The sequence below is a fragment of the Nannobrachium achirus genome, assembly GCF_963921795.1.
Source record: "Nannobrachium achirus genome assembly, chromosome: 2".
Lineage (NCBI taxonomy): Eukaryota > Metazoa > Chordata > Actinopteri > Myctophiformes > Myctophidae > Nannobrachium > Nannobrachium achirus.
In genome coordinates, this window is record NC_137811.1 from 2,866,454 (window position 1) to 2,938,542 (window position 72,089).

Sequence of the window (72,089 nt, forward strand, 5' to 3'; positions counted from 1 at the left end):
AAAATGAATTTGTAATTTATGACTGGGCCCACAGTTTTTTTTTTTTTTGCAGCAGCAGCAGCAGCAGCAGTGCAGCAGAGCATTTGCTTCGGCTGGACATGTCTTGGTGGCGGCAATGTTGAACAGGTCCCCTGTGCTGTGCTTTGCCCCCTGTGCTGTGTGCTGTACTGTGCTTTGCTTTGCCCTGTGCTGTGCTGTACTGTGCTTTTCTATGCTTTCCCCCCTGTGCTGTGTTGTGTTTTGCTTTGCCAGTTGGGCTGTGCTATGCTGTGCTGTAAGTACAGCATGTGTCTGCTTCACATGCAGGGACATGAAAGTCTAACCCTTCTGAAAATCAGTAATATTTAAACCAGGAAAACATTTATCATTTTACCGTTGGCTAATAAAAGGTTGCTTTACCAAGTAATGGGCAATTACATTTTTATAACATTTTGAAAAAGTTGTGAAAGTGTTTGAAAACTATGTATAGCCTAACAATTTATGAAATTACAAAACAAGGTTTGAGAGCTACTGATTTAAAAGGCATTTGTACACTCTCAAAGTTACAGACCTGTAAGGATTTGGTTCCATTTGTACACTAACAAAAATATTATATGGCTAAGTAAAATAAAGCACAATATAATTGAACAAAGATTACCAAGCCTTCTGTGTGTTTAGCTAACATTGATACAGAAGTAGCAACGTTGAACGGGTCCCCTCTGCTGTGCGTTGCCCCCTGTGCTATGTGCTGTGCTGTTTGCCAGTTGGGCTGTGCTGTGCTTTGCCTTGCTTTGCTTTGCCAGTTGTGCTGTGCTGTGTGCTGTGCTGTGCTTTGTCCCCTGTGCTGTACTGTGTTTTGCTTTGCCAGTTGTGCTGTGCTGTGCTGTGCTGTGCTGTGCTGTGCTGTGCCCCCTGTGCTATGCTGTATTTTGCTTTGCTAGTTGGGCTGTGAAAGTTGGGCAGGAAAACATTTGACATTTTACCGTTGGCTAATAAAAGGTTGCTTTACTAAGTAATGGGCAATTACATTTTTTATAACATTTTGAAAAAGTTCTGAAAGTGTTTGAAAACTTTGTATAATGATTCATGAAATTACAAAAAAGGTTTGAGAGCTATTGATTTGAAAGGCATGTGTACACTCTCAGACTTGGAGACCAGTAAGGGTCCATTTGGTTCCATTTGTACTATCTCTAGCTAAAATTGATACTGTAGTTAACACATACAGTGCCTATCCCGAACATGTTCGGCTTTATTTCAATCCAATACAATTTTTTTTGTATTATTTTACTTACCCTGAGCTGCTTGTAGAGCCGTGGGTGGTCCTGGCTCGTCCTATGCTAGCCAGCGAGCCATTTTACATGGTCCGACGATATATTCCATTAAAAATGGTTTAAAATACATTTTTGAGCCCCCCAATGTTCACCGAATGTTCAGCGCCGCTTCCGGAACATAGTCCAGTGTGCCTATCCCGAACAGGTTCGGCTTTTTTAACGAAACAAATAAAATGATCTGAGGCCATCTGAAGCCTGGGCCTAAATTTTCAATCCAGTGGCCGAGATCCGGCCTCCCCTCGGACGGCCGTTAGCGAGTAACGTCGCCGCGAATCGCCGCCGAATCCAATGAAAAACCACATCTTTGAAGGTCCATATCTCTGGATTGTGTTTTTAGGGAGGCGGCGCGAGGTTTATTTACGGCGAAATCGCCGAAAAAATGATCTTTAAAATGAGAAAATGCTAATAGCTATTCTGTAGCCATTTTCATCCGGGACCTTTCCATGACGTGCACGAACGTGAGCACGCGCGTCACTGCAACGTGAGTCCCCGGATGCTAATGCGCTCGCCTATGGGACAAACCCTGGCATTCTTTGGTGCCCTCTAGGGGCTGGCACTGGAAGCGTTAAGTAGAGCTAAAATTTGAATTTGTAATTTATGACTGGGCCCACAGCAGCAGCAGAGCCTTTGCTTCGGCTGGAGATTTCCTGGTGGCAGCAACGTTGAACGGGTCCCTTGTGCTGTGCCTTGCCCCCTGTGCTATGGGCTGTACTGTGCTTTGCTTTACGAGTTGGACTGTGCTGTGCTGTGCTGTGCTGTGCTGTGCTGTGCTGTACTTTGCTTTGCTTTGCTTTGCCAGTTGGGCTGTGCTGCACTGTGCTTTACTGTGCTTTGACCCCTGTGCTGTGTGCTGTGCGTTGCGGTGAAATCTTGCTCTTTCGAACAACCGCCATTTCGACAAAGGAGCGTCGGGAGGGTTAGCGACTCACCCCACGGAGGTTAGGTTTAGGGTAAGGGTTAGAGTTGGGTGTCGAAAATTTGACACGTAGTAACAGCGAAACGTTCCCGCGTTTGCCCCCTGTGCTGTACAGACCTGTAAGGGTCCATTAGGTTCCATTTGTACACTCTCAGAGTTACAGAACTGTAAGCGTCCTTTTGGTTCCATTGTACACTTTCAGAGTTACAGACCTGTACAAAAATACGGCTAAGGAAAATAAAATAGAATAAAATAAAACACAATCTACTTGAAAATAGATTACCAAGCCTTCTGTGTGCTTAGCTAAGATTGATACAGTAGTTAAGTAGAGCTACAATTTGAATTTGTAATTTATGACTGGGCCCACTGTTTCTTTTTTTTTCTTTTTTTTTCTGCAGCAGTCTTGGACATATCCTGGTGGCAGCAACGTTGAACGGGTCCCCTGTGCTATTCTTTGCCCCCTGTGTTATGTGCTGTAGCCTACTGTGCTTTGCCCCGTGCTGTGCTGTGGTCTACAGTGCTTTGCTTTACCAGTTAGGCTGTGCTGTGCTGTGCTGTGCTGTGCTGTGCTGTGCTGTGCTGTGCTGTGCTGTGCTGTGCTGTGCTGTGCTGTGCCAGTTGGGCTTTGCTTTGCTTTGCCCCCTGTGCTGTGTGCTGTACTGTGCTTTGCCTTGCTTTGCCAGTTGGGCTGTGCTGTGCTGTGCTTTGCCCCGTGCTGTGATACTGTGCTTGCTTTGCCCTGTTTGCTATGTGCTGTACTGTGCTTTGCCTTTGCTGTGCTGTACTGTGCTGTGCTTTGCCCCCCTGTGCTCTTTGCTGTGCTGTGCTGTGCCCCTTGTGCTTTGCTGTATATGGACTTGTAAGGGTCCATTTGGTTCCATTTGTACTCTGTCAGAGTTACAGACCTGTAAAAATATATTATATGGCTATGGAGAACAAAATAAAATAAAACACAATCTACTTGAACATAGATTACCAAGCCTTCTGTCTGTTTAGCTATTGTTACAGTAGTAAAGTATAGCTACAATTTGAATTTTGAATTCATGACTGGGCCCACCTTTTTTCCCCTTTTTTTTTCTGCAGCAGAACCTTTGCTTCGGCTGGACATGTCCTGGTGGCAGCAACGTTGAACGTGTCCCCTGTGCTGTGATGTACTCTGCCTTGCCCCCTGTGTTATGTGCTGTACTGTGCTTTGCCCCCTGCTGTGCTGTGCTGTACTGTACTGTACTGTACTGTACTGTACTGTACTGTACTGTTCTTTGCTTTGCTTTGCCAGTTGGGCTGTGCTGTGCTTTGCTTTGTTTTGCCCCCCCGTGCTGTGCTGTACTGTACAGTGCTGTGCTGTACTTCACTTTGCTTTTCTTTTGCAGTTGGGCTGTGCTGTTCTTTTCTGTTCTGTTGTGTTCTGGTCTGTACTGTACTGTACTGTACTGTGCTTTGCTTTTATTCGCCAGTTGGGCTGTACTGTGCTCTGCTTTGCTTTGCCAGTTTGGCTGTGCTGTACTGTGCTTTGCTGTGCTTTGCCCCCTGTGCTGTGTGCTGTATGTTTTCCCCCCCTGTGCTGTGCTTTGCTTTGCTTTGCTAGTTGGGCTCTGCTTTGCCCCCTGTGCTGTATGTAAGTATGCGTCTGCTTCACATGCAGGGACATAAAAAGTCTAACCCTACTGTCACATGCTCTGATGATCACTGAAGTCAGTCTGAACTCAGTAATATTTAAACCAGGAAAATGATTGATTGATCTGCGGGCCAGGATTGATCGGTACGTGGGCCAATCAAAATTGCGTCACAGGCTGGAAGTGGCCCGTGGGCGAGGGGGCCGTAGTTTGAGTATCACTGGTGTAGAGGATGCCACTCTTACTCTGTTGAATAAAATACATAGCCCACCTAAACAAGCCTAAAACATATGTCTGTGTTCTATTTATGGACTTCTCCTCTGCTTTTAACACTGTCCAACCCCATCTTCTCCTAAGACGCCTGTGTGACCTGAACGTCATGCAGTAGTAACCTCATTTTGTGGATCAGGGAGTTTCGAGACTCCAACGAGTCTGTATTAACAACACCTTCTCTGACAGCCTTGTTCTGAACGGTGCCATGGCATTGGTCCGAAGGTTCATTAGTCCGAAGGTTCATTAGTCCGAATTTGTTAAGAATACTACCTGTATGCCTAACTCTAACCCTAAACTTAACCTCAGTAACCCTAACTAAATTCGGACTAATGAACCTTCGGACTAATGGGCAGTGGCAAAATCTCGATATTCCGACGGCCTGAAAGTCCGACGGCACGGTGATCCGAATCCGATGTCCCAGAGAGAGAGGTCCACCCCCCCCCCCCCCCCCCTCCGCCCCCCCCCTTCATGCGCAGAGGTTGGCATGATTAAAATAATTAATTAATTAGCCTAAAAGCCAGCAAATAGCCAAATCTGAGCACATGTCAATACATAAGGCCAAATCTCATTAAAAAAAGTATAAAAGCTATTTGAGATGTTTAGATTAGAATCTTTACACACCTGCTTCCAAATAATTAATTATATAATTCCAGTTCACTTCGCACTTCGCATATTATGTAGGTCATTTCAATTAAGCTCTCTCTCCAGTCAGCGCTGGTATGAAAAGAGTCGAGCAGCTCCCTAGTTTAAACTAGGCTACCAGTAAGACTCCCTAATCGGGAGATAAGCGACCGTTGGTCGCTTATCTCCACAAACAGGCCAAAAGTTTGTTTTACCAATTATTACACTCTATGTGAACATTTACATCAACAATTCCCAAGTACTGGTTTTTAGGGGTGCTGAGTGTGGCGCAGCAGCGTGTCATGCATTTTCTGCAGGGCCTTGTCAATGGCTTTGTGTTCTTGCTGCTTTTTGTTGTTGTTGATCCTCTGGAAGCGCGCCCACTCGTTTGCGTGCAAATCAGCTGGATAGAGGCACAAGCCTTGCAGGGAGGTAACTCTGGAACAGCCAACGTAAGTGATACCCAAGGAGTGCTCAGAGTTTACCATAGCAACCATTTGTTTACCCTAGCAACCAACTGTTTACCATAGCAACCATGTTTTTTTACCTTAGCAACCAACTGTTTACCATAGCAACCATGTTTTTTACCCTAGCAACCAACTGTTTACCCTAGCAACCAGCTGTTTACCATAGCAACCATGTTTTTTACCCTAGCAACCAACTGTTTAACATATGGAGTTATATGTTGTTCGTGTCCAAATATGGGGCTTGTGAGGTCAGACTTAAGGGATATTCCACTTTCAAAAAAACTTTTTGTCATTGTACGGTCTAATCAGGCTTGTATGAACACCCTGAACAGTTTTTAATTTTCTTCATTCAGTATTTAGATATTTGATGTAAATGTTATCTGGCCCTCCGGCAGGCCCAGGCCCTCTCCCCACACACACTCATTGTAACTTCAAACTCCATTTTAACCATGATAGATTCATTAAAACACCCTTATGTCTCCATATATGGAGATATGATGACATCACACAGTCCTCAGCCGATGATGTGGCGTGATGTCATACAATACACAAACGAGCCCTACAGTATAAAGGGGCAATTCTTGCCAGGAAAGAAGCATTTCTTCGACTCAGACCTTATTGCCAGGGTTGGCTTATAGCAGCTGTCGGTAGGACCATATATGGATTCTGTTAGTGTGGATCTCCTAACAGGGCATCATCTGGGATACAATCCCTTTTATGCCCATATATGGAGATCCCTAACATAATCCCTTTCATGCCCATATATGGAGATCCCTAACAGAATCCCTTTTATGCCCATATATGGATATCCCTAACAGCATCCCTTTTATGCCCATATATGGAGATCACTAACAGCTAACAGAATCCCTTTTATGCCCATATATGGAGATCCCTAACAGAATCCCTTTTATGCCCATATATGGAGATCCCTAACAGAATCCCTTTTATGCCCATATATGGAGATCCCTAACAGAATCCCTTTTATGCCCAGTTGGTTGCTAGGGTAAAAAAACATGGTTGCTATGGTAAACAGTTGGTTGCTAGGGTAAACAGTTGGTTGCTAGGGTAAAACCATGGTTGCTAAGGTGGTTGCTAACGTACACTAACAGACCAGCAACAACAGACTGTTGCCACAGCAACGTACACAAAGGTTTGTGTACACATGTGGTGTGATGTCATACTGAAGATATATGACATCACACCGTACACAAACAAAGGTGTGACGTGTGACGTGTGACGGACGGACGGACGGCCGGTGGAGGTTTTCATAGTAAACTGCTCCCTGACGGTCGCAATAAAATGACATAATAGGCTATGGAATGGATCTTCAGCCAATACGTTGTGAATGAAAATGAAGACCTGTGCTTTCTTATTGTCCTCACCTCAAGTAAACGCTGGATTATTATTTCTTCAAATTGACTGGATCCAACGTGGATCACGCAAGTAAGAGGTAACATCAAGGTCTTTATCCATTATGCTTTCACATCAAACAAAGTAATCACTCAAACCTATGTGTGAGTGTGACCAAGTTTAACATCTTAAACATCACATGCTGCAAGCGTCGCGTCGGCATCCTCAGTCAGCCGCCTCTCCTCCTCTTTCTCTCCCCGTGTGTGTGTATCTCCGCTCTCATAGGCTACTAAATTGAACAGCCTTTCGGACTTTAAGTCTCTCGGACTTTAAGGCCTTCGGAAAATCACCACGCGCCCATGGGCAGTCCCCTTCTGAACACTGGTGTTCCACAGGGTGTGTTTTCCATCCATCCATCTTCAACCGCTTATCCGGAATCGGGTCGCTGGGGTAACGGTTCCAACTGACATTTCCAGAGTTCCTTATCCCGAGCAACTTCCTCCACTCCCTCAGGGAGTATACTGAGGTGTTCCCAAGCCAGTTTGGAGATATAGTCCTTCCATTTGGTCTTTCACAGGGTCTCCTCCCAGTGGGAAGCGCATCGAGGACCTTCCTAGGAAGGCGCTCAGGGGACATCCATACTAGATGCCCGAACCACATAAGCTGACTCCTTTCCAAGTGTAGGAGCAGCGGCTCTACTCCAAGTCTCTCTTGGGTGACTGAATGTCTCACCCTATCTCTAAGGTTTGTCTATTATTCTCCCTGTATACAAATGAATTGAAATACAACAGACATGCATCAAATTTTTAATTTGTGTATTGAGCCTTTAGCAGAACATATCAGGGTAAATAAAGGGAGTTATTTCTAAGGGAGAAGAACATAAACTGGCAATGTATGCAGATGATATCATAGTGTACATTACAGATATTCAAAAGTCCCTACCGGGCCTACTAGATGAAATAACAAAATATGGCGCAATATCAGGCTATAAGCTAAATTTAAATAAAACAGAAGCTATGTTAGTGGGTGGTCACCTGAAAAATGACTTTAAAAAACAGTTTAACACAGCGGGTGCCCACGAGGTGTCTACACGCCAATCTCTTTGATGTCCCTGGAGGCCCACGACGCGTTGACGTGTTTACTGTATTTACAGTATTAACTTTAAACCTCACCTTTAGGTTGGGGCTGCGCCTGGATGTAGCCCATTAGCCGCTAGTCGCTTTGAGTCGACGCTGAGAGCATCGCGCGGCCGTTTTTCTCCGTATACTCCACTGCATTTCCCCATCTTTAACGCCCTTTATCTCTGATGTTTGTTTTATGACTAAAACTGTGGCCGCATGCGGCAAAATGTCCAAATTTTGATCGGCAATGAACAGCTATGATCTACACTGGTCCCTACAGTAAGTTACACAATAACATCCTGTCTGCGCTCATGTGACCAAGTGACGTCATCACGCATGCATTGACGCAACATTGCCTTGTATACTTCTATGGAAGTCTACGGAAGTGCCTTTGGGCAGTTAGCTGGGGCTCTGGCGCCACCTTGTGGGCAGTCGATGTGTTAATATCAAATGGGATCAGAAAAAGGTTAAATATCTGGGAGTAACCATACCTAATAATTTAGACGAATTATATCACTGTAACTACTGGAAAATGCCGTAAAACAAGACTTCAGTAGATGGAAAATAATACCCTCATCCCTTTTGGAAAGAATTAAGATTATTAAAATGAACGTTTTACCACGCTTCCTATTTTTATTTCAAAACCTGCCATTGTATATATCACCTACGTTTTCATGTCTGGGAGGGTCTGATGAGAAAGTTTGCATGGGACGCAAAGAAGCCAAGGGTTAAACTTAAAACACTGCAACAAAACAAAGACAGAGGTGGTCTGGCATTACCTAATCTAACCTATTACTACTATGCAGCACAGATTAAATCTATATTGATTTGGACGAATAATAAAATGAACCCTAAATGGAAGCTCATGGAAACTAAATCGGTTGGATCACTTAGTACTTTGATATTTACAGCTTTCAATAAAGCACAGATTAAAACATTCAACCACTCTATACACAATACTTTTAAAATTTGGAAAACAATATGTAAAATAAGTAAACTCAAAGAACAAGAAATGACTTTGTTGAGAGAAATGTCACGTGACTCAAATTTCACTCCGAATACTATGGATCAAGTCTTTAAGATATGGGAAGGGAAAGGTCTCACAAGATTCTATCAAATGTACAAGGAAGAAGAGGTGGTCTCTTTTGAATATTTAGTAGATCAATATGGAATTTCTAGAAATCACTTTCATCGATATTTGCAAGTGAGGAGCTACCTAAAAGACCGCCTTAAAATCAGAACTCTTGGAAACCTTCACCCTCTCCTGAGATATATAATAAAATCACATCAAAGAAATGATACAATTGGACAACTTTATCAAATATTTCAGGAAATCAAATCCGAAGATTTACTCCACATTAAGGATAAATGGGATAAAGAACTGAGAATTACTATAAATGGAAATGAGTGGAATCAGAGTTTCAAAGACATTTTTTACTTCTTAAGATCACCTTTTTGGCAGGAATATGCCTGGAAAATCAATATAAGGTACTTCCAAACACCTCTGGCAATATCTAAGTATCACTCAAACTCCGGTTGCTGGAGGGAATGTGGGGAGAGCTATGCGGATCACACCCATATTTTTTTCACATGTCCCAAAATACAAACTTTCTGGTCAAGAGTGACACAAATGATAGAACAAATATTTGGGAGAGTTTTAAATTTACAAAACCACAATATACTTCTGGGAACACGTCCCCACGAATTACAGCACTCAAACCAATATCAAGGGGTTGGAAAAGTTTGGAACCTCCCAGGGTGGATACATGGTTGGACATGTGGAGGACATGTACTCTATGGAGAGGGTGACATATAGAATTAATGGTAATTAATGGTAATGCTGGTCCTATCGCCGGCGATAGGACCAGCAGTCCCACCAGTAGGACCGGCGGCCACCGCACGGACCGGCAGGTCCCGTAGCTGTAAACTGCCCGTCCGTGCGGTGGTGGCTGAGACAGAATAGCAGAAAGCGAATACATTATCTGGCTCCGGCATCGCTGGTAACTGCCGCGGCAGCCACCACCGCACGGACGGGCAGTTTATCGCTACGGGACCTGCCGGTCCGTGCGGCGGCCGCCGGTCCTACTGGCGGGACTGCTGGTCCTATCGCCGGCGATGCAGTGCGACTGCTGGTCGAACTAGCGGTCGTGCGGCAGTGTCTGCCGCTGCAGATCCGCGGCAGGTGACGGTGCCAGAGAATGTATTCGCTCTTTCTACTATTCTGTCTTTGTTTCTGTCTAATAAAATATATTAGCTCTAATTACCAACACATTATTTCTTATTATGGCTTTATTCTGTCTTATTATGTCTTATTATGACTTAAAGTGTACTGTAAAAGAGGATGGGACCGGGTTTTTTAGGCACGGACGTCAAACTAAAAAGCCTCTTTATTTTATTTTTATTTTATTTTATGTATTCCTATTGTGTTGTTTTTTTTTTGTTGTTTTTTTACTTTATTGTGTCAAAACATGTACAACATTTCCATTAAATCATTTTTCAAACCTTTTAACATGTTATGTCCTTTTTTTTAAGACATTTTGACACATTTTTATATATATTTTTTCCCCACCACCACATAAGCAAAAATTCCACACAAAAACTGTAAACAAAAAACAAAACAAAACAAAAAAACTGAAAAAGAAAAAAGGGGAGACTTTATGTAATTGTTGTCATTTCATTAAAACAAAGTAACAGCTGCTATTGTTTAAATTAATATTTATATCTAGAATACTTTAGGTTTGAATAAAAAAGGGAAAAAAACAAGAACCAAAGGAAAAAACCACGGTGAAAATTAAAAAGACATGTTTCCCTTATTTAAGACATAAGAGGCCCACCTTTTTTCGAAAGCATTTTCTTTGCCATTAATTTTATAGGTCACCTTTTCCATAAGGTACATGTCCTCTGTTTTTTCCCACCATTTCTCTACCTTGGGAGGTTCCAAACTTTTCCAACTCCATGATATTTGTTTGAGCGCTGTAATTCTCAAGATCCCAAAGATATATAAGTCTCGACTTTGCAGACGTTGGGGGCGTGTTCCAAGGAGTATATTATGATTTTGTTTAAAGCTCTCCCAAATATTTGTTCTATTGTTTGTGTGACTCTTGACCAGAAGGTTTGTATTTTGGGGCATGTGAGGAATATATGGGTGTGATCCGCATTACTCTCCCCGCATTCCCTCCAGCAGCCAGAGTTTAAATTATACTTAGATATTGACAGAGGTGTTTGAAAGTACCTTATATTTATTTTCCAGGCGTATTCCTGCCAGAATGGTGATCTTAAAAAAAGAAAAATGTCTTTGAAACTCTGATTCCACTCGTTTCCATTTATAGTAATTCTCAGTTCTTTATCCCACTTGTCCTTAATGTAAACTAAATCTTCAGGTTTATTTTCCTGAAATATTTTATAAAGTTGTCCGATTGTATTTCTGTATTCATTTCTTTGATGCGATTTTATTATATATCTCAAGAGAGGGTGAAGGTTTCCAAGAGTTCTAATTTTAAGCTGATCTTTGAGGTAGCTCCTCACTTGCAAATATCGATGAAATTGTGTTGTTGAGTAGGTGGTGTTTTTTTTTTTTTTGCACGTGTTATGTAAAAAAAAAAGAAAAAAAGAGAAAAGAAAATAATTGCATCTTTGGATATAAAATGTGAAATATGAAATGTAAAATTGAAATCATTGCAATAAAAAGTATTAAAAAAAAGAAATACAACAACAAGAGTTTTCTCTTATAAAGTACACTGACGATATGGCCTTGGTTGCCCATCTGCAGGATGTCTCCAGTCCCTCCTATCGACCACATTGCTATGTGGTTTGAGGGCAGCTTCCTTGACCTTAATGTTACAAAGACCAATAAGGAGCTGTGTCTGGGAGGGGGCTCAGGATCCATCCTCAGGTCTGTTATAATGAGTGGGGAGGAAGTGGAGCAGGTCACTGATTTTAAGTATCTGGTAACAATAATGGATAATAAACTCACCTTTCAGACCAATGCAGATAGCATTTACAAAAAGGCAAGGCTGCGGCTTTACCTTCTCAGACAAATGAGAAATGTTAATGCTAGCAAACACACCCTGACCATGGTCTGCAGGTCACTTACTGAGAGCGTTCTCACTTTTAACATCATCTCCTGGTATGGGAACCTTAAGATCATTGGAAACAAACAATTGCAACTTCAGGATATGCAACCGCACCATAACCAAAAAGGAAACTCAGATGTACCGGTATAATGCCCCTACACACCCTCTTCGCCCCTCATTTGAGCGGTTACCATCGGGCAGGAGGCTTAGAGTACCTTTAGCAAAGAAGAAAGGCTATAATACATTATTTGTGCCAACTGCAGTGGAGATTTTAAATAAGAAAATGTTTGAATAGTTCCAACCCCCCACAGCCCTTGATCAATGAAGCATTTTATATACTTCTTAATGCATTGTGTTTTCTATGTATGTTTTATTGTTGTATACTGACTGACTGCCTGTGTGCCAAAGACACATTACCATTTTAAGCTAAATCTGATGGACAATAAAGTTATCTTATCTTATCTAAAGCTCAATTCGGACGGGATTAACATTACCTGAGGACCCCAGGTAAAGTGGAAAGATCACTGAGGTCCTCTGTTTTTTTAATCCCGTGCGAATCGTCCATGTCTGTAATAATCACGGATGACAGGGGGTAAAGATTACAGGCCGTTTTACCTACCATAATAATCACTTTACAGACGTCCTCTGATAAAACTAATCCAGCGCGAATCGACATCTCCGTAATCGGGGTAAAATCACCTTGTTTGCATAATTTTTTTAAGCGTCATGTCATGGAATACAGCGCTGTGGACAGACGGAGAAGGAGCGCCACGCACACACACACACACACACACACACACACACACACACACACACACACACACACACACACACACACCAAACTCTGAAAGTAGCCTATATAATCAAAGCGAAATTGGGAATTCTTTTGTAAAAAGGCTATGGACATACTAGGCAGGGGGGATGCGCTCGCGAGTGATGAGTGATCGCCGATTAATAACCTCTTTAATATGTCCGTCCCATCTTCTGTCTGTCTCTCTGTCTCCCCTCAATCAATCAATCAAAACTCGATCGCTTTCTCTCTCTCCTCTCTCTCTGTGTGTGTGTGTGTGCGCGCGGTGGCACATGAGACATGCTTAAAAGAACAGATCTGCAATCTAACATCCTGTACTATCCGACAGTGTTGATAGCTTGTAAATCTGTTCTTTTTGCGCATGTAACAACCTTGTAGGCCTACTTTAAAAATCCATGCTCTTCAGCTTTCTATTGGACACAGACAGGTTCATTATGTGCATACAGCTAGGAGAGTAGACTATATTTTACGTTTATGTGGGGCACCCATATTACTGTCATGTCTTAATAATATGTTGCTTTTAACAAGTAAACTAAGTATTACCATGCTGATTGGCGGAGCCTGTTGCGCACTGACTGTGGTCAGGGTGACCCAGGCTGTCTGCCTCTACGCAGCGGCAGCAATCATTATACTTAAAAGCTGCAAAAGTTTGCATGAGTAGCCTACTTTGATGGCAAAGTGTTGTGATAGAGAAATAGCATGCAATAAAGACTTGTGAATGTGACAGATTGACTCCTTACCTCCGAGTAGGCTATACTACTGCCCCTGCCTCTGTCATTTAAATAATTAATCCAGAGAATGCAATAATACCATAAATGATATGATGGTTTAATGTAAAAGGTGTCTCCACACCAAACAGCCGACAAGAAACTCTTTCCAACTCCTGGCAGACTGGCAGTCGGTGGCATTTAGTGGCAAACTTGGCATTTAAAAGTCGGGCGTTGGAAGATTGCATTCAGATGATCGAGACGCACATAAACCTTCAGCGCTAAACTGGTGTTGCCAGGTTTGCTCATTATAAGTGACTTTGGTCTAATTTTCTTGTAAAGTCTCTAGTTGCGTGTTGCTTTTGTTTGGGCTTGTTTCTGAAGTGTAGTTGCTTATTTGGCCTTGCTTTCAACATTCTTTAAGAAAATAGCTAATGTAATAGAGCTCAAGCGGTGAAACTGTTGGGCTTGTTTTCATAGACCTGGTCGCTTGTTTCACTCACAGAGTTTGGCAGCTTTGCCACAGCCTCTCTTCGTCAAAACAGCACAGCAGCGCTATATAACTATTTTCCTTTGGACTCGAGAGTTGAGAATATGGTATTTACGGTAGTTAAAATGTGCCACAGGAAAATGTATCTATAATATAAATATAACTCGGAGGAGAGCAGAGCCCATCAGCCCAGAGTCACACCACCAGCTGCTGCTGGAGTTGATTGGTTTGACGTCTTTTCACTGGCATGATTTAATTGATTGTTTGAGAAAGATTACAATAGTCTACACATTACAGCTTGTAGATCTGCTGTTATAAATAATATGCAACTCGTCTTCATCCTATGATCTGGGAGAAGGATGTGGTGCCTGTTGTTCTAGCTTCTATAGGAGTCTCCACCGCCTCATTGATCATTTGTTTAATTGGCTCGTTCACCGGCACATTGACTCTCGATCGGAATTCTGAATTATTTATTTCAATCAGACTGAATAAATACTGTAATAGTAAAAAAATACTGTTGATGTAAATGCTAAAACTGAGTGTAGTCAGTGTACACATGAATGGTCATTTCTGTTTTGAGGACAAACAATGGATTAATGTCTGTGATTTCAAGTAAAACACAGACATGGCTTATCCCGTCCGAATCTGCCATAATAATCACAGAGGACGTGGGGTAAAGATTACTTTACCCCACGTCCCCAGGTAATGTTAATCCAGGGCGAATGGGGTTTTATACTCAATCTGGAAGAGTGATTTCTACAGGTAAATGCCTGAATTGTAAATTATGTAAATTCAAATTAAAATATAAAAGGTATGAAATGAAAACAGGACCTTTTCATAACTATTTGTAATATCATTGAGATGTATCACTTTTATTGATTACTGTTATGTATTGAACCGTCTTTGAAAAGACCACAATGGAAATAAGCCTGCGAGCCTTCTTGTGGTCATCCTTTTGACTACTGTATGCACACGTTTTCATATGCTAATATGCCAATAAAGAAGTCAATCAAAAAAATGTATGCGAACATGTTACATGTAGCGAACACTTCATAACTTTCGCTCTCACTTAAGACTCAGTCTCACACGGTTATTTCAACTATAAGTCATTACAACCATTTTTTTTCCTTTTTTTGTAAATAACCCTGCAAGGCCTGTGTCGCTTTTTGGATACATTTATATTTGATAAAAAAAATTAAAAAAAAAGTTAAAATATATATTTTTTCCTGTTCTTTTTTTCACCTAATAGCAAAAAAGTGCACAGCACACCAGTCCTTGTGAGGTGCCGGCCAACGGGACAAACACTATGAAAAAAGAGTAAAGCCGCACACTCGTAGCTACCGATGCACTTTTTTCACCTAAACATCACCATTGGCTCCTATTGTTTAGTATCACAATGCCACTGGCCACGATATTTGGATATAAATACCCCCCACAGAGGCTGACATTCACACAACTTCAAGATCTCTTGAAGAGTCCAGAGTCTGGACGAACAACATCTCACTTTTTCACTGAAGCGATTCCTCACAAAAACATAAGTAAAATGTGTGTGATAATTATTTTGGTGATCATTAGAATGTCTAGAACATGTACATATGTTATTATTGTGAAAAATATCCCCCAAATGTAAATTAGAGCACGATTAAAAGGAAAAAAAAAGAAAAGAAAAACTGCTGGTTAATGAACCCCAGGCTGAGAATCCCTGTCTTAGCCAGTCCAAAGTGCTGACTCATGATGTTTCCCAATGATCAGTGTGTCATATGAGGGGATATGTGTTCCATTATTCACTGTGTGCTGGAGGCAACACGCTGCTGTCACTCACTGAACATTCATTTTCATCAGTCTTTAATTCAGAAAAACATGAAAGCGTACAGCGGTCTGCTTTTCATACTTATATGGATGCAAACTGGGAACTTAGTGAAAGCACAAGGTAGGACCATTCTGTAAACTTTATATTGTCTGTTAGTGAAATATCGTTTCGCTGTCGGGTGGAAACCTTGTATGTCCAAACCTAAGTTTTAGTGAATAGGAAAATAATGACGAGTTCCAATGGATCCAAAGTAGTTGCTATTCATTCACATACTTTTCATTGGTTCAATATGTATAAAATGCATACCAAATACACAATGAACACACTTTAACACTTGTTGGGCATGTAGGAGAAAATGTTCAAACAACTTTCAAGGATTGCATAAATAGGTGATTTACATGATCGGTTAATTTCACTTTTTTATGTGACAATGTCTTGTGGTGAAGTATAGGGTATTAAGAAAAAAAAAAAGAAAAAAAAACAACGAACCAACATACAATGATTATGGAGATAAAACTTTTCTGCCCGACAGTGACAATTTGTTGTTTTTGATAACAAACGAGTAATCAAATTTGCACACAACCACATGCATGATTCTCTCTTTTATTTTATTTTTATTGTTCAGATTGTCATCTTGCATCGTTTCTATCCAGCGATCATTATGACTCGAATTTCGACATAACTGGTCTGAAGGAGTCCTACATACTGGGGTCAACAGTCAGAGTGCCTTGTAATGTCGGCTACGTGGGCTTCTTTAAACTGCTGTGTATGAGTGATGTGGGGGTGAAATGGATACCTCAAGGTTCTAAATGTGAACGTAAGTTTCCACCATTTCTGCTACCGTTTGTGTAAAATATACATGAATAGTAATTATGTGCCGCTCCCAGTCAGTGGTGTAAAGCAATGGTTCTCAAACTGTGGGTTGGGACCCCCACAGTAAACAAACCAACATACAGTATAAGTGTATACAGGGTATCCCATTTCTAAAGTGGCAATTTAAGGACTTTAAAGACCTTTTAGTACCTCTGGTCAAACATTGGTCAAATTGTCTAATATTATAGGCAGCAATTGTGAAAATAGCCCTATTTTCACAATAGAACAGATCGAGTCAAATTAAATGTAATGCCAAGTTACCAACTCCTACAATTCTAAGTGCTTGTGCAGGGGAGTGGGGGGGGGGGGGGGGGGGGGGCAAATATGATTATTTGGGGGGTCGCATCCTGAAAAGGTTGAGAACCACTGGTGTAAAGTAACAAAGTGCATTTACTTAAGTACTGTACTTAAGTACAATTTTGAGGCATTTTTTACTTTACTTGAATATTTCCAATACTTTTACTTCTACTCCACTGCATCTCGGATCCATATATTGTACTTTTACTCCAATACAATTATGTGAAAACTTTAGTTACTAGTTACTTTGCAGATATAACTTATAATATTATAAAACATACATGGACCACTTTAGACCTATTTTATACCTTGGCAATTTGAAAATAGACGATCTACAAGCTCACAACGCGTCGACCCGTTGTGAGCTTGTAGATCTGCTATTTACAAACATTTTGTACTTTTACTTTTGGTACATTAAGTACATTTTGATGCAAATACTTTCGTACTTTTACTCAAGTACATTTTGAATTCTGGATTTTTACTTGTTAGGGTGCCCTCACACCAAAATACGTATGAGAGTGGAATCCGCGTTCCGCCAATGCATTTCAATGAGAAGGGAGCGTTTTTTTGCAGAAATCCTCTGCTGGCATGAAACCGCTTCACTCTCATTGAAATGCATTGGCGGATTCCACTCTACGTATTTTGGTGTGAGAGCATCCTAACAGAGTATTTCTATATTGCAGTATTGATACTTTTACTCAACCACTGTTGAGTAGAAGTATCAATACCCCATGTAGAAATACTCTGGTACTCATTTACTGCCACCATGAAACTTCGACTTTGGTAGCTCCCTGCCGCACTCTTTTATGTTTTATATCTCGGGACTCTCGGAGTGTGGCAGTCAAAAGTCTGATAGCCTATTCAAAAGTACAAAAGTATTGGCACCAAAATGTACTTAAAGCACCCAAAGTAGAAAAGGCTGCAGAATGTCCCATTTTGCATGTTTCCAAATATATAAATCCTTTGATCTATTTATTTTTGATTTATTGTTTTTCTTTTCTTTTTTTCTTTTTTTTTCAACCAAAACGAACCATTTCAAAAATCTAAATTCAACAACAGATAATGACGTAATGATGGAATTGATCTGTAGCTTACGTGTCTCTATCACTAAAGAGATGTGTTTTGTTTACAGCTAAGTCATGCGGTCACCCTGGTGATGCAGAGTATGCAGAGTTCCAGCTTGTGGAGGGAGAGGATTACGTCTTTGGGTCAACGGTTGAGTACACGTGCCAAACAGGGTATGACGACACATTTGATCTGTTGATCCATATATTTATCTTGTATTTTGTCCACTGCATCAAACAGCATGACACTCAACACTGAGCATTGTTGCTCTAATGGTTCTTGTTTGAATTAAAGGCAGAGCGGAGACACGGTGGCTCAGTGGATAGCGCTGTTGTCTCACAGCTAGAAGGTCATGGGTTCAATTCACTGTGGGCGGGACACTGTGGGCACTGGGGGCGTGTTCCCTCCTCCGCGTCATCAGCGCCCACACCCTAGGTGGGGTTGGCGAAGGGGCCTTTCTGTGTGGAGTTTGCATGTTCTCCCTGTGTGTCCTATGTCCTATGGTAGATGCCCTCACAAAAACATGCAGTATAGTCCATACGAGATGTCGGTATCGGAAATGTGGCAAAGGTTTTTTCCTGTATAGCAAAGTTAATGGGACACCAACTCTAGCGGCTGATAACACCAATTTAGCTGTGTCTCAGAAAGGGTTATCATACCAAAATATAATCTACAGATATAGAGCTTTTCAAGAATGCATGGTAACCTTTGCCACCTTTCCGATACCGACATCTCATATGGCCCATGGACTAGTAGTCCTGGTTTCTATACTACCTCCCCCTAGCCAGCAAGGTGCTCCCCAATTCCCCTGGCGTAGCAGAGGGAGAGCAGAAACCAGGACTACAGGTTAGGTAATTGGCACTGGGTGAGAAAATGCGTTACAAAACCGTGGGATAAGAATTTATAAAAAAGAATTAAAGGCAGAGCAACACATCCCACTATAAACAAGCAAAATCTCTGTCCGCGTGTCCGTCTGTAGTTTAGTGTGTCTCGGGAACCGTCCGACCGACCAACTTCAAACTTGGTGTGCGTGGCACTGACGACCCGAGGGACTGCTATGCCCAATTGCCCATATGGCATATTATGGAGATTGTCCAGAACAACCGACCCGACTGATACCTATGCCTAATGCATATTATGGCCATGCCCATAATGTGTGCATATACTGATGACATAAGGGATCCCGATATACTGTAATAATAATTATATTTATTTATATAGCAGCTTTCATACATAAGTCAGAAAAGAAAGCTCATGAAAGTTAAAGAGATACAAAAATACAAAATAAAATGAAAATGCAAAATAAGATATGGGTAGATAAAAAGAACACTCAAATGTGTAGAAAGAAAAGAAACCCCATTGAATATCTGTCAGATTAATCAGAGTGTGAGGGCATAACAACATCGAGGGCATAACAACATCTTACCGTTTACTTCTGAAACTTCAAGAGGTTGGGTCTTCAACAGGGGGTCCGGGACCCCTAGGGGGTCCTCAGAGTTACTACAGGGAGGGGATCCTCCAAATCTTTGTGCGATAAAAACCTTTTTTTCTCTCCTTTTTTCTAGTAACCACTTGAACCATAGTTTCCATATTCAGAGAACTTTTGCAAAAAATAGCAGATCTATGAGCGCTGCTTGGCGTTGTATTTTTGGCAAAGGCTTTGGTGAATTGGGGAAAAAGAGCGGACTAAGTACAGAGTGAAAGGACATGTTTATTAAATATTGACGGTTCAAGTGGTTAAATATCTGAAAACGCAAATTGACATGAATCCAAAATACACTGATGATTAGTGCTGTCAAACAATGAAACTATATGGAATCTATGTAAAGGTTGTGGGGGTCCCTGCTTCATCTCTCTCAGCTAAGGGGTATTTTGCCTGAAAACGTTGAAGACCCCTGTTCTAGACATTGGGTGCCAGAGGATCTCCACGACCTACTAGGTTCATGCCTTTCGATCGTATCTGACAAGTATTTAGGTGCACAGCCATTAGGTGCACAGCCATGCACAGCCATTAAGTGATTTATTTAACAAATACAATAATCTTAAAATCTATTCTGAAAGTAACAGGTAGCCACTGCAGAGATCTTAGGACTGGTGAAACGTGTGCTCTGTGCTAAAGCTGGCCGCACACTAGCCGATAATCGGGCTATTTAATTACCCTCCCGACAATCGGGCTGCCACCGATTGAAACGGGCCCGACAATCGGGCATGAACGTCGTCTAGCGTGAGGTCTCACAGATCCACTCGGAGCCCAGCCGAGTGGCTCGGAGGACGATCGGGGGTTGCCCGACTCTTTTCAAACATGTTTGATATTTTCCTGGATCAGTACTGGTCTGGAATAGCAGCAGGGGACTGATTGAAAATAGGTAGCCTACAGCAGCCGCTGATAGACGCAAGTCTCTGAGCATCTGAGTGACAGAGCTATCTCTTTTTCTCTCTCTACACACACACACACACACACACACACACACACACACACACACACACACACACACACACACACGAAATCAATCAATCAATCAACAAAGACGTAAAACTAGGCCAAACCAATTAGTGCAAGTCTGGACTCCTAATAACTTTCCAGCTCTGCTCTCCTCCTCCAACTTTATGGTTCTCACTCTCAAATGTATGATAAACCTGTGCATTCTCCATGTTTCCACCTCAAAATGCTGGATTACAGTTCTTCAAATGGACCAGACAGAACCGTCCTCTTTCTCTCTCTCTCTCTCTCTCTCTCTCTCTCTCTCTCTCTCTCTCTCTCTGGGACATTGGATTAGGATCTCCGTGCCCTCGGATCTTTTTTTAATGATTATATTTGAATGATCCATCCGCCCACACCGCGATAATGTGTTAAAAGACAGGGGAAATCATGATTGAAAGCCTAGGCCATGGCCACTAAAGTAAAAGCAGACACGTGCCTGTCTTGAACTTGAACCTGTCTTAACTTGAACCGTCCGTGGTGGAAGCAGCCTACAACAGCAGCTCACCCCACGTCAGTCACTTTCTCTAGTGGTCCGTGCACGGTGCAGTTATGTAATCTCTACTCCTTTCAAGTTCCAATTGGCCATAGGTACAGCGTGTAGCTTAATTAATGGGCCATCATCAACTCGTTGTTTGATCTACCAGCTGGGTTAACAACTCCTGGCTACTCCGGGCACAGCGCGCCCCGCATAGCCAGGCGTTTCGTATTTTAACAGAGAGCAGGTTTAGAAAACGCACGTTACCTTAACTATTATAAAATAAAATGACTTTATCAAAACTGACAATGATAAACCTGGAGCGGACATGAAAGAAACATAATGGATATAGGCCTAATAGGCCTGTCCTTTTTAAAGCATTACAGTAGGTAGGTCTATATTTGGGACTGAAAACTAGTCCCCCCCCCCCCCCCCCCCAAAAAAAAAAGCAATACACATAAATACACTGCTTATTATTTCAAATAATGATCCACATCCATCCTCCCAGGTTGTATCATGATTGCTTGCGATGGGAATTAAAACTCAATGGTCGCGAGTTTGTTTTATATCAGCAGAAATAGTCACTACCAGTCAGTCACAGACTGGAGTGGGAACAGCACACGAGTGCAAGTAGGCCTACACGCCCACTGCCTGATCTACAAACCCTACAAAGTGGCGCGGAGGGACGCAGTTTGATCTTGGAGATCTGATATGTTCTCTGCGCAACACAGTCATACGACTAATCATAAAGCAGGCACCATGAGAAGCACCAGCAGACAGCGCGCAGCACTTGACTTTAGCAGTGGAGAGAGAGGGGGAAAGTCGATCAGAGTTGATCCATGGATGAACATGAAACGCGTCAAAGTGAACTCATAGTCATAGTATCATTTGAAGCTTTTTTTTTTTCGTTGCGTGAGGCAATGGTGTGTTTGTGAGTGGATAACATAATGTGTTTGTTTGTATGTGCGTCTGCGCGCGTGTTGCAAGGCGAAGCTCTCGGAACAGTGACGTTTTGTATTCATTATATAAATTATTTATTTATTATTGCTGTGTTTGGGCCCGACTCAATCGGAATAGAATCCTGTAGCGTGCGGTGCGCCCGACTGTTCAAAACGGCTAGTGTGAGCCTGTTTAGATTCTCTGGCCAGATAATCTGAAAAAATGATCCTGTAGTGTTTAATTCTACCCGATTCAGTCGGGCCCGATTATCGTGTAGTGTATGGCCAGCTTTAGTGCTGGTGAGGACCCATGCTGCAGCATAGCATACTGTAATATTTGTCATTTTGCTGTTGTTTTATTTGGCAGACCAGCTAATAGGGTGTTACAGTAGTCTAACCCACTGGTGGCAAATGCATGCATCAGCTTTTCAGTATCCACCTGAGAGAGAAACTGCTGAACCTTAACAATATTTCTGAGGTGATAAAAAGAGATTTTTGATGTGTTTTTATGTGACCCCTAGATTTCTGGCCTGACTCTTGTCTGTCCATACTGTCTCCGACCACCAAGCTTTTCGTCGGAAAGGTCGTGTTCAAAATGACGTCACTCGCAACTTCTGAAAAGTATTACCCCGAATTAGAGTTCTGAAAGCTGCACGTCTGACGAAAAGTTTGATGGTCTGAGACAGTGTGGACAGCCAGGGGTGTCGCACCAAATTCTGGGCCCTGGGTACAAGAGTTCATGAATGTTCTTCATAAGAGAGGAGGTTTAACCCATTTAGACTGGGAACGCATTAGTACGCATTAGTGTGTGCTTTAACTATTGAAACATATCAGACATACAAGTGCACAGTGCGCTGCAAGCTTGGAGATTTGCTATTTTTGAAAAATCTTGAAAATTTGTCTTTGAATATTTCAAATCCTTTTTTGAAAAACCTATGTTTCTATGTCAGTGGTGCTCAAACCTTTTCATGTGAAGGACCCCCAAAATGATATGTATTTGGCCACGGACCCCCATCTCAAAATATTTAGATCCATGGACCCCCCCCCCCACCCCCCACCCCGCAAGCAAAATTTGAGTTACAAATGTTCGCTTAAAAATATATACATATTCAAAGATTTGCACACATTTTCACAACTTTTAATAGCAGATCTAAAAGCTCGCGTGAGCTTGTGTATCTGCTATTTTTCAATAGCTAAAGTATAAAATAATTCCAGGTCCCTCCAACTTGGGCCCTAGTAACTCAGTCCCACTCCCCCTCCTTGTGACGCCCCTGTGTGTAGACAGTGCTGACAGTTTTTCTCTCCCCTGTGTCCGGGGGAGGGACGCCGGGCAGTGAGGGTGATAATAGTCACTGCAGGGACGAATTAACCCCCGCGACGGCCCTGGCACCGATAATTCTTTAGGGCCCGCCGTAACCCACCCTTCAGACACGCACTGCCCACAGCAGTGGGCACACAGAAGCCTACGGCTCGTTTATTAACCCTTTCCAAGCCACGGGGAGCCTCTTAATATTAAAACCGTTTTATACCGGACATCTGAGCAAGGAGTCTCAGCCGCGCCGTCTTTTACGGTACTGGGTCATTAAAACCGAAATAAATGTTTTTTATCCGAAAATCGGCGATCGTCTAACCTTCCCTAGTCACCACTCGTGCATCGATAGCCCATGGCTGGTCTGACATGAAGCAGAAGTGACGTCAGGTCCACTCCTTCTCAGAGACTCCTTGGCAGCCATCCATTTACTGTTTATACACGAGTGCTGGTACAGCAGCAGTGCTGCGGGCTATGCGAGCGAAACTGTTCATTTCTACTCTTGAGTCACACGTGGATTATTTGAGGCGACATTTACGTGAACGGATCGCGCACGCGAAACGCACAGGGACATGATGCATCCCCCACTCTAAGCCAATGCAGATTGAGAATTTCATTGGGAACTCTGGTGAGTATACAACGGGGGATCGCGGTATGGTAATGGGGGATGAAGACCACGTGATATAGCGCTGGATGTCTGGTAAAATGAATGCGGTTCAGATCATAATATAATAATAGAAATTTCAGACCGTGAATGCAGCATTTACTATGGTGAAAGAAATGCCCTCTTTCCATGCCATACCTGAAGGCAGCATTCAAGAGAAAAGCCTTGTCCAAACTCTCCTGGACTTGAATGCAGCATCTTATGTTGAAAGATTTGCCCTCTCTGTGTAGAAATCCATGCCGTTACGCCACATCTCCAGAATTGACTTGATCGTGCTTAGTTCAGTGTAGTATCAAGCAACGACAATAGCCAACCTTCTTAGTGAGCTTGGAGGTCTGCTATTTTCAATATTTTCACCAAAAGGCCGTCTTAGAAATTTCAGCCGTCCCTGGCAGGGAGCGTTGGGCAGGAGGAGTAGGACGAAAGCATTCTCAATTATGACAGTCAGTAGGATACAACAGCAGTGACAACACAGAAATGTGTGTGTGTAGTTTCAATTGGCATAAAGCTGGTTGCACACTGCTGCGTTTTTCGTTGCGAAATGCGTTTTTCAGGGCAAGGAGAGAGAGAGAGATAGAGAGAGCAAGGGACAGAGTGGTGCGCGAAACGGGCGGCAGTGTGCAAACGTGATTGACATAACGTGAGTTTGATTTTTTTATTTGCGTGATCCGAAATTCACTCCGATATTCGGCCCGAAAAACGCAGCAGTGTGCAACCAGCTTAACGACTAACTTGGGGAGAAAAGGGACTATTATGAAAACATCATAAGTTGTCCCTTATCTGAGCCCTTCTTTTTGTGTGTGTGTTGCATTCATTCCAGCTACCAGATGGTCAGCAGGACCAACAGACGGCGCTGCATGGCCAGTGGATGGGATGGATTCCTCCCAGTCTGTGAAGGTAAGATCTCATGTGTTCACTTATTACATTCAGTTCATCTATCTATTTTCAGATGGACCAGTGGGGCCTGCCTAATGGTACAGACACATGTTGAGAGACAGACAGACAGACAGACAGGTAGGCAGGCAGGCAGGCAGGCTGACTGACTGACTGACTGACTGACTGACCGTGGCGGTGTGTCAGTTACTGTGCAGGTCAGCATAGTTTGTGATCATGAATTTCAAATGTCTTTGTGGTCTAATCTCACAAACTGCCACATCTTTTTCCTACCCAATCTTAAATGAAGGTGTTACGACTGTCTAGGGGTAAGGGAATGTTGACATAATAATACGGGTAATAATAATAGTAAAAGCCCCGGGCCGTAACAGGGTTAGTTCTCCTCATTATGTCTAGTTAGTATATGTGCACTTCAGCACACTGTAAAAATGTATCACTGGGACAACTATGACGAACATTTCATATCCAGCTTTAACTGACTGTCCTGCGCACAGATTACCCTCGATTATGTACTTTACTCATACACGGTCCAGACATGTACTGTAGGTCTGGACATGGGGTGGCCACAGCTGAGTGGTTAGTGAGTCCGCCTGGGGATCCAGAGCCCCTGGTTGTCCCAGATATGATTCCAGGCCAGCAATGCTGATGTGTGTCCCTGAGCAAGACTCTGAACCCTTAGCCTTGTTTGTTTTTTTAGTTTTTCCTTTTTTTGTTTCCTTTTTTCATGTGACTGTCCACCATGTCATCTGAGGTCAAACACACTGGCTAAGGAACTAAACAAACAGTGCTCAGTGGAGCTGTAAAGCAGAGGTCTTCAACAGGGGGTCCAGGATCCCAAGGGGGTCCTCAGAGTTACTACAGGGGGTCCTCCAAATCTTTGTGTGATAGAAACTTTTTTTTCTCTTTTTTTTATATCAACCACTTGAACCCTAGCGTCCATAATATATTCAGAGAACTTTAGGCAAAAATAGCAGATCTACAAGCTCACAACGCCTCGCAGCGCGAGGCGTTGTGAGCAAAGAGGTTTAGTGTAGAGGGGGAAAAGAGCAGACTAAGTACAGAGTGAAAGGTCAAGTTAATTACGTAAGTATTGACAATCCAAAATACACTGATAATCGTTCTGTCAAAAAATGAAACTATATGGAATCTATGAGAAGATTGTGGGGGTCCCTGCTTCATCTCTCTCTCAACTTTGAAATTAAATCAAAATGTTACATTTCAGGATTCCAATTCAAAAGAAGCAAAAATAACAGAAGCTAAAATAGCAGGTCTACAAGGGACATGTTTTGAGCTTGTAGATCGGCTATTTTTGCTTATTTTGTATGACCTACTAGAATGACAAAGTAGGACGTAGCAATATGCCATGTGGCCCTATGGAAATATAGTGTCCCTCTCCCTCATCAAAGTTGCCCACCTCTGTGGGGGGCCATTCGTTTTCCATTGGTCATGCAAGTAATGCTCCCTTGTTATTTGTGTCCAGCCAAACAGTGTCCAGCGATACACGTGAACGAAAACATCATGCAAGTGACCGGAGAGCCCCTGGACGCTAGCTACGGCCACGTACTCCGGTTTAGGTGCAAGCAGAATCACTTGGAAGTGGACGGTCCAAAACAGATCTACTGCAATGAACATGGAGAGTGGAGTGCTCAAACTCCAACTTGCAAAGGTACTGTAGGCTGCAGAGAGAGAGAGAGAGAGAGAGAGAGAGAGAGAGAGAGAGAGAGAGAGAGAGAGAGAGAGAGAGAGAGAGAGAGAGAGAGAGAGGATGCAATGACTGACACTTATTACCTTAATGAGCTCATTTACATGTGTTATAGACTATTACAATTAAGTAGACAGTGGAGTACATTTGCATGTACTCCACTACATCTCGGAGGCAAATATTATACTTTTACTCCACTACAATTAGGCTATATGGAACCTTAAGTTACTTGTTACTTTGTGTATTTGGATTATTATTATTACAAAACATACATTAACCACTTCAAACCTACAGTATAAACATTTCGGTCATTTGAAAATAGCCTAACTACAAGCTCTCTAAAAGCTCACAATGTGTCGCGATGTGACGCATTGTGAGCTTGTAGATCTGCTAATTTAATACATTTGAAGACTTAAAATAGGACATTCTGCACAACGAGTACTGGATCATTTTTGGCACTTTAAGTAGATTTTGATACAGTACTTTTGTACTTTTACTCAAGTGAATTTTATTTCTACGTTGCAGTATTGATACTTTTACTTAAAGAGGTGGTGCCATAGTTTTGTACTTTTTCTGTTTTTCATGTGTCTAGGAGGTTGAAAGTACTTCATTTTTTTTAGAAATGATTATTCTCTTAGTATTTGTTTGTTTTCTCTTGGAGGCTGCCACCTTGTGGTGAAAAGTGTCAGTTAAAAAACACAGATAAGATGACATCACAGAATCAACTCCTCCCCTATTTACCATTCACCCAACACTGTGGGGTGTGGCTATATCAGCTGGGTCACCACCCACCATGCCATCCATGCATACTTAATGAACTGAGGGTGTGTCCACATAAAAACCCAATTCTAACTCTTTCTGTATACTTTTTTGGAAAAAAATCTTCCTCCTAGTATAATCATAATACCTGATAATCATGTTTTAGAGGGGGGGAAATCTTGGCACCAACTCTTTAAGTAGTCTAACAAATGTGTGTAGGCCTACCTTGTCCACCACTGGTAAATGGCAATAATGTAAAAACATGACCACATTCTTTGATCTACAGCATTGTTTTTGTTTTTATAATAGCCATGTCTTCAGCTGCAATCACTCTTGCTTCTTCTTCTTCTTTTTTATTTATTTTTATTTTTATTTATTTTGTTGCTCACAGAAAGAACATGTGGCCACCCTGGTGATGTACAGTTTGCAGAATTCAATCAAACAAAGGGAGAGGTTTATGCTCTTGGGTCAGCGGTTCAGTACACATGCCAAAAAGGGTATGATGACAAAATTAACTTTCAATTCCTGTGCATATTTCAGTTCCTGAGTCTCTTTCCGAACATTTATTTAGTCTTTTGTCCAATGAATAGGCTAAATGTATAGCAGGCACTTTGGATAGCAGGCACTTCCTTATTTCCTTCACAGGTGTTATCAATGACACTGATTAAGGCTCTGTTCCATTTAGTATAACACAGTGGTTCTTAAACGTTTTGATTTCAAGGACCAAGGAACTCTGAGAGTGTACATTTGTACACTCCCAGAGTTACCCATAAGGATTTGGAACCCCCTCAAAGATACTTAGAGACCCAAATCGTTTCCAGTGAGCCAACATGCACAATATCAGCACCCTGACTTTGAACAGAATGGAACAGAGCCTTCATTGGTAACACCAGTGAATAGAGCCTACAGTATTAAAGAGCATTAATTGAATACTGATAATATAATGTTGGTAACAGTTGAATTAAGATACGACCATTAACATTTTGTATTCATTCCCATTCATTGTAGTTACCAAATGCTCTATGGGTCCAGTATTCGTCGCTGCACATTGAATGGATGGGATGGTGGCATGCCGCGCTGTGAGAGTAAGAATACACACCAGTAAGACTCCCTAATCGGGAGATAAGTGTCCGTCACGTCGCATACTCAAACTTTAGAAGGCAATCGTAGCTAATCAGGAGGGAATATGGGAAATGGAACAGATACATGTTGATGACATGACTTTAGAGATACTGTCTACCGCTTTGCATGATTTAGGCCAAAATCTGTAGGAGCAGTGTCCAAAAAAAGTGTTTTGCTAAATTCGGCCTGATGGTGGCGCTAGAAGAGGGCCATGTGAAATTAAATCCCATGACCCTGTGACTTGACGCGACGGACGGACAGACTGATAGACAGCCGGTTAGACAGCCGGTGGAGGTTTTGATAGTAATTGCGCCCTGACAATTACGAATTCCAAGCTATGTCGGTTATCAAAGTAGATCATCATCATCTGGTCTCTTGCTCGGCGGCGGGGACATCGCCATGCGTAGAGCCAATCAGCTTTACCAATCAATGCTAGGGCCTCGGCTTCAGCCAGCGACAGGGCCAGATCCCTGGTGTTGGCATCAATCCACCGACTGCGAGGGACACTACGGGGGCGTTTTCAACCAGCTGCTTTTGGATCAAAGTGCAGAATAGCATGAGTGGGGTGATCAGGGGGGAGTCTTTCGACATGGCCGTACCAGCTGTGCTGCCAGATGGGATGCGGGGGGCTGTTTGGTGCGTTCCCGCAGGGTTATGTTGCAGACCCTATCTTGCCATTTCATCCCCTCTATTGAGCGCAGGTGTCGGAGCCAGAGTCTCCACAGTGGCTTTCAGAGTGTTTTCTAGGCACATCTCCGGTTTATTTCTGGTAGTATATTGCCGTTGTTTGTGATGATGGACCCAAGGTAGGTGAAGGAAGTGACAAACTACTTCCTCTCCACTGATGGAGAGGCTGTGCCTCCGATGTGCATCAGTTTTGTTTTGGCCCAGCTGACCTTCAGACCCAGTTTGTTGGCTTCCTCTTGGTAGATTTCCAAGGCTTCTTTCAACTGATCAAACATCGGCACTCCGACATGTTGCTATTCCGACCACCTAAACCTAACCTTAACCCTAACCCTAATCTCAATAAAACTAACGCTGGTGAATGCTAACCGGGTGAAATGCTAGCCTGCCGACGCTGGTAAATGCTAACCCGGTGAAATGCTAACCTGCAGACACTGGTGATGCTAACCTGGTTTCGGAATGGGGATGTTTCGAAATGGAAACCCGTCCCCTGTGAGGGGGTAACTATCTAGTTTGACCCTGTAGCAACTCATAATGTAATAAGGGCTCATAATGTAATAAGGGCTCATAATGTAATAAGAAAAATGTAATAAAAACTCATAATGTAATAATCAGCTCATAATGTAATAAAAAAACGAGCGCATAACGTAATACTGGATTTTTCAATAATGTAATAATGTAATAACGTGTTACATTAAGAACCTCCACATAGGAGGCTCATAATGTAATAAAACTTCATAATGTAATAATGTATTTTTATTACATTATGAGCTGATTATTACATTATGAGCTTTTATTACATTTTAATTATTACATTATGTGCTTGTTTTTTATTACATTATGAGCTGATTATTACATTATGAGTTTTTATTACATGTTTTTATTACATTATGAGCCCTTATTACATTATGAGTTGCTACACACCCTGCCAACTGTGTTGATGGAGAATGGAGCAACTATCTGCTAAACATGCAGCAAATTAATACATATGGGGATCATTTAGCTGTACAAAGAGCATCCACAATGTTCAACATACAGTTCGTGATTGTATCGACACTGGGTGTTGATGCAACATCGATAATATCCCCATGTGTTCAGTATGACGACAGTCTGCCATTGCTAGTTCTGGGCCACTTTGCCGAAGGTCATGGGGACCATTATGTAAGCCTTGGTGGACCAGTCACACACTTGATTCAAAGAGTCCAGGAAGCAGAGGAGAGTGCACCACTTCAATCTGTCCCTCATTCTGGCCCTAAGTCTAGCCCTCACTCTGGCCCTGACTCGGTACCTCATTCTGGCCCTGACTCTGTCCCTCACGCTGGCCCAGGGCCGGATTTATAATAGGGCTTGACGTGCTGAAGCTAAGCTAAGCTAAGCTAACGTCGCTGTCTGTAATGACTGGTTACACTTAAAGGAGTGGCGACACCGGCTGAAAATTAACATTATGATACAGTAGGTCACGTGGTGTTTCTTCAAACAGTCTGAAAAGGAGGCGGGGCCGTATCAGTTAGTAGTGAATGTATACTTCGTCCGTTGTGCGGTGCCGCGCAATGTATACTTCGTCCGTCGTGCGGTGCCGCGCACAACATGACAGCAAGAGCCGTTGGCCGCCGCGTCCACGTCCATGGACGCGGCCGTGGACGCGTCCATGGACGCGGCCGCGAAAAAAACGTCCGTGGACGCGAGGCCGCGTCCACGGACGCAAACGGCCGGCCGTCCCGGCCGTGGACGCGGCCGTGGACGCAGACGGCCGGGGACGCGGCCGTGGACGCGGCCGTGGACGAGGCCGCGGCCGTGGACGCAAACGGCCGGCCGTGGACGCAAACGGCCGGCCGTGGACGGGTCCATGGACGAGGCCGCGAAAAAAAGGCAGCGAAAAAGAAAAAAAAAGGTGGCTATTGTATGTATTTTTTGATGGAGATTTCAAATATGACCTTCTTTTTTGCATAGGACAACTCTAACCTGCATCAATTGGTATTTTATAATTGCCAATTGTACCCCATCCATCTAAAAAACAAATTGGATGTCTATTGTATGTATTTTTTGATGGAGAATTCAAATATTAATTTCTTTTTGGGATAGGACAACTCTAACCTGCATCAATTGGTATTTTATAATTGCCAATTGTACCCTATCCATCTCAAAAACAAATTGGATGTCTATTGTATGTATTTTTTGATGGGGAATTCAAATGTTACCTTCTTTTTTAGATATGACAACTCTAACCTAAATCAATTGGTGCATCAACCTACTTACTATCTATCTATCTGTCTGTCTATCTATCTATCTATCTATCTATCTATCTATCTATCTATCTATCTATCTATCTATCTATCTATCTATCTATCTATCTATCTATCTATCTATACTTCACCTTTAGTCCAGAAGAGAGTTCAGCCTCAGGAACTTGCACACATGGAACTGTGTCATGACTGTGTCATGGAGCTAAAACAGAGCTATGTTAAATACTCACAATGACTCTGATGGACCAATCAGGGTGGTGGTGGGGGGAGGGATCAACAATAGACAGAAACTGGATAATGCTTTGTTAACTGTCCCACCTAAGTCCCTGCTAGTCTGAACAAACATCACCTTCCCTCTCATAACACTACTACTACTACATTTATATAAAGCTGCTCTTGCATTTGAATTCAAGTCTGACACAAGTTAAGGTTAACTTAGGTAGTATTTCATTTCGCTGGCTTTTAGGGTCTGTGTGAGTGTGTAGGCTCACAAATTATTATAATTGTCATTAAGTGACTCTGAGATCTATCCATCCATCCATCCATCCATCCATCTATTTATTTATACTTACTGTTTACATTTTCTATAAATATTTATTTCTATATAAAACTCAGTTGTGTGGAGTTATTGTGTGCCCTTTCTTGTTGCTAAAGAGTCCATTTGTTCACTAGACATTAAGTCAAGGTTACTATTTTGAGTTGAAGCTAAGTGTTTTATTGCTTTGTGGTTTAACATGATTTAAAAGGCAAATTCATTGTTATGGTTACTTTAGAAGACTGCTTTTGCATTCATGAGTTAAGAGAGCCAAGCTAATTCAAAGAGTTAGGTTAAAGGAACACAAAACATGACCTAACTCACAGCTGCCATTGGACAGACAGTTACAACATACTCTTATCTTTCACAGAACAGACAATTATCATTTATTTGATCTATTTGAGACTATGTAGCTGCTCTAGGGGAAATAGAGCATTATATCAGCCTATTCAATTGATAATGACCAATGGGTGCCAGTTTCTAAGTAGTTAAAGCATATTAACATAACAATATATGTGGCCTAGACATGGATATTGCCCAATCAACTCGTAATCTACAGAAATGTCCACCACATCACACAGTATAAAACCTAGTAGGCTTAGTGGATTACCTATGTTAAATCATGTCAGGTTAGTTTGGTTCAAGGTTCAAGTATAATAATTTATGAGCCAAAAATGTGCACAAATGTACAATCACATCTAGGCTAGAATGATAACATAAAGTCCTGACTACTCCTTGTTATTGTGGTCCTAAATACTACAATGATTAGTTTGGATGCATTGCTTCTATCATGTCCAATTAAAAATAAATACATTACATATACAGAAATCTGCCTTCTCCTGTATTGTATTAGTGACATTCATTATAAATAGTAAAATAACAGGACAGAGCAAAAAAGGCCTCTGCAAAAAAGGCCTCTGCAACTAACCTAACCTAACACACACTATGTGTTAATGTTGATCAATATAATAATGTAAAAATACAAAGTTAAGTAGACCTAAGTAAGAAATAGTAAATACATTGTAATAATACATTGAAGGGGAAATGTAGGAAAACAAATGCAACTCAGCATTGAATTTATGGCAAACATTTTGCTACTCAACCCTTTCCAAATAATATACAATTAAGAAGTGGGATGTTCCACTTAGTAAGAGAAAGAATTAATGACATATATTTTTTTTAAAAGCTAGAAGACTCACCTATTATAGTAACCATGTGAATTGCTAATAATGTTATGGGTCAGATGTGTAAAGATCTATCACATTGTATTGTTCTTTTCAGACTCAACAATAATAATGATGATGTTACTTAAATGCTGATCAATGTGTGAATCTGGCTCTTATCAGGTGTGTGTTTTCTCTCCCTGTCCTGTGCTGTCCTCAGTTAAACCAAGACAGTACTGTTGTGACCAATGTGGAAAAAGCCTTCAGCTCAATTTATTATCTCAAAGTAGACCAGAGAATTCATACCGGAGTGAAGCCATTCAGCTGTGAACAATGTGGGAAGTATTTTGCTCGTCTGGACAATTAAAAGATCATAAGCGTTCACATACTGGAGAGAAACCTTATTGTTGTGACCAGTGTGGGAAAAGATTTGTTCAAAAGGGGATTTTAAAAGAACACCAGAGAATTCACACTAAAGAGAAGCCCTATTGCTGTGACCAGTGTGGGAAAAGCTTTACTCGATTGTCTTATCTCAAAATACATGAACGAATTCACACAGGAGAGAAACCGTACAGCTGTGTCCAATGTGGGGAAAAGTTCAGTTTAACGGCTGCTCTGAAAGTACACCAGAGATTTCACACCGAAGAAAAGCCTTACTGCTGTGAACACTGTGGCAAACGTTTCACTGTAAAATCTAGCCTCGTACAACACAAGAAGATTCACACTTGAGAGAGACCTTACTGCTGTCACCAATGTGGGAAAAGGTTCACTCTGAAGACGGCTCTGAAAAGACACACTGGTGAGAAGCCATATACTGCTGTGTCCAGTGTGAGAAAAGGTTCAGTGATATTCATCATCTCAAAGCACACCAGAAAAATCACACTGGAAAGAAACCTTATTGCTGTGACCAGTGTGGAAAGAGCTTTCCTAGACTGGAACATATCAAAATACACCAACAAATTCACACCGGAGAGAAACCTTATATCTGTAACCAATGTGGGGAAAACTCTGTCAGGTACATGTCTACCGTTAGAGGCCACTGGCATGAGTGCCTTTTTAGCTCTGTTGGGGCTTGGTGAATGTACTCTGTTGTTGTTTTTTTTAATTATTATCTTTGTAATGTATGGTCTTCTTACCCTGTGGGCCTTGAGCCTGTAATAAAGTATTGCTGTGCAGTGTGAGTGTCTGATTGCATGTGATCAGATAAAGACACAACAGAGGCCTTTTTTGCTCTGTCCTGTTATTTTACTATTTATAATGAATGTCACTAATACAATACAGGAGAAGGCAGATTTCTGTATGTATGTAATGTATTTATTTTTAATTGGACATGATAGAAGCAATGCATCCAAACTAATCATTGTAGTATTTAGGACCACAATAACAAGGAGTAGTCAGGACTTTATGTTATCATTCTAGCCTAGATGTGATTGTACATTTGTGCTGTTTACATTTTTGTCTCATAAATTATTATACTTGAATCTTGAACCAAACTAACCTGACATGATTTAACATAGGTAATCCACTAAGCCTACTAGGTTTTATACTGTGTGATGTGGTGGACATTTCTGTAGATTACGAGTTGATTGGGCAATGTCCATGTCTAGGCCACATATATTGTTATGTTAATATGCTTTAACTACTTAGAAACTGGCACCCATTGGTCATTATCAATTGAATAGGCTGATATAATGCTCTATTTCCCCTAGAGCAGCTACATAGTCTCAAATAGATCAAATAAATGATAATTGTCTGTTCTGTGAAAGATAAGAGTATGTTGTAACTGTCTGTCCAATGGCAGCTGTGAGTTAGGTCATGTTTTGTGTTCCTTTAACCTAACTCTTTGAATTAGCTTGGCTCTCTTAACTCATGAATGCAAAAGCAGTCTTCTAAAGTAACCATAACAATGAATTTGCCTTTTAAATCATGTTAAACCACAAAGCAATAAAACACTTAGCTTCAACTCAAAATAGTAACCTTGACTTAATGTCTAGTGAACAAATGGACTCTTTAGCAACAAGAAAAGGCACACAATAACTCCACACAACTGAGTTTTATATAGAAATAAATATTTATAGAAAATGTAAACAGTAAGTATAAATAAATGGATGGATGGATGGATGGATGGATGGATGGATGGATAGATCTCAGAGTCACTTAATGACAATTATAATAATTTGTGAGCCTACACACTCACACAGACCCTAAAAGCCAGCAAAATGAAATACTACCTAAGTTAACCTTAACTTGTGTCAGACTTGAATTCAAATGCAAGAGCAGCTTTATATAAATGTAGTAGTAGTAGTGTTATGAGAGGGAAGGTGATGTTTGTTCAGACTAGCAGGGACTTAGGTGGGACAGTTAACAAAGCATTATCCAGTTTCTGTCTATTGTTGATCCCTCCCCCCACCACCACCCTGATTGGTCCATCAGAGTCATTGTGAGTATTTAACATGGCTCTGTTTTAGCTCCATGACACAGTCATGACACAGTTCCATGTGTGCAAGTTCCTGAGGCTGAACTCTCTTCTGGACTAAAGGTGAAGTATAAATAAATAGATGGATAGATAGATGGATAGATGGATAGATAGATAGATAGATAGATAGATAGATAGATAGATAGATAGATAGATAGATAGATAGATAGATAGATAGTAAGTAGGTTGATGCACCAATTGATGCAGGTCAGAGTTGTCATATCTAAAAAAGAAGGTAACATTTGAATTCCCCATCAAAAAATACATACAATAGACATCCAATTTGTTTTTGAGATGGATAGGGTACAATTGGCAATTATAAAATACCAATTGATGCAGGTTAGAGTTGTCCTATCCCAAAAAGAAGGTAATATTTGAATTCTCCATCAAAAAATACATACAATAGACATCCAATTTGTTTTTTAGATGGATAGGGTACAATTGGCAATTATAAAATACCAATTGATGCAGGTTAGAGTTGTCCTATGCAAAAAAGAAGGTCATATTTGAAATCTCCATCAAAAAATACATACAATAGACACCTTTTTTTTTCTTTTTCGCTGCCTTTTTTTCGCGACCTCGTCCATGGACCCGTCCACGGCCGGCCGTTTGCGTCCACGGCCGGCCGTTTGCGTCCACGGCCGCGTCCACGGTCGCGTCCACGGTCGCGTCCACGGCCGGGACGGCCGGCCGTTTGCGTCCGTGGACGCGGCCTCGCGTCCACGGACGTTTTTTTCGCGGCCGCGTCCATGGACGCGTCCACGGTCGCGTCCATGGACGTGGACGCGGCGGCCAGCGGCTGTCTCTCCAACATGATGGCTTGTTGTTAGCGTGTAGCCCGGCTAACGCTGCACTGCACGGCTATTTGCGAGCATAGATGTTTGCGAGAGCTATACACACACACACACACGCGCTAAAGCACACACACACAGGCTACACACACACAGAGTGTATGAGCCACGGAGCACTCCGGTGAGACAGCAGGACATGGCTTGCTCCGGTCGGTCTACTCTGGTGCTCAAGTCAGGTTAGGGAAAGAGACAGCAGGGTATGGCCGACAAAACAGTCTCATAGACGGGGAGAAGCGTGTTGACCCTCGTACACCTTTTTTGACACCTTTTTTGAAGAAGACATGTACTTTTTTATCGGTCTAACCATTGATTTTATAGCGAATGCTATATAATTTTTGAGCGGTGGTCACACCGTCTCCATAGCGTGGCCGTGTGTGTAGGTATGTATGTTTGTTTGTTTGTTTGTATGTCTGTATGTAGCCTCAAGTGGTGTAGTACCTTTTATGACCACACATGTTAAGGGAGGGGCGCTGTTTTCAGGCCAGGCCAGGCACACACACACACACGCGCTCACACACACACACACACACACACACACACACACACACACACACACACACACACACACACACACACACACACACACACACACACACACACACACACACACACGGGGGGGGGGGGGGGGGGGGAGATAAACCACCGCTCAGTTCACACGGGTGTGATTTTTACCCCTAGAACTGATAGTTTTAAAGTTGGTTTAGAAAGACGGAAACACACCTCGGTCAGCTTTTTTTGGGGCAGTTTCAAAAGATAATGATATGGATACTCGACTCCGCGAGTCTCCGCCCCCTCCCCCCATATTAGCCCAATCAAATTAATGTATTGCCGTTACTGTACAGAAAGTACTACTTTCAGTACAGTAACTACAATAAATTAATTTGATTGGGTAATTTAACATGGGGGTACATGACATCATTAAAAAAATTGGCTAATTTGATAGCCATAATTAGCTGTTTTGGCCGTGTCACGCCCCCTTTAAGGGTTTTGAAGAAACGTTAGGTGTATGCTCAACTCTAAAAGAACTGGTGCACTATTGTGTTGGAGTGCCTCAGTGCGGCTGCAGAGTTAAGGTGCTATCCATCCCTGATTGATTGATTGATTGATTGATTGATTGATTGATTGATTGATTGATTGATTGAAGACTTTATTAGAAGTTTGCATAGGAAAAGGTTCATGACAGTGCAGTTCACTGGTACAAGGTCAACTAAAGGGAGATCCTAGTAAGCTTTTCAGCTTATTTGCACAGGAAACCGTCATGTATCTCATATAACAACTGAGACCACGCTATTAAGTAGGGTGCCCAGAAGTCCCGGTGTCCGGACAAATATCTCAAATAAATATCACTAATATGTCCCGCTTTTCAACATTCACTACAAAATTGTGCCAATAATATCTGTTTTTAGTGGTTGCATAGACATTTATCATGTTCTTTTCACGAATATATGCTCAAATAACCAATCAGAAAACATGTACAAATTCATTGCGCGTCTGAATTCAACGCTGAGGCTGTTTGTCAATCACTCACTACCTGTTTGCAACCCTGCGGCGTATGTGCGCTTGCACGAATGTCAGAGAATGGGCACGCACGTGCGCGATAACGTGCACATTGCTTTTAGGGTCTCGGTTTTAGGCAACAGTGGTTCGCGTCCCGGTTTGAGCGGCTGAAAATATGGTCACCCTACTATTAAGTCATTATGCTAATGTATGGACGTCTCTGTTGTTTCATACACCATCTTTGGGCATATTCTACACTATTGTTATTTATAATTTGAGCTTGACTGTGATACATGTGGCTACCTGTTTGATTGATGTTTTTGTGGGATAGAGAAGCCAGGGCTTGTAGTTACTGGACTGTCAAAATTGTAGCTACCTGATACTGTATGCTGGTGGAAAAGGGGGGAAAAAAATCAAACCAAGTTTGAAGTGAGAGGTGGTGCGTGTGTCTCATAATGACATTATCCGTTCCTATCTCCTGCCCTGCTCTGCCCTCACTCTGGCCCTGACCCGGCACCTCACTCTGGCCCCAAGTCTGGACAGATCGAAGAGGTGCGCTCTTTGAATCAAGTGTGTGACTGGTCCATCAAGGCTTACATAATGGTCCCCATGACCTTCGGCAAAGTGGCCCAGAACTAGCAATGGCAGACTGTCGTCATACTGACCACATGGGGATATTAATTATCGATGTTGCATCAACACCCAGTGTCGATACAATCACAAACTGTATGTTAACAACATTGTGGATGCTCTTTGTACAGCTAAATGATCCCCATATGTATTAATTTGCTGCATGTTTAGCAGATAGTTGCTCCATTCTTCATCAACAAAGTTGGCAGGGTGTGTAACAACTCATAATGTAATAAGGGCTCATAATGTAATAAAAACATGTAATAAAAAAATCATAATGTAATAATCAGCTCATAATGTAATAAAAAACAAGTGCATAATGTAATAATTAAAATGTAATAAAAGCTCATAATGTAATAATCAGCTCATAATGTAATAAAAATACATTATTATTACATTATGAAGTTTTATTACATTATGAGCCTCCTATGTGGAGGTTCTTAATGTAACACATTATTACATTATTACATTATTGAAGAATCCATTATTACGTTATGCGCTCGTTTTTTTATTACATTATGAGCTGATTATTACATTATGAGTTTTTATTACATTTTTCTTATTACATTATGAGCCCTTATTACATTATGAGCAGTTATTACATTATGAGTTGCTACAGACCCTAGCTCTGGTCCAGAGTGTCAGCTGCACTGACGCTCTGACAGGCGGGTGATAAAGACTAGACCAGGATTTCTCAGCCCCTGTGACGGCTCAACTTCAGTCAAAATAAACAAAACTACTTCACTACTCACTTAAAAAGAGTTAGTTTTGCATTGTTGAAAGTATTTTCTCCGTGGTGGGAAACCTCTCAGCACCCCACCCACTCTGTAAAATACATTATTTTTGTCATGAAATAAAATGCACCCACCTTGAGCCACCGCAGACACAACCCGGAAATAAGTGGCGGCGGACCGGCGGTCGAGTTGGTTTCCCACCACGGAGAATTTGATTTTCAACAACGCAAAACTACCTTTGGTTAGGTGAGTAGCGAAGTAGTTTAGTTTATTTTGAATGAAGTTGAGCCCTCGTAGGGGTACAGAAATCCTGGTCTAGTCTGACACTCTGGTCCAGAGCTAGTTTGACCCCTGGAACATGTTCACAGACCTGCTCCATCAGATCAATCAATCAGTACAGTTAAATAGGTCTGGTGCAGCTACGCATCCCTGTATGACTCCGCTGTTCATGTACCTTCTCAATAATGAGGCGGAGGGCAGACATCTGGTCCGTTGTGGAGCGGTTTGGCACGAAGCCTGCCTGTTGGGGCGTCTTTTGCTTCTAATGGCCGGAAGGGCCCGGGAAAGAAGTATGCAGGTGAAGATATTTCCTGGGATAGAAAGTAGTGTAATGCCTCGGTGGTTATTACAGACCAGTTTATCACCCTTCCAGAGGGGGAGATGATACCCCTGGTCCAGTCTTTTCCGGGGGGTGCTCAGTTATCCAGACATGATTGATTATGTGGGTTAGCCACTCAGTGGTGTTATCACCGCCCAGTTTCAACATTTCAGCTGTGATGTCACAGATGTCAGGGGCCCTGTCAAGTTTGAACAGAGCTTCCACGACCTCTTCTTTGGTCATATGCTGTAGTTGTGGTTTGCACTCGCTTTTCAGATGAAATGGAGTGGGGTCTGTTTGGGGTGGAGGTTGATGCAGATGGTCACTGAAATGCTCCTTCCAGCGGCATTCATCCTCAGAGTTGAGTATGTTACCATGTGCGTCCTTTACCAGGACTGCCTTCTGTTGGGGACCTGTTTTCACTCGCCGCAGGGTTTGATACACTTGGGTGAGGTTGTTATTTTCAGTGGCAGACTACAGGCATTCTGCTTCTCCTTGCCAGAATCTCTCCCTGTGTTCTTGTATTGCGGTGTTGCATATGCGATTCATTCATGTGAGGCATTGGATCCGATCCTGTTACTGTGATATCGCAGTAAGAGGATTGAGATGCTGGGTTCAATGCCTCACTGATGGTATTGGTCTCTGAAAAGCAGAGAAAACATTCACGCACCTCCAAAAACACTCTCACTTCTGGCCATAGGGGCTGCAACAAACATGCAAAGTTGCCCTGTTTGTCATACTGTACAAACTCTCTCCTCCCCCCCCCCCCCCCCCCCCCGCAGCCTCTTAGTCATGAAAGTATGTTTCCCCCTTTTTCTTTCCATTGAATTATTTGTGTCTAGTCAAGCGTTGCCCAGCGTTACTTGTAGACTCCAACACGGAAGCACCTGGAGCGCACCTGGGGGCTACACCTGGCCACGTACTCCATTTTAGGTGCAAGTCTCCTGACATGGTTCTGATTGGACCGGTGCAGATCCACTGTAAAGACCATGGAGTTTGGAGTGACCGACCTCCGAAATGCAAAGGTACTGTGAAGCAACATACAGTAAATACGGTAACATTATTTAGCCAGGGACTGAACGTAAGCCCGACCTCTCAATAGTCCGTCCAGGTTAACATTCACCAGGTTAGCATTCACCAGCGTCGGCAGGTTAGCATTTCACCAGGTTAGCGTTCACCATCGTCTGCAGGTTAGCATTTCACCAGGTTAGCATTCACCAGCGCTAGTTTTACTGAAGTGCATGGTACTGTGAAGTAACATCTACACAGCATACAGTAACATTAATTAGTAGAGGGGTTTTCAATTTTGCTTTTGAAACAGAGCACCCCTGTAAATAACCGTTTCATCCAAGGCACCCCTGAATTACACTGTTCATTTTTTGAATCTTACACCATATTGCTCAATGTACATAAGCATATCTTTCCACCTGAGATACGGCTATGTCACAGAGAAATATCACTGTTCCATCAGAACTGACTGAAAATAACTATTTGATGTTTAACCGCTTGAACCCCAGCATCCCTTCTGGAGATCTAGATCGGTAGATCGGTAGATTGGCTAGATCGGCTAGATCGCTTGTAGATGTGCTTGTAGATCAGCTATTTTATGTCGCACCCCTTTATGTTGTTATGTGATGAATAAATGAATGACTGAATGAATGAATGAATGAATGAATGAATGAATGAATGAATGAATGAAAGAAAGAAAGTGTATCACACACCTTAGCTCACACCTCACTCAGTCTTCCGTTTCATCACATTACCATTCACATCACAGACTGACAGGCTGGCTTCAGCTGCTTGTATGACCTGTCCTCTTGTTATCGTGTGTTCTCTCCATTCTCATGTTGGTGTCTCTTCTTGTCTCTCTCTGTCTCTCTGTCTGCTCTCTGTTGTGTGTCTGAACATTGCAGTTTGTTCCATGCCCCTCGGTATAAAGAATGACCTGGTCCCAGACGACCAGATGACATCCTCCAGTGTGTATTGGTCATTGGGCAGTTTGGGCTCTAATTGGCACCCCTACTTTGGCCGCCTGGATGAAAGTGGCATAAGAAATGCCTGGCGGGCTGGCACCAATGATCAGTGTCAGTGGTTAAAGGTAATGATAGGTCTCAGTGGTTACAGCTAGGGCAGTATGGAGCACATGGAGAAGTGGTTGGTGAAAATGCTTTTCGGGGGCAAATGAAATGAAGAAATACTTACTGTATAGTGAAAGACTCTGGTATTTTCAGTGCGCATTATAACAACTAATAATTGTTATTGTAAACTAATAACGGTAATAATTTATCATTGCAACCGTATGAAGCAGTTTGTATCAAAACATCCGCCTCATGTCAGTGAGTCAGTCAGTCACGCCTCATGTCACGCTCCATATATGGCTATTCATTTATCAGTGAATATGTTACAGTATGTTTGTAAAAACAGCTAAATTGAAAAAGGAGCAGTTGTATTCTCTTCTGGTAGGCCCCGGGTGTGTAGCGTTAATCCAACTCTCCCCATTAGGCTACGCTACCTACCCTAACCTCAGTAAAACTATGCCAATACCCTAAATCTAACCCTAACCTCAGTAAAACTATGCCTTACCCTAAATCTAACCCTAACCCTAACCTCAGTAAAACTATGCCTAAACCTAAAGCCCCATTCACACCAAAAAAGCCAAGCTATTAGGGGTGTAACGATATTAGGGGTGTAACGATATAGTAACGAAATATTGTTTTTAACTCATAAAATCGAAGTATATCGAAATGAAAACAGCTAAAATCGAATCGTATCGTTTTATTTTGTATCGTATCGAATCGGCAGTGCAAAGAATCGATTGTATCGATACTACCTACTTGTGCATTGTATTTAGCATTTTTAGTGTTTATTTACTTTTCCTTTCCATATAGCTACACTGGTCTATCGATAAATGTGTGTAATCTCTGGGTTCATGTCAACGTGCAGGTTTGTTTAATCACTGTTTACTTATTTATATCCATAATAATACATGTTTCCCTTAAAAACCTGCACTATCCACACCTTTCACACAGATTTAATTTCTTTGCTAAATAGTTACTATATCGATTATAAATCATTGAATTGTATCGTATCGTATCGCAATGAATGAACCAATATCGTCCATGTATCATATCGTCAACCATGTATCGTGATATGTATCGAATCGCTATTAAAATGTATCGTTACACCCCTACAAGCTATTAATCAGCTTTGTATTTCCATGTAATCTCTATGTAAACCAGCTTTATGGCGATGGCACCTGGTAGTGAAGCCGCATCATTTTAAAATGATGCTGCTCCACTACCAGATGTCGTCGCTGTAAAGCTGGGACATCAAAGCCTCCCGCTTGCTCTGCCTCGCACCAAAAAACAAGTGCACCTTTTTCAATCCTACAGCCTTTCCAAATGTACTGTGACAAATACATTGTCCCCATTGACTTGAATGGGGACAATTCAAATAGTAAGACAGAATTCATTGCAAGTGTGACTTGCGTCACGGCAACCACACTTGTAAATTAACTGGCCCTTTTATGCCCATATAGGCCTATGGAGATCCCTTATGTCATCAATATTAAGCCCATATCTGGGAATGCCCATTATGGATATATTGTGTCAGTCTCATGATAACCAGCGTGGTTGGGGACTGCCCATAAGTCCGAAGGTTCATTAGTCCGAAGGTTCATTAGTCCGAAGGTTCATTAGTCCGAATTTAGTTAACGGTTACTGAGGTTAAGGTTAGGGTTAGGGTTAGAGTTAGGCATAGTATTCTTAACAAATTCGGACTAATGAACCTTCGGACTAATGAACCTTCGGACCAATGCCATGGCACCCTCCATATATGGGCATAGAGTCACACTTGCAAATGAATTCCGTCCTGTCTCCATTAAGTCTATATACTGCATGGAGATTTTATGCCCATATATGGAGATCACCCTTAGTGCATCTTAGCGTATAAAGTAAGTTATTGCGACCTTAAGTCGCAGTTTAGTATGTGAACGCAGTTTTGAACACAGTTTTGACTGTATCTCTGTCTATAACGCCTGACACTGTGGTTCCCCTGACACATCACTGTGACATCACAGGTGACATAAAAGTGATGTCAGATCAGAGCAGGGATCTCCACATATGGGCATAAAAGGGATCTCCATATATGGGCATGGAAGGGATTGTATGTATGATGTCAGATGACAGAATCCGTAGACATACACATTATTACTTTAACCATTATTTTATGTTTTAACTATAAAAAAATATATCAGATATACAAGCTCACAGCGTGACACAGAGTGCCGTGCTGTGAGCTGGTAGATCTGTTATTTTGAAACTTGAAAATAGGTGTCTTTGAATATTTTGACCCGATTCTATAAATGTCTTCTAAATCCTTCTTCTAAAGTGGTTCTCAAATGTGTTCATGTCAAGGACCCTCATAATGACATGTATTTGGCCGTGGACCCCATCTCAAAATATGTTGTTCCAGCGACCCCCAGAGATTTGAGTTACTAAAGTTTGCTTTACAGAGATTTTCAAAATTAAAAATAAAAATAGCAGATCTACAAGCTCACAGTGTGTCACTCGGTGCCGCGCTGTGAGCTCTTATATCTGCTATTTTTCAATAGTTGTTAAAGCATAAAATAATTTCAAGTCTTAATGGGTTGAGTGAAGAGATAAAAGAATGACTTTTACAATATGGTTGTATACAGGTGGATCTGGGGTGTTCTAAGACTATCTCAGGCATCATCACCCAGGGAGGCGGAGGTGCTGTTAGCGGTACATCATATGTCACGTCCTTCAAAGTGTCCTACAGTGACGACGGAGGGCCTGGGACTGTCATCAAAAATGCCAACGGATCACATAAGGTCAGAGCTGGAGTCTATTTGTTGTTGCTCAAGCCCCCTTTGATGTCTTTGTGTGCATGTGCCTATTTGCGGATGACTCGGCTCTTCTAGTCTCGGGCAAGGACCACTTGCAGGTTGAAAAGACACTTAACTCTGAACTAAGTAAGATTTGTACATGGCTTGACAACAACAAATTATCAATTCACCTGGGAAAAACTGAATCCATCCTCTTTGGATCAAATCATAAGCTCAAAAAGGTCGATAGCTTCACTATCAAAGTGGATGACAAGGTCATAACACAACAAAAAAATCTCCTAGCCTACTTAGGATGTATCCTTGAAGCTAATCTTTCCAGCGAAAAGATGACTTCAAATGTAATTAATAAAATCAACCAACAAACTCGTTTCCTACAGAGGATCGCCCCGATGGTCAATTTCAACACACTGAAGACCATAGCTGGTGCAATAATTCAGCGCCTCTTTGACTACGGAGTCCACGTATGGTATTGTGACACCCCACAAGCCCTGAAAACTAAGCTCCAAACAGCCCAAAACAAACTAATTAGGGTCTTGCTTAGCCTTCCATATCAGACTCACCTCACCGCTACTCACCAGTTAAGAGTGGGGTGGCTCAGAGTAGATGACAGAGTACAGCAATTTGCAATGGGCCTGGTGTACAAGATACACTACACCACTAAGATACCCATGCACCTGGCAAAATACTTTATAAACATTAAGGATGTCCACAATTACAACACCAGAGCCAGCGCCACAGAACAGGGAAAACTAAGATATAAAGTGCTCATATGCTCTGATTGGCATTTTAACTTGCTGCTTGTCTGCCATTCTCTACCCTTGTCCAGATCTTCACTGGTAACAGTGACGGTGACACCCACAAGAAGAACATGTTTGAGTCGCCCATCACCAGCCGCTATGTGCGTGTGCTGCCATGGACGTGGGAGGAACACATCACCCTGAGAATAGAGCTGCTGGGCTGTGGGACCACCGCATCACAATGCATCCCCATCCATGCCCATCAATCTACGTACATGTGATATGTGACATGCTATAGATGTATTTTCATGTGACATTGTGTTCTTCTACAACCATACTTTTATTAATCACATTCAATCTGATATTCCTATTTTGAATAATGTCATTATAGGCAAATATTATCAAACATTCTATCCCTGCTTTTCAATGGGTATGGAGTGGTTTAACTTGCCATTTGCGAGAACTGTCTTGTCAACAAATATCATCCTCTCCCCAGCCTTGAAGGGTGGTGAGGAGGGTCAGCTTTGCATCTGCTCTGGCTCCAAGGTCAAAGATCAAGGAGGAGATTTTACTCACTTCATCTATTCATTAATTCCATGAAGCAACCAGTAATAAAACTAATAAACCCATGCATGTGTTGTGTCATTCAATATTCCATCGATATGCTTGCTTTAAGGGAGGAAAGACAGACACAGATATCATATTTCATGACAGATATTTGAATAATAATAGTGTGGAAAACAATCTCCTTAAAACCATGATAGCATCATTGGTCAGTCCATTTTTGCTAGACATATAGTTACATAGGCATGATATCTTATCATGATAATGTTTAATCATATTATATATATATATATATATAATCCTGAAAATATATAGGCTATACACACATGATAGCATCATTGGTCAGTCCATTTTTGCTAGACATATTATAGTTACATAGGCATGATATCTTATCATGATAATGTTATTATAATCATATAATATTGTTTATTAGACTATATATATATATAATCCTGAAAATATATAGGCTATACACACACACACCCTACCAGTCAAAAGTTAGGTCACAGCTTCTCATTCAATGTGTGAGAAGCTGTGTCCAAAATACATGTGACTGTGTGTGTGTGTGTGTGTGTGTGTGTGTGTGTGTGTGTGTGTGTGTGTGTGTGTGTGCGTGCGTGCGTGCGTGCGTGCGTGCGTGCGTGCGTGCGTGCGTGCGTGCGTGCGTGCGTGCGCGTGCGTGTCACGGTGAGTCTCAGGACCCAGAGCAGATCGGATCGACTCGGATGCACAGGGATTTATTCTCCAAAACACACATAGACAGAACATAAACCTCCACATCAACCTCTATAATCTGGCAAGTGGCAAGGGAATGCAAGGAAGTGAGGGTTTAAATAGACAGGACTAACACATGAATGGCTACAGCTAAACAAGACACAGGTGAACTCAATTGCTAATCACAGGACAGATGAAACAAGGCAGATAACAAAACAGGAAACACTAGGACATCACTACACAATAAAGTTACTCACCAGACAGTCCATGACAGTGACCCCCCCACACACACACACACCCCCTAAGCCCCCCCACCCCTCAAACCCAATTGTGATGAAAAAATATTTAAGGAATAAATAAATAAGACAATGACTGACTTCTATGTAAACCATACTAATAAAAACATACTTTTTATGCTGGAAAGCATCTTCAGCCTTACAAAAACGCTATCCTATCACCTAAAGTCCTCAGGTTTGGAGCTGGAAACTGCCAATGAATGATCTGGTCTGTTGAGTTATCCATATAAGCTAGATAATCTTGTTTGTCATATTAGTAAATGGTAAATGGTGCATTTATATAGCGCTTTTATCCAAAGTGCTTTACAGAGATTGTGCATTACATTCACCCATTCACGCACACATTCATACACCGGTGGCAGAGGAAACCATGCAAGGCACCAACTTGCTCACCGGGAGCAATGTGGGGTTCAGAGTCTTGACCAAGGACCCTTCGACATTAACTCAGGGGGAGCCCGGATTCGAACTGGGAACCCTTCGTGCTCTAATAACGGTTTCTCTACCCCTGAGCTATGCCGCCCCTATAATTAGCACTATTCATTATTGTTTTTTGACAAAATGCATCAGCCCCTGCTCTACACAAGCCAGCTCCCCCATAGCCCCCCCAGTCCCAATTCTCTGGAGCCGCCGCTGTGTCCATGCGTTTGTTGTGAGAGGCCTGCAGATTGCAGGAATGCCCGATAAGGCATTGGTTCAATTCTGTTTGGTGGTTGTGATGACTGACAGTTGCCACATATGAACGAGGTGATGCTCCCTGTATCCTGAAACACTTATTCCTGAAACAGTTTGTGCATCTATTACTGTTTGTGTTCAACAATTTCTTGTTAAATGTGGACGCAAATGAAGGTGTTAAATGTGTGGAATGTTTCCAATGCGTTGATCTCACACATTGATGAATGAATGCTAATATAGCAGATCTTGATTAAACATGAATACATTGTATTGACCAGTAGCCCAGAGCAGAGTCCAGAGTGCTGCTGAGTAAACAATGGCGCAGGATAGACATGACAAACAAACATGCAGCCTGCTGGTCAATGTTCAAACCGAAATGCTTTATTGACAAGATCAATGTGTTTTACATTTCTGAAGTATACATGCTCGGCATGATAAAATGTGCTCTACACTGCCGAATAATTCATGTAACATTAAACACAGAGCAGACAGCAGGATGAAGATGCTGATGGTGACCTCTCTTCTCCTTCATGGCAGATCTAATCCTCCTGATACCATGTGACACTGTGACATGACATTGTGTATTCTTCAGACATGCAGGCTACGCACTTCTTGGCCGCTGGGCACAGTGTTTCCACCCTTAGATACCAGTGCATTGAACAGGTCAAATGCCCTAGAAGGGGTGCTGATATAAACAGACTATTATTGCAGCGGGAGTCTTTTTGGATTTTTACCCTTAATTCCATGTCTCCTAAGGGTATGGATGAAGATTTTTACATCAGCCATTTTCTATAATTGTCACTCTGTACCTCCATCCTTGGTGCATCTATTTATACATACCTTGCACTTTTGTACTGTTTCTCTTGTTGCCAAAAAAGAAGAAAAAATAACAAAAAATATGATTTTCTAGATTTTTATTATTCCTTTTGTAATAATCATGTATTATCTGTTTGTTTGTTTCACTGTTGTGTATTGACATATGATGATGAACACTGTAGCACTGTCATTATATATATTCTACTTGGTTACCTTGCTGTGTTGTTCCACCCCCTGCTGACGTGACTTATGGGTGTCTCCATAAAAGTGGGTTGGTGACACAGCGCGAGTTTTGACCAGATGAAGAGCTTGTAGCTCGAAACGTTGTCAATAAATATTCAGTAATTTGGAGCAGAGTGTGCGGGTTTCCTTTTCTATTCTTCAGACATTTAACCACTCACACAGCAATACTTTGTACTTTACCTTTCACTCTGTACTAGTCTTCTCTCTTTTCCCTCTACACCAAACCTCTTTGCAGAAAAAAAAAAGAAAAGAAAAAAAAGCTCACCACGCCTTGTAGAGCGAGGTGTTGTAAGCTTAGACCGGTTAATGTTTTAGATCGGAGGATGCTTCGCCTCGGGACACATGTTCAGCTTATTATTTTATTTTGTAAACCTTTGAAATAGGACATTGTGTATTATGAGTACTTTTACTTTTGATACTTAAAGTAGGCTACTTTTACTCTAGTACATTTTGAATACTTGACTTTTGCTAACAGAAGATTCTTACAGTGTGGTATTGACACTTTTACTTGTAACAGTATTTCTACATTGTGATTGATACTTTTACTCTTTGACTAATCATTTGATATTGTTTCTCTTCAGCTCTCCAGGCTCTCCCAACAAAGGTAAACAAACATCAATAAACAGACATTTTTTTTATAGGAAACCATATGCCATAAGAAGTATCACTGTTTAATTTTCCCTTTTATATGTTGTGGTTCACAATTCTGAAAATATGGTCGGAATGAGGATCAGCATCTCTAAATCTGAGGCCATGGTTCTCAGCAGGAAACCGATGGATTGTGCAGTCCAAGTAGGGAATGAGGCTTTATTCCAGGTGAAGGAGTTTAAGTATCTCGGGGTCTTGTTCACGAATGAGAGAAAGGGGAAGACGGAGAAGGAGATTAGCCGGAGAATCGGAGCAGCAGGAGTGGTTTTGCAGTCGCTAAATCGCACTGTGGTGAAGAAAAAAGAGTTGAGCCGGAAGGCAAAGCTCTCTGTCTACCGAGCAATCTTCGTTCCTACTCTCACCTATGGTCATGAAGTGTGGGTCATGACCGAAAGTATAAGGTCACGGGTGCAAGCGGCCGAAATGGGTTTCCTCAGACGGGTGGCTGGTATCTCCCTTAGAGATAGGGTGAGAAGTTCAGTCACCCGAGAGAGACTTGGAGTAGAACCGCTGCTCCTACACTTGAAAAAGAGTCAGCTTAGGTGGTTCGGGCATCTAGTACGGATGCCTCCCGAGCGCCTTCCTAGGAAGGTCCTCGATGCACGTCCCACTGGGAGGAGACCCTGTGGCAGACCAAAGACCAGATGGAGGGATTATATCTCCAAACTGGCTTGGGAACGCCTCGGTATACTCCCTGAGGGAGTGGAGGAAGTTGCTCGGGATAAGGAAATCTGGAGGTCTCAGTTGGAACTGTTACCCCCGCGACCCGATTCCGGATAAGCGGCTGAAGATGGATGGATGGTTGATAAAATAATAATTCTGACAGCTGAACTTGCCCTCTTTCAGTTTTGTTTTAAATCCTGTAATATTATTAAGGGTAATAATAATAATAATAATACCTGTTAACAATCCTGCATAATTTGGAGGGAAACAAAAGAGAGAAAACAATAGAGAAAAACAGTAAAATCATTGTTGTTCTTGAACCCTTTGGAGTAGATGCATGGGGCATGGTCTCACGAAGGAAACACTTTTTCGCCAGCAAGAATAATCACTTCATGTGCAACTGACATTGAGTAATGCATGTTTGAACTTACTGGAATACTGCTATTATCATATGGGAGATGGAAAACACAATGTGGTCACAGTATGAAGCCTTCTACTGTAGCCCAATTTCAAAGGACATTATAATACTACAGAAAATGTATATTTTTTACCAAGTGTATGTCTAGGTGCTTTCCATAGAAACAGTCTTGTAGACTCCAAATAAACATAGTCATATAAAAAAGTGGAAAGGTGCTAATAGACTGAATTATTATTGTTTTTATTGGATACAAATCAATAAGTAGATTGGGGTAGAATTGTCTTCATTCATATAGTTTAATAGTGCATATAAACACCACATTCATACTCAGAACTTTTGATCAGGACTGCCTATAGTTTATGGCTGTGTAATAAGTATGTGATAACGTCTTGCTGCTTGGTCATTATGGGGTCATTATGGACACAACAGACAGGCAGAGGGGATTATCAGCCTGAAGTGTCCATATGAACCCATAATGACCAAACAAGACGTTATAGCCAATATAGCACGTATTACATCGGTTGCGCTGGGCGTCCCCCCCCAGCACAACACGGGTCGCCTTGTAAAACAAGGAAGTGCTGATCAAATAGAATCCATTTTCTGATACTGCATCGTCTATTTCTCGCCTCAAATGTTTTTAAAAACATTCTTGACAGCAATGTTTAGTTGTAAATGACGCTGACTGTTTGTTTACATGGCTAACATGTTGGATACGGCACTAAATTCACACAGCACAGCCTGAATGCAGCAGGTGCTCTGATCCTTTGATTAGGCAGCGGTCTGTTATAGAGCGGAGCGGTCATTATACGCCTATAATTCACAGCTGATTTCAGTGCTCGACCAATCAGAATCATCAATAAGATCAGTATAACCAATTTTCATCCTGAACTTTGTTTCCTTATCTTCTTTGTTCTCTACTCTTGACATGGAATCCTCAGATCAAGGCACAATCCATTGTTGATAACGTTTGCAAAAGCATGGGAACGTTCAAATAAATGGCTGAAAAGCATTTCTCTGTTTGGGATACTTTTTGGCACTTTTTCATATTTTATATTTCATTACACATTTTCATAATATTCCTGTTTCCACATTTTATTACAGTTGGTAGATGTAAATTGCGCCCTGACAAATCTGTGAGGGGGTTCCAAATGGCCCCTTACGTTATGGCTTGAGAATGTACACATGGGGTCCATTTTGTTCCATTTGTTTACTACAGGGATCCTTTAGAAAGTTTGAGAACTACAATGCGAAACTAAATGGAACGGAGCCACCATTAGTATCATTGGTAAGACCTGAAGGAAGTAAGGAATAGGCCCAATTTATGTCCAATATGGCTGCTGTGTGTAGCCTATTATAGCTGGGCAGATAAATGCATTTTTGCACTAAAATACTTCACAAGTGGAAAGAAACCTAAAACTTTTCACAAGTACTCCTTAGGGGTTGTTCCTATGATAAAACACGTTAGACACTGAAAAATCAAAATGGCTGCCATGTTTCCAAGATGGCTGCCTCTGAACAGTACGCCAGCCAGTTAATGTCCGATTTACATAATATTAGAGTTGTTTTGTAGGTTTTAAAACATCTTGAGTTCATTTATTACACTTTTAAAGCAGCCAGAATAACCTTTCTGACTTTTGGTTGGGGTCTTTCCTCATCTGGGACCCCCAAACAGACCCCTGAGCCTATCTCAGTAATCGCTTTGCTCCTGCTCCAGAGCAATGTTAAATTAGATCATAACTGAAGCATTAAAGTTGCTGTAACTGGGCTCTGAAAGCAAAAATGAGTAGTAGCAAATACCCAGGGGTCTTCCGCAGGGGGTCCGGGACCCCTAGGGGGTCCTCAGAGTTACTACAGGGGGGCTGCCGAATCTTGATGGGGAAGTTTTTTTTTTTTTTTTTTTTTTTTTACATTTGAAACTGTTTTTATTAGTATTCTCAGTATTATTTATAGCATTTTTGTGTTAGACAGACAGGTTCACAGGTGTTACTGCAGGGATTGCAAGAATTAAGGTATTGCAACTTCTCACTTTGGGCGCGCAGACTAACATGTCCATTTATTGCACTGCACTCACAATGACAACACAACACACACACCTCTTTGTTATCGTCACCCCAGAACCCGCACCCTATCCTCTTAAAGAGCTCACAGTCAATTGTACCCAAAGAAATTCACCACTATACATGGCCTCCCTAATAGTGTTGACAGTTTCCACTATAGCATTTGCAGGGAGGAGTGCAAGGCAGGTTATTGTTTGAGCAGCTGCACCATCCCTTGTAGCTGCTTTGCAGCCACTTTTGATGAGCTCAAGTACTGCTTTGGAGCAGGGAGGGCAAGAAACCTGACTGGAACATATCCTCCACTCTCTGAATTCCATCTATTTTTTCAATTGATGGAAGCTCAGGGCAATTTGTCAGGTATGACAAATTAGGCATCATAATACGATACCTTCATCAAGGGACATAATTTTGAGGAAGTGCAAACACGTGAAGAGGCTGATACCCCGATTCCTTATCAAGTCCTTGCCTCCGGTACAAAAAAAGGAAATTGATATATTCGAGTGAGTTCAAGTTATTGGATGTTACAAATGTCAAGGGTTCCTTTGCGTACATAGTTTTTCAGGTGCTGACTGGGGAAGAACATTTGTTGGAATCACCAAAAAGTCATGGGTCAATGCCTACTTGATGATGATGATGATGACCAAGCCATTAACCGCTTCAAGGACCTTGACAAGGTCATTGGCCATTCCTCCTGAGCTTATAAATGGTGAGCTTCCATCAACATTGCAGTCGGAACATTTTGCATGCCATGTTTACAGTTCAAAAGGTCCAACAACCCTGGGATTACTCAAATGGGAACTATTTCTGTCAAAGAACTTGGAGGGTGAGATGCTACCTCCCAACTCGTGCTGCACTGCTACCACATTACCTCCGTGCCAACTCTGTCACAATGCAGGATAAATCATACCTGACAAATTGCCCTGTGCTTCCACCAATCGAAGAAAATAGATGGAATTCAGAGAGTGGAGGGTATATTCCAGTCAGCTTTCTTGCTCTCCCTGCTCCAAAGGCAGTACTTGAGCTCATCAAATGTGTCTGCAAAGCAGGTTGTAAGGGACGGTGCAGCTGCTCAAATAACCTGCCTTTCACTCTATGCCATGGTGGAGACTGTGTCAACACTATAAGGTTGGACATTGAAGATGATGATGATGAAGACGAATATATCCTGCATGTCTGAAATTACTGTATTGTAGTGAATCTCTTTGGGCGTAATTGACCATGGACTCTAGAGATAAGGTGAGGGTTTTGGGGTGACAATAACAAAGAGGTGTGTGTGTGTGTGTGTGTGTGTGTGTGTGTGTGTGTGTGTGTGTGTGTGTGTGTGTGTGTGTGTGTGTGTGTGTGTGTGTGTGTGTGTGTGTGTGGTCAGTGTGAGTGCAGTGCAATAAATGGAAATGTTGTTCTGCGCCTAAAGTGAAAAGTTGCAATCCCTGCAGTAACAGTTGTCAACCATAACTGTTTAACACAAAAACAATACTAATATACAATACTAAATACTAATAAACCATCAAAGTACAATACATAAAACCAGAATACATAAAAACATACAAAAAAAAAAAAGATCCCATCGAGATTTGGCAGGCCCCCTGTAGTAGCTCTGAGGACCCCCCAGACCCCCCGTGGAAGACCTCTGTTATTTGCTACTAGTCATTTTTGATTTCAGAGCATATTTCAGATCTAATTTAACATTGTTCTGGAGCAGGAGCAGAGCGATTAATGAAATTCGCTCAGGGGTCTGTCTGGGGGTGTCCCAGGTGAGTAAAGACCCCAACCAAAAGCCAGAAAGATTATTCTGGCTGCTTTAAAAGTGTAATAAATGAACTCAGGATGTTTTAAAACCTACAAAACAACTATAATATTATGAAAATTCGATATTAACTGGCTGGCGTACTGTAAAACATATCCGAAAAGGCGGCCATCTTTAAAACTGGCGGCCATTTTGAAAATTAAGTGTCTAATGTGATTTTTCTAAAGAATGACCCAAGAGGTACACTCTGTCAAATTTTGGTGCTTCTTTCCAGAACTGAAGTATTGTTCTCCTTAACTGCCCCGCTATTAGAGCAGTGATACTCAAAACTCCGGCCCGCAGGCCACTTCCGGCCCATGGCGCAATTGAACTCACCAGCTTAATGTCCTCGAAGTCACACATCCAAGCTTTAAACTGAGCAGATTGGACCTTCCGTTTCAGAGATAATGGCCAAAACATATTGAAAGTGGCCATTAAAATCGCCAATTTTCGCAAAGTTTTTAATATTTATATTTACCAGTGGCTCTGCATGCCCTACTAATTATAATACCCAAAACGACATATAGGCCTAATGCAAATCAAATGAAAGAGAGATGTACTGCAGCTCTACAACTACATCATTAGCCATTTGGTAGCTAAACAGTCTGGGTAATTATTTTAAGTAGATTGTTTGATTTGATTTTATTTCCCTTAGCCATAACTATCTATTTTCTGTAAAAAGCCATTTGGTGTTGAATGTGGGCCAAGTCATAAATAACATAGTGAAGCAATTGAAAGAGATGTGCTCAGCTATCTTTAAGGTTATCCCACTTGATAGCAGGCAGACAGATGGACAACAATGCAGACAAATAGCAGACAAATGTACATTAGTTTGTTTTAGTGTTTGTGTGGAATATGCTAATTGCACAGAATTATTAAAAAGGAAAAAAAAGGCAAATTACTGATTTACTGATTACTGATTACAAATTGTGTCATTGACAGTATATAAATGGAATTCCAAGCCACAATGTGGAAATAAAGCAAATAAAAGAGAAGTAATGACAAGTAATGTCATTTTATCAACTGGCCCGTGACCCCTTTACATTTTTGTAATGTGTAATGTGGCCCACAAGTTCAGAAGTATCCATGCAGAGCCTATTGTACTGTACTGTAATGTTTTGATACGTTTATGTTTTGAGTGCCTAAACAAACTGAGTTTTCCTGTAAAGGTTTGTTTGTCTTTCTCCTCTGTCAGTCTGTGGCAATAATCAATTGAGCAAACATAACAGTTCATCATGAAGGTAGAGAAACCCTTTCCCCTGTGAGGTAATCTGAAAACAAGACATTGAGTCTAATAACAATGTGGCATCCATGTCCAAACATCATCATACATGCACTGTACAAGAGATTCAACGTTCAATGTTTTATTGTTACAGAGCATCTTATATACAAGTATATAATACAATTTATTATTGGCTCCTCTGAAGCAGCAATAATATCTCTGCCAGACAGGCTGGGTCGCATAGCCAGGGCTGTGTAAGGGCAGATTCGGTAGACTCAGTGCGATTGGGGGAGTGAAGTTGCAACATTCTTGCATTTTTAATTTTGTGCGTTTGCGTTTACACTGCACTTCAAACCCGCAAGGAATCACACCAAATACAGGTGTTTCAAACGGCACTGTGACGTCAACGTTAAACATTAGCCCAACAATCCCAGCACCTCAGGATCGAATACCACTCACAGCACTCATCGTAGACTGTTCTTAGAACTTCTTACCAAAAGGGAAGATAAATAAAAAGTGTTATGAGTGGGATTCGATCCCGAAACATTAATGTTTAATTGTTTAACGTTGATGCCACAGTGCCATGGGGCTGAGAAATTATTCACAGTGGTCCTCCTCTGCTCATATTTGGGAGAAACACAAATTCTTCAACCCACAATGCCACATGTTTTTGGTGCATTTTCTGTATTTGACCCAGATTGCATTCACACTCTGTTGTGCTTCAAGCAAAGCGAGACCATGATTTTTTTTATGGATTAGAATTTGTTTGTTCCACAAGATAATGTGCCATCACATCAGCCCAAACAAAGCGCACTTTCAGACATTGCGTTCAAGGATTCGTTTTAATCGCAGTAAAACATCCTGGTGTGAATCTGCCCTATGTCATTAGTCACGAGGAAGCTGAGGGGGATATGTTGAAAGCTTATCCCCATCTGCTCGCCTGGGGCCCCCTGTAAAATAGGCCCCTGCCACTAACGTAAGTGGGAAGGGCATTATAATGATCTATATCAGTGACTCACTAAATATGTTATTAATATGCAATAATAACACTATAATGCAATTCGCTGCCCCCTTGTGCCAAGACGAAGAAGGTGATGGTGGGACTGGAGAAGGAAGGAGATGGTGGAACATGGAGGAGGTGAGAGAGAGAGAGAGGAGGGGTGTAAGAAGGGATATAGGGTTTGGGGTTTAATCATCACAGCCCAGCAGCTCTATCCTCAGGGTGATTCCGTTGTTCCACGTCAATGGATTCACACGCACATAGCGGCTGGTGATGGGCGACTCAAACGGGTTTCGTTTGTTGGTCCAGTAGTCATGGTTACCAGTGAATATCTGGAGCCAGAATGACGATAAATAAAATGGCAGCACATGTTAATAATAATAATAAATATAGCTGCAAGCAGCGATAAAGTGGCCAAGGCATAAAAAGCAGGAAAGCAAAAAGGCATCAAGGGAAAGCAAAGAAGACATCAAAGAAAAACTAGAAGCAGTGTTCTTCCGAACAGGACTCCGGCAGGTCAGGTAGGTTTTTTTTGGCCTAGTGGTTACTCTATAATAGGCCAAAGTGACCACGCGTTCTTGGGCCTTTCACGGCAATCGTACGCTGCATGCGGGATTTGAGGCATTTTGTTCCAAAAATGGGTTTTGCTAAAGTTGACCCGCTGGTGGCGCTATAACAGGCCAATGTGAGAAGGGTGGCATCTGTTCCTTGGCCTAGTGGGAATGTGTGTGCAAAATCTCACACACATAGCAGGCTACGTTCATGATTTGAGACATTTTGTTCAAAAAGGAGCAATCCTGCAAACCTTGGAATTCAATGTTAGCCAATTAGATAGAATATGATATCTGACAAATCTGTCATGATTACATCACTGTAGAGATACTGTGTACTGATTTGTGTGATTTTCGGATAAAATCTGAAGGAGTAATATCGAAGAATGTGTTTTACATACTGTAAGTCGGCCTTCTGGTGGCGCTATACATGGCAGATGTGAAAAATGCAGGGCACAGGTTTTTCCTTGGCTTCTGGGAAGTGTGCATACAAAGTTTTACACTAATCGGTGGTTATAGGTAAAAGCACAAATTGGCCTCTACACAACATGTATGCAAAAGACAGTAGGCCTATATGCAACAGACATAAAAAAAAACTGTGATACTATGCACCTGGACAGTTTGATGATGTACATAGTAAGCCTTGCTGAGCTATGAAGACGATATGAATCGGCCAGGCTATGAATCTCATAGGGCAGGAGCCTATCTCCTGTTTCTGTAGCGTAAGGCAGCTTGATGTACAAGTACACCCCCTGGACATGACGCTAGTATGTCGCAGGGAGTTACCCCCAATCCAACCCTTGATGCTGAGTTTCAAGCAGGGAGGCACTGGGTTCCATTTTTTAGAATCTTTGGTATAACGCGACCCCGGGTTTGAACCCGGATCTCCTAGTCTCAGGGCAGACACTCAAACCACTAGGCCACTGGAGCTGGTACATGATATCATTGCAATCCTTGAAAATCACAACATAGGTGTAGACATGACAGTTTGTATTATAATGCTTGTTTCAGGATTTATGATGCAAAATACATTATTTAGTAATGGCGGATATTAAAATACGCATCAAAGGGGGTTGGGGGACATTTATAGGAAGGCTCCATATCAGACATTGTTCAAGGAACCAAACTGTAAAGTCTACCAAATGTCATGATATTATGCTTATATAAACCCCAAGCGGGATTCGATCCAACGACTTTCTGCATGAAAGGCATATGCCCTGACCACTACACTAGGCAGCCACAGGATCTGTTAACCATGTTTGTTTAAAAAAAAAAGTTCTATGTAGGCTGAGTGCCTTGATTTTATTGATTTCTTTTTTATATTTTGGAGGCTTGGGGTGAAATCAATGTAATCTGAGTATTTCTGACATTTTCGAGTGATCATATTTTCTTTTACTCAGAACAGGAAAAAAAACGGCTGGTAGAGAAGGGCTCATTTTAAACATGAACTGGAGTTAGATCAGACGTGTCAACATTAAAGAGTTTGACATAGGCACATGCTATGGGCATCCAGGATGTTAACATCAACTCAACCCGACGTGGGGTTTGAACTGCCAACCATCCGTATACCAGGCACAGGCACTGACCACTACACTACTGCAGTCACACATAATGGACCTGTCATTTAAAAAAAAAAAGAAAAGAAAAAAGAAAAGTTCCATGTAATGTACTTGACGCCTTCTTTCAAAATGATATAGCGCCCCCCTTTGGCCAATTGGGGTAAGATTGGTTTCAGTGATATTTGGACTTACCCTCTACAGTAGTTGTGGGGCTCATTTTAAACATGAACGTGATCTGGAGTTAGATCAGACGTGTCAACATTAAAGAGTTTGACATATGCCATGGGCATCCAGGATGTTAACATCAACTCAACCCGATGTAGGATTTGAACTGACAACCATCCGTACACCAGGCACAGGCACTGACCACTACACTACGGCAGTCACAAATAATGGACCTGTCATTTTTTTTTTTAAAGAAAAGAAAAAAGAAAAAGTTTCATGTAAATCTACAGTAGTTGTGGGGCTCATTTTAAACATGAACTTGATCTGGAGTTAGATCAGACATGCCAACATTAAAGAGTTTGACATATGCACATGCCATGCGCATCCAGGATGTTAACATCAATTCAACCCGAAGTGGGGTTTGAACTGACAACCAACCGTATACCAGGCACAGGCACTAACCACTACACTACGGCAGTCACACATAATGGACCTGTCATTTTTTTTTTAAAAAGAAAAAGTTTCATGTAATGTACTTGACGCCTACTTTCAAAATGATATAGCGCCCCCCCTTTGGCCAATTGGGGTAAGATTGGTTTCAGTGATATTTGGACTAACCCTCTACAGTAGTTCATCATGAAAATTTTACTTTGCATGTATGTTTTAGAGGCAGAATAATAATTTGCATAAAACTTGCAATATTAATTGAATTATTAAAAAAGCATGTTTAAATTTTTAAAAAATCCGATCTGACAGATCTTTAGATATTGGTCCAAAGTTCATGTAAAAAAAGTTCCGTGCACGTGACGCGAAAGTTCCAGAATAAAAGCGGGTTTAACTTAACAAAGACACGGATGGCTTCCGCTTGAGTCAAGGCACGCGTGTAACCAAGTTGCATGTCTTCAAACGAAACGAGGCATGACTTATGCCCCTTTAAAGTTTGAGTTTTCAAACGCTTCGTATAGCGCCCCCCTTTGGCCAATTGGAGTAAGATTGCTTTCAGTGATATTTGGACTAACCCTCTACATATTTGCCAAATGCCATGAACGTGTCACTTTGCATGTATGATTTAGAGGCAGAAGAATAATTTGCATGAAACTGCATTATACAGTGAATTATTAAAAAATAATGTTTCGCTTTAAAGAAAATCCGGCTGCTGTGCGATGACCGTGTTGGTCCAAAGTTCATGTAAAAAAAGTTTCGCGCACGTTACGCGAAAATCCCAGGAGGAGATAGATTTTGACTGTTTTTAATATAATTCAAAATTGTGGGAGAGGTAAAGGTCAGAGGTCAAAAGTCAGAGCGTAAAAGTTGTTCGGCATGAGGAGACGCATAAGTGTATAAGGTTTCATTGCTGTACCTGAAACAGGGCATGAGCTACACCAGTTCAAAGTTTGCACTTTCGAAGGCTTCCTACAGCGCCACCCTTTGGCCGATTGTTGCGAGCTTCGCGTTTTAGCCGTTTGGCATAGTCCTCTGCCATACTGCCAAGTTTCGTGAAAAGCGACTGCACGGTCTAGCCGCTAGAGCAAAAGTGGCGGAATAATGATGAAGTCCAATATCAATGAGTGGCCTTTTGCCACTTCGTGGCCTTGGCCACTAATAATAGAAATTACCAGCTTGCTCCCATGTTGAAATTCGGTTTTAGACAGGGCAAAACGTGTAAAAACCTGATTAAAGGGTGCACCAAACTTTTCTCAATTGATTCCCATGTATTTTTTCCTGTAGAATCCATTTCTGCAATATACATTTTTATATTGTGCATAATTAATGAGATAATTAGCATATTTGACTAATTATGCTAATTATCTACTTTATGCACAATATAACAATATACTTTGCAGAAATGGATTCTACAAGAAGAATTACATTAGTATCACCTGAGAGAAGTTTGATAAACCCTTTTATCAATTGTCTTTTTAGCAGGTTTGTTGCTCTCATCATAGAAGCTGATGATGAGAGCAACGATGAGAGCCTGGAAAGTCAAAGAAGGAAACCAAAGAGAGTCAGCCTGCTAAAAAGAGGCGGAAAACAAAAGATTCTACATCCTCTGAAAATGAATCTTATACTTCAGAAATGCCTTCTTCCACAGAGCGTGACACTGAGCTTGTACTCAGCAGTGATCCAGATGCATCAGACAGAGAGAGCGATTACTCAGATGACTTTTAACCAGTAAGACTCCCTAATCGGGAGATAAGCGACTGTCAGGTCACCTCGGTCGCTGGGGGGCTGAGTTACAGGCTTTTTAGTGGGCTGCAGTGGCGGGGGTCGGCCGTTGGTGGGTATCTACGCAGGGCTGTCTCCCACCGCCGAGGCAGACACGTGGGTACCGGCCCCGAGTTACAGCATTTTATGTGCGCTGCAGTGGCGGGGGTCCTCCACTAGGGGGGTGCAAAAAACTTAAATGGATATAAAAACTAGAAAAGAAAATTTCTAAGAAATTTTAAGTGTGCCTGCAGCTCGCTAAGTTATGTGGCGCCAAAGTTTCTGGTTTTTTTTCGGAGTCCCCCATTCAAAGTCAATGGGGGTTTTTGCGCGTAGTTTTTTGCGAATTACGTTGCCATGGTAACGCGGATCGGAAAGAAAAGTAATAGCACACCATTCCCGGCCGAGCCGCACATTTTGATGTATATATTGCGGGGGTGGCGTAAATCGTGCGGCAGTTATTACGTGGCGAAATTTCCCCCATTCTAAGTCAATGGGTTTTTTGGGCGTCGTTTTTTGCGAATTACGTCGCAATGGTAACGCGGATCGGAAAGAAAAGTAATAGCACACCATTCCCGGCCGAGCCGCACGTTTTGATGTATATATTGCGGCGGTGGCGTAAATCATTCGGCAGTTATTACGTGCCGAAATTTGCAAGAACATTACCGACTTACTGACTTAAGTATGGCGGATTACAATAAGTGTTTTGCCATTGCATTGCATGGCAGGCACACTTAATTAAGGCTGGGACTTTAACTAATTGCGATTCATTAATTACAGAAAATTAACGCGATTAAAAAAAATAATGCATTTTAATCACACTTAGTTTTTGCACCAAATGAGCTTCAGTTTCGGGCATACCGATCATAGCGATGCACCAACCAAGAAGAGACAACAAACGCAAAGGGAGAAGTAGCCGATCAAAGCGCTTTGCTTGGCCCAGTGGATGCGAAATTTAGATTTAAAAAACTCACTCATTGATTCACTCGTACAACAAAATGTGTTTTACTTGAAAAAAAAATGCTTCTCAGGTCAAATATCGATGTGCGATTAAAATGCGATACATTTTTCACAGAGCCTGTAATTAATTCGATTAAATTGTTTTATCGCATCCCAGCCCTAATACAAATACATTCATTTTGATCAAATGTAAATATTCTGTGGCCTAAAGACAGAATTTTGTCTGCCTACTGTCAAATTATCCATACACATATTTATTATACAATAATTATTAAAGCCCATGTGTCAAATATGTGAATTATCTCATTAAATATGCAAAATACAAAAATGTATGTAGCAGAAATGGATTGTACAGGAGAAAATACATAAGGATCAACTGAGAAGTCTGTTAAACCCTTTTATCAAATTGTTATAGGTTTTCCTGTTATTTCCGCTTATATGTCAAATATGCTAATTAACTCATTAACTACAAAAGAACATTTCTAAGAAATTTTAAGTGTGCCTGCAGCTCGCAAAGTGTGTGCAACCTTGTATAGCAGTTGGTGTTAGCATTAGCATTTTTGCATTAACATTAAGATCATTATTAGAATTTTTAACATTAGCATTTTTATCATTAGCATTAGCGGTTGAGTTTGAGACCAGTAACGTGTTGGGAAGTGGAGACATGACTGTTTAAAGCCCAGCCAATAGGAAGGCAGAGGGGCGGGGCTTAAGCAATTACAGATAATTCCTATTGGCCATGTAAGTACACACAGCGAGTTTCGAGACGGTACTATGCTGCAAACTGGAGATATAGCTGTTGAAAGCTCAGCCAATATGAAGATAGGGGCGGGGCTTAATGGGGGGCGGGGCTTAAGTATTAAGTCCCTATTGGCCGTTTAAGTCCAGACACCAAGTTTCAAGATGGTACCATGCTGTGAACTGGAGTAGTGGCTGTTTAAAGCCCAGCCAATAGGAATAAAGAGGGGGCGGGGCTTAATCAATTACAGCTCATCCCTATTGGCCGGAAAAATACCAAAGTTGTGTGTGCATTTTAAAGTTTAAATCACGTTGCTAGGCGAAAGTATGGCAGAGTTTCTTTTTTTTTTCAGAGTCCCCCAACCCCCATTCAAAGTCAATGGGGGTTTTTGCGTGTAGTTTTTTAAGAATTACGTTGCCATGGTAACGCGGATCGGAAAGAAAAGTAATAGCACACCATTCCCGGCCGAGCCGCACATTTTGATATATATATATATATATATATATATTGCGGCGGTGGCGTAAATCGTGCGGCAGTTATTACGTGCCGAAATTTCCCCCATTCTAAGTCAATGGGGTTTTTGGGCGTCGTTTTTTGCGAATTACGTCGCCATGGTTACGCGTATCGGAAAGAAAAGAAATAGCACACCATTCCCGGCCGAGCCGGGACGTTTTTTTTTTTTTTTAAGATTTGTTTTTGGGCTTTTTATGCCTTTATTGATAGGACAGTAGACTGACAGGAAATGGGGAGAGAGATGGGGAATGACATGTGGCAAAGGTCGTCCGGATCGGGAATCGAACCGGCGACGCCAGCAGGCATCATAGCCTAGTATGTGGTATGCGCCTTGACCACCAGGCCAGCGGGCGCCCCCGAGCCGCATGTTTTGATGTATATATTGCGGCGGTGGCGTAAATCGTGCGGCAGTTATTACGCGCCGAAATTTGTGGGATCATTATTATTATTATCATTAATTAATTAATTAAGTATGGCGGATTACAATAAGTGTTTTGCCATTGCATTGCATGGCAGGCACACTTAATGAGGCACAATACAAACATGTATATTGCAGAAATGGATTCTACAGGAAAAATACATAAGAATCAACAGAGAAAAGTTTGGTAAACCCTTTTATCATTTTTTAAATAGGGTTTGTCCTGTCATTTCCACCCATGTTACAAATAATTTGACACATGGGCAGAAAGAACGGGAAAGAATTAATCAAAAATGTATAAAAGGGTTTACCAATTATCTCAATAATTATGCACAATATAAAAATGTATATTGCAGAAATGGATTCTACAGGTAAAAAAATCAAACCTCGGTTCGAAGTGAAGCGGTGAATTTTTATTCTATGTGTTCTAGAGCTATGAAATATGTGTTCTAGATCTATACATTCTGTGCTCTAGATCCATACTTTCTATGTGCTTTAGTTCTATATTTTTATGAATTCTGAATGAATGAATGATTTTTATCTGGAGGGCCAAATTGTCATGTGAAGCTTGACCAATCCTCAATTCTGGATGCACGGGACATGTACGGGACAGACAAAGCCTGTTCATTCTGGACTGGAATGACCATATATGGACATGTACAGGACACACAAAGCCACTCCTTTGAAGTGGCTTTCACCGCTTCAAAAAAATACATAGGAATCAATTGAGAAAAGTTTGGTGCACCCTTTAACTGTTCTGCTGCCCTTGACAGTCCTCACCGTCATTCAAATCGGTGACTACATGACGCCATTGACAGCGCTCACCGTCAATCTTACTGTATTTACAGTAAATGTATTAATACTTACAGTATGTAGCTCCGGTCGCGGCCGCATCGGTAATGTCCGCGATTTGTTTAAAATGCACGTTGGGCGTGCACGCGAAGTGAAGCTCCTCCATGTTAAGTCAATGGAGAGGCCCATAAAGAGACTTCATTTACTCCAAAAAAGACTTTTAATCCCAAAGCACATCCCTAAACAGCACTAACAAGGCTCGGCTGCCAGCCGCCATGACACACTGTCACATGACACATGTCATGTGACTAGATGACGTAATCGTTGATGTCATTCACCATTCCGTGTGTGTACACACATTCCAGCCAGGCCTTTCACAATAACAGCGTGTGCCAATGGGAGGATCTGCGCGGCGTCAAAGAAAAGTTAACCCTTCATAGTAAGCGGCAGTTATTGTGTTAATCAGGTTTTTACAGGTTTTGTCCTGTCTATTTCAGCTCAAACCAAGCTGATCGCTGCCCACAAGGGGTGAGGAGCAGTTAGGTGTCTTGCTCAAGGACACTTTGACCAGTCTTATTAAACAGGCCTGGATTCGTATGAGAAACTGGGAACTGTGGTTCCCCAGGCGGGTTAACCCTAACCCTAACCCTTTTTTATAGTGTTCCAGCTTGAAATGTGTCTGCTCATTTATTTGTGTCATCACTTCTAGTTAATTTCACTTCTTTATACTTTATTGTGTATTCTATGTGCTACGTGCTATGTGTTCTCTCTACTAATTGGATAAAATGAGAATCCCGACCTGTTTGCACAACTCACAGGAGGTCCACGACGTGTCAACAAGCCAAACTCTTTGATGTCTCCCTGTGCCCATTGACGCGCTTGCCGCATTGTACAGTAAACTATATTAATCTGTAGCTACTCCATTTCCCGAAATGCAGTGCGAGATCACGTGACTGGGAAGTCTGTCTCCCTCATCAGTGTAACGCTGCTGCACAAATATAGCCTGACACTGAGCCTGAATTGACATTTCGTTTCACTCCATTATTCAGTCTGAACTTGGTCTCATCTTAGGCAATTTCAAGGATGGGCGTTGCCAAAGAGGCAGCCTTCTGCGATTGGTTCAACGCAACAGTAGCAAAGCAGATGAACGTAGTGTTGTTATGTGTGGCTGGTTAGTGGCTAGCCTGTTGCTTGCTAGTGCTACTTGCTAACCAAAGAAACAGGCAGAATAGGAGCACTACTGGTGTTTCATAGCGAGATCGATACAATCGCATTTTACCGCAATGTACCGCATTTTACCGCGACGTGATGCACGGTGCGGTACGCTGGTTTACTTGGAAACGCACGTGTTCTGGGAAACCCCCACCCACGCTGATCACAAGACACTGATTCACGACGCTGATTCGCCGTACAGATTTTCGAACGAAGAAGGCCTCTTCAATGAGAGAAATTCTAGACCCCTGAATCGCCAATATAAAAATTTAAAGGGGTGTGGCTAGCGATTCAGGGTCTGGAACTAGGCTAGCACAAATATGCATTTTTCTCTAAATCTAACTTTTAAATCACCTTCATGTTTAAAACACGACCTTCTCTACCGGCCATTACAAAAGCACTGGTGACCGCGATTGTTGGAAAACTGTCCTGACTGAAAGAAAATACTATTGTGAAAACAAAAAGGACATACTTGGATTACATTTACTCTGATAACCTTTTTGCCAGTACTTAAAAAGAAGGTAAACTGGCGATTAAATGTTGAATAATGGTTGTTAATTAGGCTATTAAGCACCATTTTCAGAGGAGTGTTTCAGAGGAGGGCCCTGGAGTTCAGAAACATGCCATTCAGGCAGGTTTGGCACTTTCATTGCTTTTTTGTTATTGATGCAAGAACACTGACTTCTATTTCAGTATTTTAACTTGCCAGGAAGATAAACGGCTCTAGTCTCTAATAATACAAAAATTATAATAATGTGCCTTTCATGAACCCAAAGACGCTTTACAAAACAGACTTTAAGGTTAGGTTTAGGCATAGTCATACTGAGGTTAGAGTTAAGGTTAGATTTAGGCATAGTCTTACTGAGGTTAGGGTTAAGGTTAGGTTTAGGCATAGTTGCAAAAAGGAGAACTGTCAATCACAGCGACTACTGGCCAATCACAACGGGTTTTTCCTAGAACTGAACTAGATCCATAATTCAGTGACCAATGAGCAAGATAGTTCAGATGAACTGACCACTGAGCCGCTGTCATTTTTGATGGCGGTCCAGGATCGTCCGTCATTACTGTGGGACACTTTGAAGGTTTTCACATAATATGATTTTGTGCGCCCCCAGGCTCCCTGGGTGATGATGCCTGTGATAGTCCTGGGATGCTTCAGGTCCACCTGTGTACAAACACAAATTATTTTATTTAGCATATAGTCTATATTTCTCCAGTTTAACTCATTTGCTGCCATTTTAACATTGTACTGTATGGCTTTTCTGCCATTTTGTACAATGATATATTTTTTTTATATTTACATTTTTCCTAAATTCTGTATTTGCACGACAATGTCATACAGTAATGAAAATGAAAGAGGACAAGCTCTAGTTTCACCAAAAAAATATAATTTTGTATTTACAATGTACCATTCTATAGTTAGAGCCATTTCAAAACCCTTGTTTTTTGATTTTCCGAGCTTAAAAATCTAATGAAAGGGAGTTATTTAGGTTTTTTGTTTTCAAGCACATAATGCACTTGATATATGTATTTATGGCTTCAGGCACTTAGCAGATGAGTGTACTAGTGTAATAAGTGTAATTGTGTATAACTGGAATTGTGTAATAGTGCTGTAATAGGCCACCTCTTGCCCTTAGGGCGTCTTACTTCACACAAAGAGAAATACGCTTTTTATATTGGACTCCGACTGGCCCACGATGGTCTGCAATACCTCCTCGCACGCGCACACACACACACACACACACACACACACACACACACACACACACACACACACACACACACACTATACTGTAGGCTATACACACACGTACATAAACGCTATATAGGCATTATATATAATATATATATATATATATATATATATATATACACACACACACACACACACACACACACACACAGTATTTATATATATATATATATATATGCTTATAGGCTATATATATATATATATATATATATATATATATATATATATATATATATATATATATATAAGCATATATATAATGCCTATATAGCAGTAAAAGGAGGGGGGAATGGTACCCCCTCTAACTGTATATTATGTTACCCATTTTCAACTGTTTTTATTTTATTGTGACACTTGCTTGGCGAGAACTACGTAAACGTTTCCTATGTGTTTCGTTCTCTCATGCCAATAAACCTCCATCGCCATAGGCCAATCAATCAATCAATCAAAGCCGTTGCTGATCCGGTCTGGGTCTATATCGGATACGGAAACGTTTCTTACATGTATGTGAGTTTGTACAAAACCGGATACAGTAGGCGGGCTTCAGAACGGATCACTGCTGATTAGCCAGGATTCCACCACAGCCTACAGCTACAAGTTTTCCACGGGTACTTGCCCTGGCTGCTACCGAAACAGCACTCAGCACAAAGTTAGGAGGATGAAAGTAAAAAAAGAAATCTACAGCAAATGGAACGATCGTTGCGCTTCTTCCTCATATTCGGCCTCACTGTTACTGGCCTGGGATCCATGTATGTTACAGACAGCTCGTTATACAAAGGACGCGACATATCCTTGGGATTATATGGACACAAGACGACACGAGGATTTATTTTTACCGACGCGATTGCTGCAAGATGGGGGGACAAGATGGAAATCTCGCTCGTCCATTATCATCTCGACCGGAGGGATAAGGACTCACTCCACAGAGGTTGGCCTCGGGAGTCGGAAAACAAGTCCATTGGCCTCTTTTGCCACCCCGGGACCCCGAAATCGGTGGATATTCCAAGTCTGAAGGAAGCGCGGTACGTAGATTTATAGTTGTGACTGTGTTGGTTTTGATTTAAAGCAAAATAGCAGATCTACAAGCTTGCAGCGCAGCACTCGGTGCCGCGCTGTGAGCTTGTAGATCTGCTATTTTTCAATCGCAAAAGTATAAAATATCAAAGGCCCTTCCACCTTGGGCCCTAGTAACTCAGCCCCACGTTCTTTTCCCCCCCTTGTGACATCCCTGCTTGCTGTTGACATACTTTGTCGCTCCTATTTTGTTGTGGAGACAGTTCTGCTACAATACAGCTCTGTATTGTATTGGCCCAGTTCAGGGCTTTTCAAGTGAAAATGTCACGGGATTGTGTTTGATTTATTCATAATGGTCTCTACTCTCTAGTAGTTAGATCGAGCCGCACTGTTGTAGCTAGTAGGCTACTGCTATAGCCTCCGCTTGGGGGGGCTTCTCCATTCTGACATGCTGCCATTCAGAGACATTCACTTCCAATTCCATAGATGGTGTAGGAATGGGGGGGGTGTGTGAATGGCATGGCTGCATTTTGGAGTGAGGATGCGGGAAAAAAAAAAAAAAAAAAACGCATTGTGGTGCCTGGTGCCAGCCAGGCTGCAGCGGTGCGTGCGGAATGCCACCACCGTTCCTTCACTGTGGATTATGGGGAGAATTATACACTTTTATTGAGATTTATACATTTATTACACTCTTGTTTTCAAACACACTAACTTTGATGTGTGATATTTTTGTTTCCCTTTAAGATAGAACGCTCAAAATTTGTCAGGGGCTGGGGAAGAGTGTAATTTAGCATTACATAATTTAAAAGCACATTTGCGGGCTCTACGGGCATGGCAGGGCCGTACAGCGGAATATTTACGGGCGCTACGGGGATCGCGGCAAATGAGTTAACATCTTGTCAGATTGTAACCTACTGTAAGTAAGTCCTTGAGTGCGTATTATTATTATTATTATTATTATTACCCTTAGTAGTAGTAGTAGTAGTAGTAATAGTATACTATACAGTAAAGTTTTACAGCTATTACAAATGACAAATCTAACTGTGACATGAGACAATAGTTGCGTTTCCATAAAGCCATAAACTTTCATTATCTGCAAAAACTTTTATCCACTTGGAGGAGGTGGATTTTGAGGCTTTATCAAATAAACTAAATGCACATTAGTGAATGGAAACGGGTCAGCCAATAAATGCGAATACATGATGACGTTCTGGTCCATTGTATTAGCTTTAGCCCACAAAACAAACCGTCTGAACTCTGTGTTTAAATTCCTCCCGTTTTCACAACGTGCCAGCTCAGCTGTAGCTCTTTACTTTTTGTTGTGCAAAGAAAACCTCCGACAGAACTTAAAACGAAGATTTGTTCAAGCTAAACTTATAACAAACTGTCTCAGTATCACGTTCAGTCTCTGTTTATGTGTTGTTTGTTTGTGTCGCTCTTCTGCGACCTGGCGTTTCCCAAGGACCCTAAACACAACGGTGGGGGCAAGGAGGTAGGGAGCACTACGCAAATGGAAACAGGCTAAATTCGCTTTGTCTTAATGCGCATTTCTGATAATTTGCTTCCTATTTTCGAATACGTTTATGGAAACGCAACTAATTTCTTTCTCTTTCCCCCCAAAACCTTTAGTAGATATTCTTTCACAACATTGTTGTACTGTAGGTCTACTGTTCTCCACAGGCTCCATCTTTCCTTACCTTCAGCCACTGACGCTGATTGTCTTCAGCAGGGAACCAGGAGTTACCATTGCCCAGTCGGGCATCGTAGGCAGGGTAGGATCTACTATACACACTGGAGGCCGTCAGCTGGTCGTCCAACACGTACCTCAGCCGATAATCTATACCAAGTTTACTGGAACAAGCTGCCATGTTCAAACACACAACAGAGTTGAGACCAGAGACAGAGAGACAGACAGAGACAAGAGAGATAAACATTAGAATAGAGAGAACACATCATAGCAAGAGGACAGGAGGTCATACTGTAAATGCAGCTGAAGCCAGCCTGTCAGCCAGTGATGTGATCAGTACAGTACAGCACCTAAGAGTTGAATACTAGAAAGGTCCAGAGATAATGTATACCGATTTGTTAACATCTCTACCAGAGCTAGATACTTAAGACCAACTATTATGCATGGGAGGTCCAAATGTAAGGAGTGCCAGTGTCCATCTTCTTTATATTAGCAGTAAATATGTTTAAAACATAGCCACAAGGGGCAACACAAAAGGTCCAAGCTCAATACATCAGTACAACTGAGATCACGTTTAGACAAGACATAGAACATGTCAATTTATTCAAACTGTTGGAGGAGTTCCGAGTGTTTTTTAAGCAACCCTGAAAGGATTATTGCCACAGAATTCTGGTAGCATCTAGGCTACACAATGATGGCACATACCAAGTTTGAGGGAAATCGAAGCTTGAATTCAAAAGCTATTAGCTCCTTGAGTCCTTTTATATTTGGAAAGCAGAAAATGTGTGCATGCAGACATTGATGAAGGCTCATGTCAGCGAGGAATGACTTTTTGTTTGTTTTTTATAGTGATAGAAGCTGGATTAATCATAAAGTGTTTCACAGATGCCCCTTTTGACCCTAGGAGAACTGATATCTGTGATTGCGTGTGAGCAACACCCTGGATTCAAACCCGGGTCTCCCGTGCTGAAGTCGAACATCTTAACCACCAGTCCAAAGGAATATTCCTATGGACTGAGGGAGATACTAGACTTTTGAGGCCATCAGGCTGAGGCAGTGAGTCACTCCGCTACATGTGCATGCGTGCATGTGTGTGTGTATGTGCGTGCATGTGTGCATGTGCTTACGCTGACATACTGGAGCAGCACCATCCCATCCATTAAGCGTGCACCGGCGTTTACTGGACCCACGGTCCACTTCGTAGCTAAGATGAATAAGAATAAAACATTTATGTCAACGGTCATGTCTTCATTATAACAAGTCAAATGAAATACACATACAATACACAAATACACATACAGTGTTGTGTGCAGAGAACGGCCAAGAATAGCAGACCTACAAGCTCACAGCGGTCGCTTCCGCGACATGGTAGTGAGCTTGTATATCAGCTGTTCTTGGCGCGCAATAACGTTGCGGGGTGAAGACTATATATCTCGCCAATATGTCTCAGCCAACCCACACAGGAGATGGAATGAACTGAAACCAGTGCTTCCCAAAACAACAGGTTTGGGGATCTGTTGGGAATTGATTGGGTCTTCAACGCTTTCAGGCCAGGGACCCCCAAACTGATGGGGGGATGGAGGAGATGGAGCACCTCGTAGGGTGGGGGTGGGGCTACAATATATATATATATATATATATATCAAAATAATAGATTAATATATTCATGCTTCTATTTTAAACATGCATGTACAAGTGGCCGTACCACTGCCATTTATAAACATTTTCACACCAGCCGTGCTGCAGGAACGAGCCGAAGGTGAGTTCCGTAGGCAGGGCTGAAGTGCCAAATAACCGTGATAAGGCAGACCCTCGAGTGTAATATTGCGATTATACAACTGTTGCACTTAAAAAAAAGAAGAAAACAAAGAAAAAAGAAAGAAAAAAACACGTCAACTTCATTTCATTGTATTTAAGATATTCGATAGGAACTTGTAATTGGTTTAATGCCACATTTAGCTAATATGTCGCTGAACTTCACATGAAAACTGCTAGCTAGAGCCACCTAGCATAGTGTGGGGAGAGGGAGAACGCACAGCTGAAATCTTTGTTTGATGAGACACTGCAGTAGTGCTCATTAACTGCACTGTTGGAGAGCCTGTTTTTCATTGAGAGCCCATGTTTCTTTGAGAGCCTGACTACCTGCTGTATAATCATCTATACAAGCTATTTAAAACAGACAGAATCATGTTTTTTTATATATATTTAAAGACAAAGTCCAGTCTCAACATTTGTAATCAAATAATTGGTCTTTTCAGGCCGCCA

The 72,089-nt window shown here is 41.7% G+C and overlaps 2 protein-coding genes across 2 annotated transcripts in view; one reads left to right on the plus strand and one right to left on the minus strand.

The window, feature by feature from the left end:
* Positions 1–15,522: 15,522 nt before the first annotated feature.
* On the plus strand, positions 15,523–45,786 carry LOC308294162 (complement factor H-like; the record flags this gene model as incomplete). Its single annotated transcript, XM_080736886.1, has 11 exons — positions 15,523–15,682; positions 16,188–16,379; positions 17,865–17,970; positions 24,486–24,562; positions 26,040–26,225; positions 27,412–27,517; positions 28,029–28,105; positions 40,396–40,578; positions 41,467–41,651; positions 44,250–44,405; positions 45,247–45,786. The coding sequence occupies 11 exons, from the start codon at positions 15,523–15,525 to the stop codon at positions 45,436–45,438; spliced, it is 1,620 nt and encodes a 539-aa protein (XP_080593012.1). The 3' UTR covers positions 45,439–45,786.
* Positions 45,787–55,382: 9,596 nt separating this feature from the next.
* The window catches only part of LOC308294173 (complement factor H-like), a 23,809-nt gene continuing 7,102 nt past the window's right edge, over positions 55,383–72,089 (minus strand). Inside the window, exons 7-10 of the mRNA XM_080736897.1 lie at positions 70,952–71,028; positions 69,835–69,998; positions 66,386–66,535; positions 55,383–56,588 (exon numbers count right to left, since the gene is read on the minus strand). Coding sequence (XP_080593023.1) covers positions 56,445–56,588; positions 66,386–66,535; positions 69,835–69,998; positions 70,952–71,028 — 535 coding nt within the window. The 3' untranslated portion in view covers positions 55,383–56,444. The remainder of the gene's footprint in view (positions 56,589–66,385; positions 66,536–69,834; positions 69,999–70,951; positions 71,029–72,089) is intronic.